General features: G+C 40.8%; 10 protein-coding genes across 10 annotated transcripts in view; 3 read left to right on the top strand and 7 right to left on the bottom strand.

The window, feature by feature from the left end:
* The window catches only part of MELLADRAFT_124012 (uncharacterized protein), a gene marked incomplete at both ends in the record, with an annotated part of 1,990 nt that extends 983 nt beyond the window's left edge, over positions 1 to 1,007 (top strand). The window contains 3 exons of the mRNA XM_007410272.1: positions 1 to 103; positions 188 to 356; positions 421 to 1,007. The exon at positions 1 to 103 is cut by the window's left edge and continues 172 nt beyond it. Of these exons, the coding sequence (XP_007410334.1) occupies positions 1 to 103; positions 188 to 356; positions 421 to 778 (630 nt within the window). The remainder of the gene's footprint in view (positions 104 to 187; positions 357 to 420) is intronic.
* Positions 1,008 to 3,067: 2,060 nt separating this feature from the next.
* MELLADRAFT_63343 (uncharacterized protein) lies at positions 3,068 to 4,471 on the bottom strand (the record flags this gene model as incomplete). The annotated part of the gene is made up of 2 exons (XM_007410170.1): positions 3,068 to 4,082; positions 4,149 to 4,471. 2 exons carry the CDS (start codon positions 4,469 to 4,471, stop codon positions 3,068 to 3,070), a joined length of 1,338 nt encoding a protein of 445 aa, XP_007410232.1.
* Positions 4,472 to 20,868: 16,397 nt separating this feature from the next.
* On the top strand, positions 20,869 to 23,736 carry MELLADRAFT_63342 (uncharacterized protein; the record flags this gene model as incomplete). Its single annotated transcript, XM_007410273.1, has 3 exons — positions 20,869 to 21,291; positions 21,386 to 22,325; positions 22,442 to 23,736. The coding sequence occupies 3 exons, from the start codon at positions 20,869 to 20,871 to the stop codon at positions 23,734 to 23,736; spliced, it is 2,658 nt and encodes an 885-aa protein (XP_007410335.1).
* A 2,146-nt stretch (positions 23,737 to 25,882) lies between these two features.
* On the bottom strand, positions 25,883 to 28,643 carry MELLADRAFT_36162 (uncharacterized protein; the record flags this gene model as incomplete). The annotated part of the gene is made up of 14 exons (XM_007410169.1): positions 25,883 to 26,027; positions 26,135 to 26,172; positions 26,251 to 26,322; positions 26,416 to 26,537; positions 26,625 to 26,860; positions 26,970 to 27,236; positions 27,324 to 27,438; positions 27,507 to 27,580; positions 27,727 to 27,859; positions 27,951 to 27,961; positions 28,036 to 28,058; positions 28,207 to 28,280; positions 28,361 to 28,396; positions 28,532 to 28,643. The coding sequence occupies 14 exons, from the start codon at positions 28,641 to 28,643 to the stop codon at positions 25,883 to 25,885; spliced, it is 1,458 nt and encodes a 485-aa protein (XP_007410231.1).
* Positions 28,644 to 30,280: 1,637 nt separating this feature from the next.
* MELLADRAFT_77821 (uncharacterized protein) lies at positions 30,281 to 35,421 on the bottom strand (the record flags this gene model as incomplete). Its single annotated transcript, XM_007410168.1, has 12 exons — positions 30,281 to 30,682; positions 30,746 to 30,944; positions 31,017 to 31,171; positions 31,342 to 31,915; positions 32,028 to 32,320; positions 32,386 to 32,549; positions 32,618 to 32,909; positions 32,980 to 34,555; positions 34,614 to 34,686; positions 34,773 to 35,017; positions 35,086 to 35,229; positions 35,314 to 35,421. The coding sequence occupies 12 exons, from the start codon at positions 35,419 to 35,421 to the stop codon at positions 30,426 to 30,428; spliced, it is 4,080 nt and encodes a 1,359-aa protein (XP_007410230.1).
* Positions 35,422 to 36,662: 1,241 nt separating this feature from the next.
* On the bottom strand, positions 36,663 to 39,223 carry MELLADRAFT_36184 (uncharacterized protein; the record flags this gene model as incomplete). The annotated part of the gene is made up of 13 exons (XM_007410167.1): positions 36,663 to 36,855; positions 36,959 to 36,996; positions 37,070 to 37,141; positions 37,229 to 37,350; positions 37,430 to 37,665; positions 37,762 to 38,028; positions 38,114 to 38,228; positions 38,300 to 38,358; positions 38,424 to 38,438; positions 38,501 to 38,633; positions 38,809 to 38,916; positions 39,018 to 39,053; positions 39,112 to 39,223. 13 exons carry the CDS (start codon positions 39,221 to 39,223, stop codon positions 36,663 to 36,665), a joined length of 1,506 nt encoding a protein of 501 aa, XP_007410229.1.
* Positions 39,224 to 42,025: 2,802 nt separating this feature from the next.
* Positions 42,026 to 44,356, bottom strand: MELLADRAFT_106686 (Xaa-Pro dipeptidase; the record flags this gene model as incomplete). The annotated part of the gene is made up of 10 exons (XM_007410166.1): positions 42,026 to 42,116; positions 42,209 to 42,321; positions 42,406 to 42,513; positions 42,589 to 42,718; positions 42,844 to 42,899; positions 42,992 to 43,197; positions 43,274 to 43,817; positions 43,905 to 44,047; positions 44,149 to 44,178; positions 44,275 to 44,356. The coding sequence occupies 10 exons, from the start codon at positions 44,354 to 44,356 to the stop codon at positions 42,026 to 42,028; spliced, it is 1,503 nt and encodes a 500-aa protein (XP_007410228.1).
* A 910-nt stretch (positions 44,357 to 45,266) lies between these two features.
* Positions 45,267 to 46,967, bottom strand: MELLADRAFT_36170 (uncharacterized protein; the record flags this gene model as incomplete). The annotated part of the gene is made up of 8 exons (XM_007410165.1): positions 45,267 to 45,650; positions 45,715 to 45,770; positions 45,862 to 45,942; positions 46,026 to 46,132; positions 46,205 to 46,272; positions 46,425 to 46,601; positions 46,730 to 46,742; positions 46,906 to 46,967. The coding sequence occupies 8 exons, from the start codon at positions 46,965 to 46,967 to the stop codon at positions 45,267 to 45,269; spliced, it is 948 nt and encodes a 315-aa protein (XP_007410227.1).
* Positions 46,968 to 49,789: 2,822 nt separating this feature from the next.
* MELLADRAFT_31747 (uncharacterized protein) lies at positions 49,790 to 50,139 on the bottom strand (the record flags this gene model as incomplete). Its single annotated transcript, XM_007410164.1, has 2 exons — positions 49,790 to 49,914; positions 49,989 to 50,139. Coding segments are annotated over 2 exons (276 nt in total), but the record flags the coding sequence as incomplete, so codon positions are not given.
* Positions 50,140 to 54,655: 4,516 nt separating this feature from the next.
* On the top strand, positions 54,656 to 55,046 carry MELLADRAFT_86576 (uncharacterized protein; the record flags this gene model as incomplete). Its single annotated transcript, XM_007410274.1, has 2 exons — positions 54,656 to 54,755; positions 54,799 to 55,046. 2 exons carry the CDS (start codon positions 54,656 to 54,658, stop codon positions 55,044 to 55,046), a joined length of 348 nt encoding a protein of 115 aa, XP_007410336.1.
* Positions 55,047 to 71,028: the final 15,982 nt, after the last annotated feature.

Here is a 71,028-nt window from a genome sequence, read left to right as displayed (position 1 = left end):
AAACCGATACAAGTGATCGAATGGTCGAGTTTTATTGGATCAAATATATTTTGTTTCAAAGCTTGTGATCCAGCCGGACCTGACGCAGCTAGATTATGTGAACGTAAGGAACTTTTTTGAATTCGTATGAGATCATGAGTGGTTGAACATAAAGATTGATAATTGAACTTTTCAACCCGAACTTCAGATATCTATGATCGAGTCGGTTGTGAATATAATATGCCAGCAAACTATACGGCAATCGCAGGTACCTTTCAAGCCTGCAGAGGTGAAAATCAACTACCAGTAGGAGTTTACATAGAAAATGGAGTACAAAAAGTTTGGCCTCAACCACCTGAATCTGCTGGAATAATTAAGTGAGTAGAGTTCTTGATGAAACTGAATAGATTTGATGATATATAAACTGATTTATTTCATTAGACTTAGTGATATTCCATATAAACCTTTAATCCCTACTATAACAGATTGTCAATCTTACGATCCAGCTACATTATTCAACGAATTACCTGTGGCTCCCGCAACACCAAAACCATCAGCTATATCCACACCTACCCCCAATGGCGGTCAAACTGTTCCACTCACAAATAACACAGGTATCACGAATTCTCCTAGTGCTTCCAACACTTTGAATAGTACTTCTTCTTCGAATGGTGAAGCAACTGATAGACAAGTCGCAAGTGCAAAATCAGATGGTGCAGCTTTAGTTTTCTCAAATACCATTACCCTGAGTTTATTTCTCGCCAATTTCATTGTAATTGGTTTCTCACTTGTACCTTAATTGATGATCGCTTGCTTGATTTCATACTGGGATAGTCTTCGATTATTTTCACTCTTAAAATAATTATTCTTGATAAAACTTCCTTCTTGATCAGAATTAGGACTTGGACTTATGATTGTGATACCCTGCCTCTTTGAATCTTGTTAAAATTCATAATGTTTTTCTGGTAACCTGTTAACGATCTTTCAATTTGACTAATCATTATTGCATTCATCAGTGTTCCACATCCAAGTAGAAGACATTGTGTTTCTGAAATCAATCATCATCATTACAACATGCACCGTCTTCACGCGTCATTCTAGATCTGATGTATATTTGACAGGAAATTCCAAGCAAATATCAGTATCCAATGACCCATCAAATCTCTAGTAAGAAAAAGTTTAGAAAAACTAAACAGCTATCAAATCTCAAAGAAACAAAATATGTAAAACTCGGAAAAAAAATGAAATGTATTCTCAATCATAGCCTCATGATGATTTTAATCAATTTCAATCAAAGGTTGTTCTCTCCACTTTTTTGAAAGAAAGAAAAATCAATCGATCGAAAAAACATGGAAAAAAAGAATAAAAATTATTTTAGGATCTTTGTATCAATCAATACCCTCATAGGTAAACGAAAAATAGCAATTCTTCATTTCTTTCTCTTTATCTCTTTTTCCTTTTTCTTTGGTCAATATTTTCTTGTTTAATCTTTTCAAATTTTCAAAGAAAACAAGATCCTTGCAAACAAACTAAAAAAAGTTGTTGAGTTTCTTGTGTCCCAGAAAATCGAACATAAAAATTGATCGCAGAAGAGGAATGAAGAGAAATAAGAGGGATGATAAGAAATGTCGAAAAACTTTTTTTGTGAGAGAGGTATGACTTTCTTTATAAATCCAAAGAGATCAAGAGATAAAATATGATAGTCGAGTGAATCAATGCCGACTTTTGCCTTTGCTTTCATCCAATATAAGTTTGGATCATGATGTTCATCTGGGTTCTTTATTTTTGATCCTTGAACAATATAGATAAAACTGGAAATTGAATCTAATGAGACAAAACATGAAGTGTATAAGCACTAACCTGTTCTTTCAACCTTCCAAGACCTGGCGTCACGGTTCAACCAGTTCTGACCTTCGTGCGGCTACACCATCTTTTGTACATTCAATTTACATATGAGCCAATGTTTGATCAAGTGGCACTGAAGATCAAAAGAATAGTGGCCAGTTCTAAATCGGCTTCCTGCCGAAGATTGGGGAGATCGTTTCTACAAGCTGAACGCGAATTGTAGCTACAAGATTGACGAGCACAGAAGGTTGGCGCAGTTATTTTCGGATCGCGTTCGATCAAAAATCCATGGCATCTGAAGCTGTGATTTTTGAATTTCGAAGGTCCACGGGAATTAAGGGCTTCTGCACCTCGTTCGAAGTAACTTTGGTATCTAGCATCTCTAGCAAGTCGATACTCGAGGCTCGTATCAATGCGCGGAGAATCAGGTATTAACGAATCGTGAATGAGTATCGCAAAACATTCCGGTCGGGTGACATGATTTCATCGTCCGTCATTCGTCTCATGAAGATAACATGAGAATTTATCGCAGCAGGCGTAAGATCTGGATAAAATTTATCTTAATGTTCCAGACTTGAAAAGTTCGTATCGTTTTTTTTCAAGTTTTCTAGATCCGAAATCTTGATGGGTGACACTTTGCTCATCGTTGCGACCGACACATGGATGATCTGGTGGACAGACCAGGAGCCCTTATTGATAAAAGTTCCGGTTCTAGTTGGTAAAGTAGCAAGCTCGTTAAATTCGGAAGTTGAGCGTCGCGATCGGAAATAGACAGGAAATCGTAGTCCAATGAGAGTGGTGATGGTTCAGTTTTTCGAATTGAAAGTTTATGGAGGAAAAGGACTTGAGCATAAGGGCGCATCCGTGCGCGCTCTTTGTGTAATCAACCATGCAGCAGACACGTTGGGCGTGCCTTTCTGGGGCTCAAGTCAAGCTGAGCTCCGATGACAAACAATCTGCTTGGCATGAAACCTTTTTCACCAATAGATTTATGAATCATGATCAATGGAAAAATGCTCACAGTAAAGAGTCAAAAAAATAAAGAGAAAAAGCTCTGGTTTATTTCTGGGGCAACCATTTAGTAACTTACTTCAAAAGGTTTTGTTCAACATTTATCTCGACAGGAGGGTTCCAAAGTATTGTTAACTTTGAAGAATTGACTTCATGTTAAACAATTTAAATTATATGGATTACGAGAGCTTTTTAAAACATTACGGAACCAATCATCAGAAGTCAAGCTTGCTTATGATATTCTTCCCGGTCCACCACTATATTTCAATGGTCGTACCCTTTTTGCTGAGATCAATAAAGTTCTGGCCAATAACTCACGAGCAATCCGAGGAGTTAAATGCTCGATCCAGTGATCTCGTTCTTGACGCATAAATTCTAATACATACTTGGCAGCCATAATTTCATAGTTTGTTTTATATGATCTATTACCCAACCAATAACTTCTATGAACAATACTCTTGAAGCCCCCACTCTGTTTCTGATATGAGATTTGTAGCCCTCTTTTGAATTCTTCCTTCAACCATTTGTAACCATCACGAACATCTTTTTCCATGTTTGTAGGTATACCGTTAGAGGAAATTACTTCAGAGCAAATAGTTAAAATGTCTAAATAATTATCCAATACTTCATTCATAGGTAATGAATCCGAAGATGATTCAAATTCCCGTTGAATTCTATCAATTAATGCTCTGGGTGAATCCAATTGATGATTTGAATTTGGTACCAATTTCTGATCTAAATTTCCTTCAAAGTGTTTATTCCTCAATTTCTCCTTGTTTTGTTTTTCTTGAGGCCAAGCTTTCCCGTAGTATCTTTGAATGGCTAGTGTTGATTGTTGATTTTCAATATCAAATGGAATATTAGCTATATTAGGTTCAAAACGCAGTTCTTCGAGGTTGAAATCATGATGCATTTCAGAGTCGAGTGCAGAACTCGGAAGGGGTTTGAATTGTAACGTCGAGGGTTGCTGATTCGGGCGAGTTGATGAATCCGAGGTATGAAAGTCGGTATACACGGATGGCGGATATTTTTCTACTTGACCAATGTCAAATGACGTAGGACCCCGAAGGAGTTTTTTCCTGGAAGGTTGATATTCAAATTCTTCATGAGTGTTGGCTGGGCGCTTGAGTAGTCCTGATTCCAACAATGGAACTGGTGCGCGCTTTCGGGGTTCTTCATTCACAAGACTAGCAGATGTCGAATCCTGAAGCAGCGGGTTGGATGTACTCGAGGAACCTTGCAGACCACTATCAACCAACTGACGATCAGAAAAAGATTTCCATATCCAATCAATCTTGGACAGATACACTCACAAGTAGGAAAATCGCTCTGACTCATGATATGCCTCTGAATTAGGGAAAACGGGCTGCGTGATTTCAAGATGATCGAAGGAGTTTGTGAGAGTTTCCAAAGGCTGTTCGTCTGCAACAGGCAAAATATGTGAAGAAACGGAAGGTTGAGATGAAGTGTCATGTGGTTTGGGTTTGCTCAAGTGAGACAATGCTCCAACATGACTCTCCGTGGTTGCAACAGGAAGACCTATCGTGTTAGATAATTCCGATAAATCCCAAACGCCCATAGCTGATAGTAGCATAGGCCAATTAAATATCAAGACCGTCGTCTGAATTGGCTTCATGTTGACCGAAGTGATGGTCGAATTGGTTGATGCCTGATCCGCAGTGCCGTTCAGTGTTGGTCAGATTTTCAAGAGCGTGGGAGCCACCGCGAGGTAAAGTGGAAATCACGGAAACGGTGGAAACCGCGAAAAACACGATGTCCAGCCCATGTGGTAAGCAACTTTGTTTCAGGAAGCCAAAGCAGACATGAAATTTGAAGTGTAAGAAGATAAAACTTTGAAGGGACTAAAATAGCAAAGAACCGAAGATAGTGTAGACGGCAATGCAAGCATCAGACGCTCTAAAAGTCTAGCGTCAGTGGATGAAACGAAACAAAGATAAAATTTGAGGTATAAAGTCAATCTTTTTCAGCCCTGTTAACGTTCCCCTCGTTCGTGTGTTCAGCAATTTCCTCAAGCTTAACTAAGCTTAAGTTTCCTCCAAGCCAGCTGTGACCTTCAAGCTTTCCTCATGTCTCAACAAGCAAGCCATCAACATGCTCTCAAGATGGCTTTGGGTCAGGCTTTTGATGACCTCACTCACGTCCTGTGCACGGTTCCTTGTTTCTGAGAGGTTTTTGGCAACGCTGAGACAGCAGCGCAACTCTGCGCTACCAAGGCTGTAACGCGTAGGGTAGCTTTATCCGTTATCGGAAATATCCCCGGACGCCTAGCGTAACTCCCAGAGGTACGCTATCACCCGTAACGTAACTTTTTGGTACTCAGGAAGCTATCGCGAACTGATAGCTTAGCTATTCCAGTTACGTTAACGCTAGTTAACGCGCTAACTTGGCTAAAGCAGACATAAAATGGAGGAAAAGTACTATTATAGATTAGATTACCTCATGTATTTAGATAATATCAAGAAACAAATTTGTTCACCAAACGATACAGCAATGAAAGAAAGAAATAAAAATTAGAAAATTAAACCTTTTGTCTCATGAAGTCTTCAACTCTGATATTCTCAACGACCTTGCTGAACTCATCACCAAGAGGTACCATCTCAACCAGCCACATGTGGGTTGAGACAGACCGTTCAATGGTTATTGGAGAAAGCCCTCCTCTATTTGAGGAACATATATCGGCGGCCGCCGAGAATGTGTGCTCTGGCCCAGCCGATGAGCCAGAGGATGCAAGGTAATCATGAGCCATCAGAGCTATGATTGGGAAACGAGCATGGTTGACCTGAAATAGAAATGAGATTCAAATTCAGAGAACAGCTTCTTCAAGCGAAATGAAGACCACGAAGTAAAGTACTTACCGACCACCATCGAAGAGCTTCGTTTGGGTTTCCCAAATCGTATTCTGGCTCTTTCATTCGAAGAACGGATCGAAAGTAGTCCTTCACTTGTGAGTCATCGCCCAAATCCTCCATTGATTCCTCATCGTCGCTATACAGATTGAAAATACCCGAAGACGAGGCATTCGAGGTGTTACCTGATTGGCCTGATTTGACATTACTTGGTTTCTTTTGTGTTGATCGCAACTGATAGTCCTTGAATAACCGGTTGAAAGTTAATTCAGTTTGAATGTATGTTGATGATGTCTTTTCAAAGAACCTCTCAAAGAACTTGAGTCGAAAAGCTGGGTGGAGTATTGTAGCCATCACTGAAGTTTTGCATGCGAGGGCTTCATTTAAGTAACCTTGCAGTTTGGATATCATAGCCGCGATCATGGGATAAAGGGCGTCAGTTGTTGATAATTTCTTCTCTCGCTCTTGTAATCGTCGTTGGAGCTCGACATATTTGGGAATCATCATGGCCCCGGTGGGCATGTTCCCTTCCATCTGTTTAGTGATGGTCAAAAATGGCTAAAGATAATATGTCAATATTATCGTAAGCTTATGAAATTGTTGATAAGCTCAAACTGACCTCCAACTCCGAGTTAAGCTCCTCGATCGAAGCCCATTCCGAGGGACTGATTGACAACTCGTGGAAATAGCCGTGTGGCTTTCCATTTTTGCGTGGTCGTCGAGTCTTCAAATGCACACGAGCAAGGTCCTCCTTCAAGATCTGATCAATGATCTTGAAATAACAAACGAAATAAGTGAAAGTGAAATATTGGGCAGTTAAAAGAGAAAATTCAATGACTCACTTCTCGAGCCAGCCACGCTTTGTGTCGGCTGATGTACTTTATATTCCATCTAATACCATACCCAGCAATCAGTGAGCCTATTGATAACCCACGCGCTTTCATAATTCGAGTGTATTCATTTCGCCAAGAGGATGACCGAGTAATCCTGCGAATTACAAAGTCGAGCTGGATTGGACATATCAGAAGATGGTCCAATCAAAAGCACATGAGAAAATTGGTCTTTTACCTTTTCCAATATGTAATGAAGCTTGTTAGCCTCTCTACGGTGAGTAGGTGCCACAGTGTCGTCCAAAATGAGCAGGGGAATGGTTTCATCGTCTTTGTCCGCCGCGTCCCAATCGGCCTCGTTGTCAATTTCAGGCTCAGCTACACTTGCCCCCAATCGGTCAAACTCCATAGTATCTTCATCCAGTTCCTGAACGTCATGTTTGACGTCGGAGGGAACGTCTTCAGCATCCGGCGCAGTTGAAACATCGGGCACCTCTGATATCGGTCCCAATCCATCATCAGGATGGCTTGGCTCGTCCTCTTCGATTAGAGTGGTCGACACCGTAGGGAAACGACCTCGAAAGGCTGTCTTAATCTTGCGAGGAGGTGGTGTTTTGAGACCTAACGCGCCAAGTCCTGCTCCAACCACAAGCGCAAGCTTGTGGCAGAAGCAGAACGCGTGCATCGTGTCTGGATTCCAAGTGTATTCCGAGTCAAGACCACAATGGTCCATGAATTGACGGTGCATTTCATGCGCCATTGTCTTGTTATTCGATCCTGAGTCTGTGGTCTGGCTAAGCAAGTAATCACAAGAGCAATGTCAGCACCACAGTCGAAGAGAAATAACATTAGAATTACTTATCTTGCCAGCGAGGTCATGCTTGATTAACACGTTGGCCAAAGGTTCGGCCAACCATATTCCGTGATGTTCCCAAGCGACGACTTTGAGAGTCAAGTGTCGTGTAACATATTTCCAAGTAGGATCGATGTAATTGACTGTTGCCGAAATAAAACCGTGTCGATTTCCTTTGGAAGTCCAGACATCGTGTTGCATACAAAATTTAGACTCTAAGTTCTGTGAAATATAAAAATATCCAAACAAATTAGCCAAATTTACAAGAAGAATGTCAAAAAGAAAACAAGGTTAATATAAAATTCGCACCTTCAGCTCGTTTATGACTTGTGTCTTCAGAGACATGTTGAGTCGTTTAGCCTCTTGCGCGGCCCAATGTCGACCGTAAAGTTTTGCTTCGGGTCTCAAGTATTGGACACACGCACGAAGCCATGGATCGGCAAGCCTTAACCAAGGCAGTGATTGGCGGAGAAGCCAAGTACACATACCTTGGTTAAAGGTAAGGTTGTCAAACTTCGCACCCTTGGTTATAGTCACAAAAGAATCAATAGGACCACTCTTCTTCAGCTCGGCTTCTTCTTGAGCTCGAATATCGGCAACCGACGGAGGTACTGAAAGTCCAGCCTCACGAGCTTGGCGTCGACCAGGGCATCCAATCGAAGACCGACCAGTCTGGGTCGAACCGTCTCGATGTGCTTTTAAGTTGCCAGTGGGGTTGGTGTAACTGATTCGAACAGGGTTGTTCTTGTCCCTGGAGCACCATAAGCACGGATAAGCTAATGGTCGTTTTGACTTATCCTACCAACACAAATAATATAACTTGATTAGTTAATAATCTGGATGAGAAGAAATTAAAGGAAATACATACATCATTCGGTTTGCTGTGAAATGGCTTTCCGAAGTACGCTAAAAGTGATTCGGTCTTTGCCTCCTCGTCGATGTCCACATGCTTCCGTTTGCGAAGGTTGTTGTTTTCTTCATCTGAATCCGCTCGGAGGATTTCCTTGGTGACTTGTATGGAAGATGTCTTCAACAATAGCATGAGTAATACGTTTAAATGGTTATGATGAAGATAAACATATCGTAGCATACCTCGTCTTCGGTGGTGATGTTGGTCTTTCTGGTTTTTTTTTGGCTCGACGTTTGATAACCTGACTGGAATCATCTTCGGTTTTGGTCGTGGTCGTCTTGCGTTGTTTCTTTCTTGCTGGAGGTTTAACAACTGGTTCATCATCGTCGGAACAGTCCGTTTCAATCACGATCTGCTTGATTGCACTTGGTTGAGGGGCGTCAAGATCAATCGAAAGTCTGCGACGGCTATCGGAATTGGTTGCAACCATGCCCGGCGTCGTAACACGGTTGCGAGTTCTTTGAGGCCGACTAGGAGTGGCTGGAACTGACGAAAAGTTGAGTTGTGATTGCTGACTTGAACTTGGCATGACCGATAGCTGGAAAACTAAAAGATAGAACATCTGAACAAAAAACCCAGTGAAGAAACGACGATTTGGATTGATCATGATTGGTAAATCAATTGATGATTGATCTGAGGTGAATACGATAGATGGATCAAGGTTGTGAGTGATAATGAAGAAGGAACTTGAAGGTAGGACTTGGAGATGGGGATGAAAGGGGAAAATTGGACAAGAGTCAGTTAAAAAAATGATGTAATCATATGGAAGTTGGAAGTTGAGGAATCGGATTAGATCCATCGTGAGTATGCGGAAAGTCCCCTTGGCGTTCTCCTTTGGGGAAGCTTGATCTCAAATTGGTCGATTGGGTGGTGATTTCATTCTTGAAGGGTGAAATACATCCATCCTGCGTTGGTTGGGGTATGAGGTATAGTATGTGCGCAACAGTGTTACGGTAACGGGTTACGTGGCTGATGCGTAACTCAAAATAATAGTGCCCGTTAGCCCCGGGTGCTAACGTAACTCGAAAAAAATACCCCCGTTACAGGCCTCTGCCAACGTAGCTCTAAGTGGCCCCGTTAAGTTAACGGATAGGGTACCGCTTAGAGTTACGGTATCTCTACGCTGCAGCTAAATGCTGCGCTGCTGTCTCAGCGTTGTTTTTGGGGACCAGATGTTCTGGAATAATTTGAGAGCAGTGGTTCTCTTCCGGAACTAGACACACCCATTGATAATTTTGAAGCTGTATTCAGATTTGGATAGGTTGAGCAATGAGAAGTACCTGCTTTGATATCAACACTTTCAATCGAAATTCTCTCCATCTTGTCTCGCCATTGAATGACAAACTGCTGTGGACAGTGATAGACTGCATAGATAGCTACAAGTGTTGATAAAATGAAAAAAAATTCATAGCATTCACGATTTTTTCCAAGCAAAATGCGCCCAGGTGCAAGGAAAGACAAATAATTGCACTTTGGCCCACCCACAACCTGGCTGAGTTAAGAGAACATTCTGATCTTTTTTTAACTTGACTAAGAGCATCCACAGTGGCCAGCCCCAAACCTGGGCTATTGCCAAATATACAGGCAATTTGAGAATGATTGATTATTTTTTGAAAAGTGCAACATGGTGCTAAACCTGGTTTTCTTTTTGAGAGCATTAGCACCGGGCCTTGTAAAATAGGGCCCGATTCGTTCGCTGTATGTCACCAAATTGACGGACAAGAACGTGTATGCCTATTCTCGCAGAACATTGAAAAGTTTTGGCAAAACCGAGGCTTTGCAAAAGCTGGAAAGTCCAAATAATACATTGCCCAAGCGGGCTTGAGGTGCTTGTTTTGTTTGACGGTAGGACTTTGTACGTCCGATATTGGTGGGTTAAGTTCAGACGTTTGGTCCTTTGGGGCGATTCTAGGATTATACGCTGCAGTCCATTATTACAAGTTCAAGGTATGATTATACGCGTCGTGTAAACCATACAGGCCGTTTGCAAGGTCCGGTGCCTCAGTTTTATTCTCACGGCTTTGTAAAACGGCCTGTATTTAAATTTTTACAAGGCCCGGTGCTGATGCTCTGACTGGAGTTTTGTTTCTCTGCTAATTTTGAGAATACAGAGGGGAGAAACCCTGTTATGTAGAACAATTTTTGATTGGTTTTGACCACTGAAGTGATGAAAATTTTCAGAAAAAAAACATCATTGTCAAAAGGCTATAGCAATAGGGCCCCAGATCTGTGCTACACTGGCGGCCCCTATTGCTAAATGTATTTGGGGCCCACTCCAAATTTTCACCCTTAATCATCAAAGTTGACAACAATAGCCGTGCTCAAAGTTGACCCGGTTGACCCAGTTGACTTTTTGGCTGTGAGCTGTCAACAAATATCAACTTGATTCACAAAGTTACCGCCAAAAGCAACTGGGTCAACTGGATTTTCTTGAAACCAGGTTGACTTTGAGCACGGATAATAGTGGTGAGCCCTAAATTGCCACACTTGCCAAACCTCATCTTTCACAAGTGTAAACATGCACATATAGGGAATACAAAGTTAAAACTGGGAGTTTTTTCCCAGTTTCCCAGTTTCCCAAATACCGCCAAAAACACAAACTGAGAAACTGGGAGAACATGGGAAAGTTCCAAACACAGCCAAAAACAAAAACTGGGAAAATGGGAAAAAAATCCCAGTTTTAACTTTGTATCCCACAATACTACACCCAAGAGTGTGTGTAAACAGTTTGTCACCCATACTCTGCACAAATTTGGAGTCAACACCATTGCGTCTCAAGTGGTTTAGGGCCCCACTAAAATTTGATTCAGTTGGTTTGGGGCCTTAACTTGAGGCCTGACCACTGTGGATGCTTTGAGTCCCTCCTCAAACCGCATGTGTCCTTCAGATCTTGTGGAGGAGGGACCCACAACTTATGGGAATGTGGGGTAGCAATATGCTTTGCATCTTGTACATAATACCCCCAATATCTACACACCTTGATGAGAAAATGTAATCTGCTCGAGGTTACAGTGAAGATTCTCCAAACCTGGTGCAAAAATCAGCGGCATGTGGATGCTTAATCTCTGTATCCGACAAGAATGGCAGAGAGACTATGGGTTGGCAGAGAGAAAATGTGTGTGTAAAGTGACCGTAATCACAGAAGTGTCATTAATCAACATCTCAATTTTTTATTTAGTTTTTTCAACCAATGATATAATGCCTTCTAGGGCAGCTATAGAGATTCCAAGGAGAGCAAAATTTCAGAAAAAGATATGTTGTAGGTTCATATTGTCTGAGAGGGCAAAAATGGAGGGTGGAGATAGCCCCAGCCAAAGTGAATTTTGTATCAAGCCAACATTTCCAATAAGTTGCAAACCTCCCCTCCACAGGCTCTGGGGGACATCTATGCTGTTGGAGATTGCAGCCTTTAGCAGGTCCCTGAGTCTCAGCCCACAGTGGCTGGGACCGAGACTCTTTTCCCTGCTGAACCCATGAAACAATGGGTCAAGTCTTACACTGGCCATTGCCATCCACCAGATGTCTTGTGTGAATTGAACTCCCACATTTCATCCCACTTCCCAAAACCCCACCCAAATGAATGTCATGCCAAACTCTGGATTGCACACCACATGATTGACAAAGTGAAGGGCAAATCACTGCTCCCCTCCACTGTTCCCTCATCACTTTTTCACCGGCCTTACTACACAATGCTTCTCAAATTGCTTGCCAGTAGCCTTTCATTAGACACACCAGATTTGCATTCCACTGTTGAGTTATTTGGCCTTAAACAATTTGTCTCACTGGCTGTTGAGGTTTTGGTTCACACCTATGGAGGGTGGAACTTGTCAGCCAACAGTGATGACACTGTAATCTTTCTATGAACTTCTTTGAATATCTCACTTCCACCAAACCTGTGTTGGCATCTGGGGGCTGGGCACACACTGTTTGAGTTTAGAAATATTAGAATAAAAGATTATCTTTGATTTTCAAATTATAATCAGTTTTCTTCTGATCTCAATTTAATGATTTCTTTTCTTTTTTTAATTGTCGCTTTGTATTTTTGATTGTTAAAAATTCAATTCTTTCTCCTTTTGTTATGATCAAAACATTGTTTTTTTTTTCATTTCATAGAACTGGAGTTTTTTTGATGAAACAGATGATCTTGGTTTTGATGTTTCAACAAATAATCCAGTTATGGATATCAAGGTTATGAAATTATTGTCAGAGCTCTTGAGTCTATGTTTACCAAAGATCCATCGTCGCCAGATCACCTTGACTCAGCCAAAGCTGCCCCTCTTACTCCGGATTACTTTATTCAAAGAGTCCTTATTCCCGAAGTTACGTTGTGTTGCATTGCTGAAGATATCAAATTAGATAGGAAGGATCCTGAAGTTCGGGCCACTTTGGAAGGCAGTAGGAAATTTGGTGCAGTAGTTTTTCCAATTCCAGATGATTTAAATTTTAGAGTGGCAAAAAAGGAAGTGCAAAAGCCAATCGCTCAAACTCGACATATCCAGGCCAAAATTTCTGACTCATCAAGCTCTGACTCAACACTATCCTCAGCTCACAAATCAAAAACTGAACTATCCTCTGCTTTACAAACACAAACCGGTTCCGCTGTCCGAACTAACAAACTCAAGTATCTGAATCAACTTCCTCAAATAATCGCTCCTTTCATAGAGTCTGTTTTCGATCCACCTGCATATGGCAATTGCGGATACTACGCAATTGCCAAAGTGTTCGATTGTTACAACGACGAGTCCTATGCTCACGTCCGTCAACATTTGCACGATGAACTGTTCTCGTATCCTGAAGTCCATGAGGAACTAATAGCTACACTGCCGGGAATGAAGCCTCGCGGGGTGAAGACTCGCCGTGCGACTACGGCTCCCAGTGCTGCCACGGAGATCGTTGACGACCTCCTCCACCGGCTGAAACCCCAGGACGCAATATGTAAACAGGAGTACTGGATGTGCATTCCTTACTTAGGCTACGTCATCGCCAGTGCATACGAATGCCCAGTTATCCTGATAAATCCAGTTGAGAGTAACTGTTATACCTTTTTTCCATATCGAACTCGACCTAACAAGAATGTTCCAATCATTCTTGACTCGTATTCCAGACTGGATCAATAAGTATCAAGTCCAGCTAGATCTTTGGGTTAATCGAGATGACAAGTAAATGGAAATCTTATTCATGCAATACTTTTTTTCTTTCTTTTGTTGTTTTTTAGTTTGGTTTAAATGGCAATCTTATTTATGTTATGAGATACTTTTTTCTTTCTTTTGTTTTTTTTCTTGGTTGTTCTTACTGTTGTTTTGTCCCCTTTTACCTTTTGTTGGAACTTTTCTTGGAAGTTCTCCTTGTATGTGATTGATTTCACGGTCCTACCATTTTATTTTGTTTGACAACTCTACCCCTATGCCCATCCATCTATGTATGCCTCTATGTATGCCAATTTAAGATATATGTTCATGTCCCCATTATCTCGTTTCTCTTTCTCTCGTCCTGATGAGATTGATTGAGATGATCTTGAGTGTCACCGGCGCCAGGATACAGCTCGCTCCTGGCGCTGTTGTTTGTAGCTACAATCCTCTATTTACATTGCGCTGCTCCTGGCACTGTTGTTTGTAGTGATAATAATCCTCTATTTACATTACGCTTCTATGAACAAAAAAAATAGATAAGAGAAAAATGATAATGGATCAGTCGCCCCCTTTCAGTCGCCCCTTTTTGAAAAGGGGGCGACTGATTGCTCGTCGCCCCTTGTTGGACCAAAAATGGGGCGACCGGTACTTGGAAAGGGGGCAAGAAATAGTGGGATCCTTGATGAAATGAGGTTTAACAACAAAATGCACTGTGCCCCGCTTTTCAGGCTTCACACAAACTCCTTGGTCACCAAAGTTTGCTGGATCTTCCCTTTGGAAACACCAAGGAATCACTCCAACAAGCTTAACGGTTTCACACAGCACACTGCCAGCATTAAATAGGTTCCCTGGTCGGAACGTGACCTAGGCTGGGAATATCATTGAGAGAAGAATGGTGCATCAAATCATCTTGCACTGCACATCTGAGCCATAAAGCATACACTACATATGTGCAAACATCTGAGTAAATCCTTAGCTATCAGCTACATACAGGTTCGCTCAGTTATCTGCTCATCTAGATAAGAAGTTCATGTGTAATACATGCTGTAACTTTGTTCAAATTGAGACACACATCTCAAAATATTGACTACATATATCACAATGGCTACTCAGGAAATATTTGTGGAACTGTGTAACAGTAGCAGGATGGGAATGTGATCACTAGGACCCATATTCCCATCTGGGAACCTCTTTAATGCTGGCAGTGGCAATCGGTTAATGCGCATCCAACTGCAAATTTGTAATCTTGGAAACTCACAGTCCAAAGCCGCAATTCAATTCTTGCACAGAAATCCAATGTCGCTTTTCTGTGTCCTCCTTTGATGAGTTGTGGGGTTTTAACGCCAGGCTCTGTGCCCTAATTTCAATTTCAAATTACTCCTCATCTTTCTGAAGAAATCTCAGAGTGAGATACAAGATAAATGAATAGACAGGTTTGATGGGCATAGGCACAGGCAGTTGAAATGGGCACGTGGGTTGATTCATATTAAGATAATCAATTCTTACTACTTTCATTATCTTTATTGAACACATTACATCACTTTTTGCTCTGTTATGACGTGTTATGTTTTGGCTTCCTTCATCAATCTATGATCTTGTACCTAGGTTATATGAGTGTTAGATACATATAAGTGTGATGATTTCTCCTACCTTTGTAGTTTCTTTTCATTCATCCTCACTTATTGTCTCTTGTGCCATCCAGGTACTATCACCTTTCTTTACACTTGAAGAATAGGTATCAGAGCTGGGTGATTCAAGCTAATACTCATGTTGGGAAGGTTTAGCCAAAATTGAGGCATAGAGTCCTAATTGCAATGTAATGAATAAGCTATACCAGATAGATACTAAGTACAGGGCAATTGACTTAAAGGCAACAAAAAGGTCCACTATGGGGTGGACTAAAAAGTAGAAATGTCATCTCTGGTACTTACAAAAATCACAAAAAGACAAAACTCTAGCGCGTTAAAACCAATTTCCCCTAAGGGATATAATACCGTCATGTCCACAAGCAAACAACACCCTCTCCAACCCGCCTATTGAAAGAGCGTAGACTTAAAGAGTGGTGAAGTAGGGAGGAAGAAGATATTAAGAAATTGGTTCAACAAAACAAAAGAGTCAGTTTTGAGTTCTCAAAATAAGTTAATCCAAAAAAGAATTGACATCTAGATCAAACAGAACTATCTCCTCTTTATTTAAACAATAAAGAAAAAGAAATAGAAACAAAAAAGAATCTCACTTCAAGAAAAAGCAACCAAAGCTCCCACATGAATTGAATTACCAATTACGTGATTTTTTGATTCAGGCAAACGCAAAGCTACATGACCTCTGACGTAAATACGGAAAGCCCCAGAACTCCAACGACCAGCAGACTGAATATAGTCCATCAAAGCACCAGACTGCGCCAAAGTAGTTGCACCGCCAGAACAGACAAAAACAAAAAATCCCTAGAGTCGAGATAATAGAGCATAATTTTTATAGGACAAGCCGGAGAATTCTCGAAATACTGAATTATCACCGGAACTCCAGTGAAACTGGTGTCGCCTTTAGAGTAAGGTAAATGATATTGAATATACTTTTGACAGTGAGATAAACTGAAAGAACTTCTCAAGATAATTTTTCTTGAATCGAAAAGCTTTTGTGAATCCGGAATTGTAAGTTCGCCGAGTCGATGTAAACCACCAAAACCCACACAAAGAATAGCTAAAAAGAGACGATCATCGTGAGAAGAACCAGTTTGAGAAATAGCAAAATGTAAATGAGACAGAGTAAGAGGACTTTTCCGAACAACCGGCTTGGAATGATTTTTGATGCAAGTCTTCATAGTCGCTCTAACTACCTTATCTCTTGAATCACAAACAATGTTAGGAAATTTTAAATTAAAAGTAAACGAAATACCAACTAAATAAACACGGACCGATCTGGGAGAAATTTTGAGACTAGTGTATGAAATATAATCACACAAAGTCTCAGAATCAGGATTAAAAAGATAACCAAAATGCAAACAAAAGCGAAAGAAACTTCTATAACCAGCCTCATATTTTTGAATAGTCGAAATGTTAACTGTAGATTGACGATTAATAATGGACAAAGCCTTGATTTGTTCAATAGTTGTTATATCTTTTTTATTATTCATGATTGAAGATGCCAATGTAAAGTTGAAGATTTGAAGAAATCCAAGTTAACTTCAGTACCACCAGCAAGTAATAAAGGATCAATGTCGAGACTACTGATTGAAACTGGCGTATATTGACGTTTAGCTTCCATCGTATGATCTCTAGACAATAAATCTGTGCATGAGTTCTGAACACCAGGAATGTGAGCTACTTTTACCTCCGCCTGAGACAAGACCAACCGTTTAATTATGGGTCGAAATAAAGGTCTCACTAACTGGTTAGGACGGTGTGAGTTGAACAAATGAAACACGAGTTTGTTGTCAGTATAAACGTAAATTCTCTTTGAACAAGCATTGATACCCAAGTCAATAGCCGCCAAAACCGCCAAGAGTTCGGCCCAGAAAATATTACAAAGAGGATCCGGAAGTCTTAGATGAAACGCGAATTTTGTCCTTGGTTCCCAAACACCGATCCCAAACTGGCAAGCATCACAAAAATAAGATGAATCGGCCTGAAAAGAAAACCATTTTGCCGATTTGAGAATTAAAACTCCATTACTACCTTCAAAATATTCAATTAATCATCTCAGATCATCTTGATTCTCCTTATTAAGATGAATATGAGAAAATCGTTCAATCTTGCCCGCCGTTTTTTTGTACAAACTTTGCAAAGCAAAACGTCCTAAAGGCATCGAATTAAACCCCCAAGAGATCCACCCTTGCACTGATTGCCAGTCGCGTAAAGAATGGTTAGGAACCGATACAAACCGTTTCATAGCTTTGATCAACAACGTCTTCTTGTCGGGTTCCAAATAGATACTCATCCTATCAGAATCCACCACGTGACCAATCACTTCCAAAGCAGTACCGTACAGTTGTTTCTTCCAAACCCAAGGAACACCTAAGATATCAAAAACCATCAATAATTTTGCTTGAGGACCAGGAATACAATGATCTTTAAACACAACCCAATCAGATGCATCCGCCACCGACCACATGTCGTCCATCATACTATTCAAATACTCAATATAAAATATCTCTCTCAAAATCCAGAGTATCAAAGAAAAGAAACCACACCAAATGTGTGGCAAAGGAGACGAACCAAAGGTAAGGTTGTGGTCGACTCAACATTTTCCATTAGCTTTGATACGGAGGATCTGACGAATTTGATATTGAGGATGAGCTGGTAAAGTTCTAAATGCACCTTTGACATCTGATTTCAAAACCGTTACTTTTCCTTTTTTCCTCTTTATATCCATTAGATAAGGTGCAAATGATCTTAAAGAATTGTACAAAACACGGATCTTGTCTTTGTCGACGAGATCATTTGGAGAAGGGTTATCAAAACTCATATTTGAACAAACTCTCATTTTCTTTGAATCTTTCTTGGAAACCATCAGAAGAGGAATGACCTTCATCCCTGGTAACAGCATTGTGAATTCTTCAGAATATCGACCTTTCGTAATCTCTTCTTCGCATTGTTCCTCCAATAACTCTTGATTTTCAAAACAGGACTGAGGATTTGGAACGTCGATAATTTCTGAAGACGGAAGATTGGATGAAGGCCAAAAACCTTCTCTCAAACCCTTTAAGACGGAAGCAACAAAAGGTTTGTTAGGATGAGTACGTAATAATTCTTCAATTTTATTAATATTATAAGGCGTTTTAATTTGAAAAAGATGATCGTATTGTTTCAGAATAAAATCCGCGTCAACATCTTCTTGAAGAGAAGTGGGATCCGGAAAAGGTTCTGCCGTTAAACTAGAATCGATGGAGGCAGAATAACCCGTTGGCGAAGTACCGTCCCACTGGTAACCGCGCAGATAACGCTCTGAAGAATACTCTTCAGGCGTGATCGCATCCGAAATGTTTTGCATGACATCCCCGGATGTTCTGCAATTACTCCATGAATTAGTTTTCACATCAACTCAACCTACTTATTATAACAGAGAAATTGATAAGCAAAAACATACACAAAAGTGAAGGGCAAGTAGGCCCAATGGCACAAACTCCATTCTTATTCCAAGAAAAACAGAACTGCTCCTTAGCAATTGGCGTCTTAGAAGCGTCTTCAATCGGAAATTTACTCCCATGCTTAAACAAGAAATGATATTTATCAGGATCAAATGTTGGCTTTTGAACTTGACTATTAGCCGCATTAGGATTAAAATTTAACCGTTGCCTTGAAACATTTTGACTAAACGAACAAGACAAGGAAGCTAAAACACTTCATGTTAGAACATATCCATAACCAGATATACAATCAGAGAAATACTAACTGGACACAACAGGATTGAAAGCAGCAACAGGACCAAAATTATGTTGATAATATGCACTCCCAAAAAATTGTGTTTCAAGAACTTCACAATCTTTGTGATCCCAATCAGCGAAACAAATGTACTTTCTATTAGCCACTTGTGTTCGAAAAGCTGAATCGTAACCCGCGATATCTCTCCAATTCACCATAACACCAGCTGACCAAAATTGAGATTTAATATATTTCCCATATTCAGAAATATAACTTTCACAATCCGGAAAAGCAGCTTTGATAGCTCTTTTGAGAATGCCGAAATAATATAACCATTCAGCCAACTCGACAATTTCTTGAGTAAGATTCTTCGAAATTTCAAGTCCTTTTTCTTTACCAGAAGCTGTATAAGAAGTATCTCCCTTCTTCGGATTAAGCAGCTCTCCTTTGATTCTTCTAAAGTCGATAAATTTTCCGAGAAGTAATTCTTTTGTGAGAACATCAGGAAAATCAGGTGGTTTTGCTGAATTATTAAAGTATTTAACAGCTTGGGAAATACTGGCATCGTAGCCTTTGACATCTGCCGCATATAGTAATGCTCCTTGAGTAAAGTTCCCCGTGGGAATGTCGACAGACTTCTTTTTTGATATAAACACGTACTTTTTCGTGTTCTTTTCAGATTTTGTAGATGAATCTGAAGAAAAATCGGATGAGTCATCTTTATGCTTGTGATGCCTCTTCCTTTTGCCTTTCTCATTAGAAACATGAAGAGAAAGAAGTGAAGAAAGACGATTTTGATTTTCTTCGTTTTGCTGAGTGAGGAGGGTGATTTTTTCTTCACTGGTAAGAACTCTGGGTACAATAGGATTTCCAGAAGGATGGTCTCGTTGTGAAGGAGAGACGGGTCTCGATAGATTGGGAGGATAGGTTGGGTTATCATTTGTATTGAAGATGAAAACCTTCTCCGTATTAGATCGAGGAGTGGTTGTTGGAGCAGGCAACAAGTTTTTAAAGATTGGACGCCCGGCGTCTTTATCAAGTTTACAGAGCCTAATGGCGAAATTGGACCAATGTCTATACCATTTCTTAGAATGGAACGGTATGACCTCTGCAAACTGGCTTCTGATCTCCGTCATTGATATGGTAGTGGAGCCTCCAGCTTCATTATAAGACTTTTTGATCTCCGCCAACCTAGACGTAACCCTTGCAGCCGCTTCAATATTGGCAGCATCACTGGACATAATCACTTTACCTTTAAAAATACTAGATTGATTGAGTGATAACGACTATGAAAAGATTTTCGTCGATGAGATGAAACAGGAAGTGGTAAAGTAAAAAATGGAAAAGTGGTAAAGAGGTAATGACGTCAAAACCATGAAAGGTAATATAACAAGTCAAATACCCGGTCCGCCATTACACACACATTTTTTATACATACCTGTTACACGATGACATTCCCATCAGTAAATAACAAGTGACCTACAACTATTACAGAAAGGGAGAGGTGGGTGGGCCAAAATTTTTATAAATGATAAGATGATAATATATAAAAAGAGCTGATCTCGAATAAGATGAGAATACTTTTAGCAAGAAGCATAAAGACCTTTGAGAATAAGTAAAGAAGTGGGAAGAACCTGGGTTTGAGATTATCCACTTGATTATAGACAATAATCATAGTGAGGGTAAACAGCATTCTCAACGCAGAAGGTAATGAGGGATTTTTGCAGAGATTGCACAGGAATGCAATCAATTGCAATGTGAAATAGCTTACACATCATTTTGTCATGGCTACGTCACATGGCTCCTATAACCTATTCTCGTATCTAGAAGTGTTCCTCCTAGTGCCCAGTTCTCTTACTTACTGAGAACCCTCGTGTTTCTCCAAAGGTCCGACCTCTTTGAATTGAGAGGGAGTGATATGTTTTTAGCTCGCGAGTAAAAAGTGTCTCACTAGGGGCACTTGATCAAGTTGGGGGATACTTGTCGATCATGCTAGTTTTGCAGTGCTTCTGATTCCACACGAGCATGCTAGTTTTGTACACAGTAGTACTTGATATGACACACAATCATACCAAGCTTAGATCATGCTGTCCTCTACTGTCCTCTATGGTGTGTCGGACTGTTTCAAGTCACAGGATTGTATTCGAGACCACGAACGACAGTCACCTCAATTTCGGGCATTCTCGACCATGGATCTGCTCAACAAGAAGTCGTACCGAACGATGGCCTTGATGCTCAATTGGCCTATATTATTGACAGCCATGGGCGTTTGGGATTTTTCCAGGAGCGTACGCCACTCTATTCCGACCAGTCTTGGAAGCCATACAGAAGCGCGTTCTCACTTGGAAGAGACTCCTGAACTGGCAGTTCTACACCAAGAAGATTATCTATCAGAAAGACAAACCTCTGACATCCCCTTCGACGCCTCCTCACCGTCCACTGCATTGGCTAGTAACTTTCCTGCTATGTACACCGGGCCACACCAGTCTGGTGCAAGCGACAAAACTGTCAGTGAACAATAACATCGTTTTCTCGCAGTGATCAAGACAAAGAATGAGCCTTAATTGTTTTGTTTGTCTGGACAACCCCACCACTGCGAAGTCTTTCTCAAGTTTTCACTCTCTTGGAGAAGGGAATGCGGGTATCCTCAACACGCACAACGGATTGGCGGTCAATCGTCGGAGCGGAGCGGAGAGTCAGGAACGTCTTCCATTGCATCAGGTTGTTGGGGAAGAAATCCAGTCGCACGTATTCCGTCCAGGTTCGCAGATAGTATCTCCTCCTGACGCGTATATTTTGAATCCTCCTTCATCGAGCGCTCATATGGACATATCTGGAGAAGGGTCATCGGAACAATTTCATGATCCATTCGAGAACACAGGGTACTACCGCGAATTATCTCATGTGATAAGCCAGCTTCCAGGAATCATGGAAGACTCGCCATCCTGGCACGGCCAACTCATGGGGCTACCTTCACCAGAGATGATCAGCTTGAAGCCGTATCACGAATGGAGAACACTCGAGGCTCAAAACAGCCCCACTGGTCACGATCATCCCGTTGCATCATTAGAGTTCGAAAAAGCATCCCCAGACTATCAACATGCTCATCATCGCAAACTTTTCCAAGATCACTCATCCGAAGAACTGCCCAGCTCACCTCATATACCAGCTTCTGATGGTCATGATCCATCCACTGCATTAAGTGCTCACACGTCTCCGTTTCCAACTGAGTCTCATCATGCCAGCCCCACAAGAAATGAATTCGACGCAAATGAGATAAAGTACGCCGATGATCCATCCAATTCTGAAGGGTCGTCTCACAGTTACAGTGCCACGACTCCCCTCTCTGATTCACATGATGAATCGTCAGAAGAATCATCCAGTCACTTTCTTGGCAATGAAGCACGGGCAAGCTCTGCACTGGTAAGACCACCAAATGCGCGCGAATTACGGAGCGAAATTAAGAGTCCGGGTCACAGCACAAGCTACCAATATGTCAAAATGAAAAGCAATAAAGTGGAGTGGAGTCAGGCCAACTCAGGTATTGTCTTCCTGCTTTTGAAACTTCTAGCGTTTGCCCCGATACCAATTCCGTATTTTCACTTACTTTCATCTCAAGAAACGTCGATACTGACCCGATTCTTTCGAAAAGTCTAGTTGAACAGAATTCGGACCAAGAAAAACAGAGTTCGAGCTCTCAAGACGCAAAACTACCTTCTCGGGATGTGAGGATAAGCCTTTCAAGACCCGGACAGCTCAAGGCCCCACATCCAACTTATCAAGTCAATCTTCAACGTTCCAAGCGAACATATCATCATGATCCTTTTTCATTCAATGGGGATGACGAATCCACCCATCAAGCAACAAAGTCTCGCCGACTTACGCAGACCAAAATTCATGTTCTGGAATCATCTACGCTTCCGAGTTGGCAGTTATCATGGTCTCGATCTAAGCCCCGTACTGCTCGCGGGCCGCGTCCTGGAAACCCCGCTGTCTTAAAATCTGAACAACCCCGAATAGATGCAACCAAATTTGAAGGCACTTTTGATCTCGATAGATACTACTCAAAGAAAAATGCTCTCGAAAGATCTTACTCACGAAGTCGGACTCTTGCAAGATCGGAAAAGGTGGCACTCGAATCACCTACCCTAGATCGTTCAAGACAAGCACGTGCAATGAATATAGGGATCGACTTTCAACAAAAAACGATTTCCTCAAAATCCCATCTCGCTACTGATCCATTCCTAGTTAAAGCTCCAAAGCCATCTGGCCCGATGAAGAAGAGAACAAAAGCCATTCCTCGCTTGGAAGCTGTAAATCCACGACCTGAAGGATACGTTGATGACAACCGTCATCAATTGGTATCAAACTCGAATGAAGAACCACTGTTGTCCCGCGCTTTGATGGATACGTACAAGCCTCAAATTCAAAAATTTCTAGAATCAATAGAGCACAAAGAGGCTAACAAGGATTACGCGCAATTTCTCGTCGAGAATATGGAGAAGCTATGGGATAATTATCTGGAGATGATCACAATATGCTCTGAAATCGTCGCAGAGCGCGATATCAAAACAAACATGGAGCAAGATCTGATCGATGCGTACAAGTGGATCGCAATACGGTGGAAAGAGATTCCCGGTACTCATTTCGATTGGCTACCACTTCCTGGATTGAAGTATCCACCTGGTAAATTGTACGAACGCGATGCCTTCACTCCACATTTCGAAACTCTCCCCGTATACGAGGGTACCATATATTGGTTAGGTCATCGAATGTTCAAGCGAAGACGTGAACGCGTGGCTGGTACGCACATATTGTATTTCATGCGTGAAAAGCGACCCCACTGGATCAGAGTCTTAACTCCTATCAGTGCTCCAGAACTATTGGTTAAAACATTGTTGATTGCAATCAAAAGGGTAAGAAAATTAACATTTCCTAGTCCCCGGCCGTAAGATCAGAGATCGCTATCACCGAGCTCAGGTTGAGGTATACAAGAAGCATACTCAACGGCAAGAGAAAAGAGCAGATGGTGAAAAAAGTGTTCGCAAGAATTGTTTTACCCATATGACGAGCAGGCGTATGTCTATTAATGATGGAAACAGCTAAACACATTTGGAAGATAGACGATTTTTTTGTGTAACCCTTAGTTGGAGGTTTGCTGATCTAAAACGGATATCCAACATCATTAGTATGTGATCATTTACAGCATGTGAATTCACCAATAGGGGGGCTCAGGTCAAGTTATTTTATTACAGCCTGATGCATAATTGTTGACTTTGGAAAACAAAAACCTCGAGTTTTCAAAAAAAAAACCTGGCGTATTTTTTTGAAAAGCTGCTGAGTTTTCAAAAAAGATCATACGGAAAGGGGTGGTCACAGACCATCTCGTCTTCACAGAGAGTCGGGTCATCTTCTACTGCAGCCCTGAGGATCTCCCGCTCACCAGGCTCCAGAGGAGGAGGTGCACCAAGAGTTTTGTAGCTTTCAGCAAGCAGAATGACGGCATTGGTGGCTCTATATAGCTGTCTTGAACACGATGAGTCCGACATGTTGAGGCCACTCATTTGACGGATTTGATCAGGTGTTCGGCCTTCAAGTGTCTTGACATGTGGTTGATAAAATTTACCATTGTTCACACGTTTGTATGACATGTTGAGGTGGTGATGATTGGATGGTCATGAAGGGAAGTTTCAATATTGAACAATTGGTGGATCAATTGAGCAAGCTCTCTGGGTATTAGGCTACCAATATCTCTACTGAGATGTCAAACCCCTTTCTGTATGATTTTTTTTTGAAAACTCAGCAGCTTTTCAAAAAAAACTCAGCAATTTTTGAAAAAACTCAAGGGTTTTTTTTTGGAAACTCGAGGTTTTGTTTTCCAAAGTCAACAATTATGCATCAGGCTGTACTTTGACCATAAAAAACTTTCCCAAATTCTTTTGAGTAGCAAATTTGTGTAAATTTGCTGCCCAGCAACACAATTTGTTTACAAATTGGGAAACCTTTTTACAGTCTGGTACTGTGAAAAACTTTCCCCAATTTTGTAGGACAAGGCCACAAAAATCTTGACCTGAGCCCCCTTATTGATTATTTGTTTCTGGTGAAATTTGGATTGAAACTGGTTGACAGATGATGAGTCTGGTACCCCAGTTCTGATTTCATGGAAGCCAAGTGTCTTCGTGTCTCTCAACAGTAGTTCCTTCAATGTTACAACACCTCTCCAATATGTGACATCTCAATGGAGATTGGGGAGATCCAAAAGTTGCACAGTGTGAATCAAGTGCAAGTGAAGAACAGCTTGTATAGATGCCATTGGTTGAGCATTTGCGCTAACCATCAAGTAAGATGGTTTGAATATTGGTTTTGGCATAAAGAAGATCAAAGTCTACTGATAAGTTTACAACATGGCAGCTTTGTGAACCACATGTTTGAAGGTACCTTCAGTTAAATTCATGAGGTCAAGAGTCTGAAAGTTATAAATACAAGCTTAGACTTGTTAGGTGGATGCTTTGTCCAAAGCGGCTTTGTGACAGCTCTTGTCTGAGATGGTATTGGTAGTGTCTTTCACCCTCTTTTCATGATCAAGATCTGTCTAAATGTGGCTACTTTGAAGAAGTCAGCTTTCTGATAGCTATCCAATGGCCATTACTTGCTGGGCTTCAGATTTATGTCTACCTTGAAGGTATCCTCAGTCATGCTATCTAGGTCAGAATGAGTGGGATATACATGCTATGCAAAAAAGTGGAGCCAGGAAATTGACTCTAAGATGAAGTGATAGACTCAGCGGACTCTTGGCAGCTCTTGGCTTACTCATGCAAGATGTTTGTAGGGCACAGCAGTCAAGTTGGTCATCAAAATCAAGTGATGTTTCAAGAGAGTGTCTCACTTCTTATTTTGAGACTAGCCCCACATCAAATGGTTCCTGTAGTATGCAATTCATCGTTATACAAACATATGACCAATAATATCTAAAAACATTTCAAAACATATAGTTTTCATCTGATAGATTCAGGGATTCTGTGCTAATCATCTAAATCTCTTAAACTTTCCCTTACACCTGTCTCAAAGTCCTGGGACAAAATATACAAGATGAGGAATTCAAGTTGAAAAATTATATGTATGAGTAAAAAAAGCCATGCTTACCATATCTGCTGGTTTTACTAATTGAATACTTTGACCTTTTGTTTGTTTAAATAATTTGTTACTTGAATATAGGGTGAAAAACATGACTATAGGCAAGTATCTATAGTTTGTGAGATATTCCAAGAATGGAAGCAGTTTGTTTTTTTGTTATATTTCAAATGATTCTCAAAGGATAGACAGATATGTGGAAAACCAGAAGGTGCTTACCCAGTAACAAGAGTGGCTGTTGACCATTGTCCTTTGATCTGAGAATTGATAAAACATTGGGTAAAGAGATATTAGAAAGTGTTGTTTGAAGATTATTAGAAGAGACGTGAACACACAAATGCGGTAAAAGGATTAGATATCAAAATCATTATGCATAAAGTTAATACGTAATATGCACCCCATCGACGCTGAAGAATCAAAAGAATTTAATCTGTTGTATCAGGGGGTGGGCTCCTAAAGAAACCAAAGAGGTAGAGAAAGAACAGATAGGATGAACTTACCAGACGAGATTGATAAGGAAATATTGAGCGATCGATGGATTGCGCTCTGACCCCCAAATCCCACCTCAGATATGTAATCAAGATTCCAACCCAGGTTTGTAGTCCAGTTACAGATACCATAGCTGATGTAGAAAGACGTCGAGAGGAGGTATGATCATATTTCAATGTCGTGTACTTGAATTGGGTGAAAAAGTTGATGAGAAACTCACTAGCTAGCCAAGTGAAGAGTTGCCCAATACCTCCACCTCCTACTGACATCAAGCTCAAGAGTCCCATGGCTGAAGATATCAGAACGCAGAGCCAAGGAATTCCCTGAGAATTCAGTTGCTTAAGGGCAGCAGGCGCGTTCTCTGCTAGAGCTAGGCCATGCAATGTGCGAGAAGTAGTATACATGTCACTTGAAGCAGCCGAGCATGCTGCAGTCAAAAGTGCAGCATTGATGATCCTGCCATGCAAGAATCAAGTAATCAAATTGATGTCAGAAAACAAATCCTATCTTTAGTTGGTTGAAGACGACCTGTTGAAACATCTACATAGGTAGACATCAAACTCACGACGGCAGTACCTTTATTCCAGAATCTTGTATGGCAATCACAAAAGGTGAACTAGCAGCGTTATGTGAATTAAGATTAAGTCGAGGATCATCGCTTGAGACAACAAGTCCAATAACAAATGTTCCCAAGATGTAAAATAACCAAATCCTCACAGCTACTTTACGTATAGCGGATGGTAGAGTTTTTCTTGGGTTCTTAGCTTCTCCTGCTGTCATTGCAGTGATCTCTGTACCTACACAAGAGAACCCTGCTTGAATCAAGGCTTGCCTGATTCAAACAAATATTGGTACAAAGACGAACAGGCTCGTCAGTGAAATTGCAGATGAGTTAAGGAAGTTATTCAAATCCTTTCACCAGAAGCCCAAGAAACGACCCTTGACTCCTGATATATCAAGAAACTGTACGAATGGACCGGGATTTTTCCAAAATCGAAAACCGATTTTGTGATGAGTGGGCCCACCTCCTAAATCTACAAAGATTGGATAATTCAAACATTCAGTCTCGTGGAAGTGCATCTCCTCACCAATATGTGCTGACCTATCACAATTCCTATAATGATCAATGTGATTATTGTAACCACTTTGATAGACGCAAACCTGAAAATATCATCTCTCAGCGAATTGAATTTGGCCAAACCAAGAAGAGTTGATAGTGTACGATAGATGCGGAGCGTACCAAAACTCAAACTCGCTGAGGAAAAGTACATCATTTCTCAGCTTCTGTGTTCAAGATGAATCTAGAAACATTGAAAGCGTACCCATAAACCTTTGATGGAGCAAAATTTATGCAAGTGACAGCTGCTAGTATCACAAGGATCCATACTGCATTATTGACAGATGTAATCCAATAGTTGATCAAAATCCCTGCGGCGGCCAGTTCCGCTGCCAACGCTGTTCAGATGCATCACACGAAAGCTGAAATCAACACATAGCTCCACTTTGAAGAAGGTACACTCAGCAAAGAAGTACGTATCAGACGAACCAAATGACCAACTGGATGTTAAAGGGGATTAATAGAGACCTTCAATTATAATCAGGGATCTGTCATGCTTTGAAAAACTACCAACGTGTACCAAAAATTCCAGCCCAACTACAGACATCCATACAGTATCGCGCAAACAAATCAGTATATACATATATGATTCGAATGGTCAATCAAGTCATATAATGGAAAGAAGCAATATTTGAAGGTCATATATGATGTTGAAGCTTAATAGCAGAACATATCTTTGACTCACTGCAAATGATAGAGATGGGTTCACGAACCGTTTTGCCAGTGTGATGTGTCCTCCCGCTATGGGAAGATGAGAAACTGAATTTCAAATAGATTTGTTAGATCCAAAAAGGTCTTTCCAAGGCTCGTGGATCAATTAATAAAACTCGTCAACTCACCCATCTCCCCTAGAGAATCCATGACTCCAAAGACCACTAAGGCGATTAGGTATTGGAGTTCAAACATGTGCTTTAGTTTCAAGACTTGGTTTTACGCTCAATGACTCTCTTCTAACCTTAGCCAAATTTGACACATGAAGTTCAGAAAGTTCCATGAAGCTAGAACTCAACTTGTTCCCATCACTGCATAGCTCAATAATAATCCGAGAGGTCCGCTTTCTCGTAAGGAATTTGCAGTACTTAAGAAAAGCCCCATACCTACCACGCTTCCTATGGATATCATCTAATCAACCATCAAATCGAGATTTTCCATCATAGGCCGCAAAAATTCATTTGTTAGGATCTTCATGCTTTATACATATAAGGAGTAACCTTTCGGTGATAGTAGAAACGTGGTTGGAAATATCTTTATTATCGTTTGCATCTTTTGCCAAGCTATAATCATATGATGCTGAAAATCATGGAACTTAGCACAATGAACACTCAACTTGTATGTGCCGACTTTTCATTCCTCGACGTAACTGATTAGCATCATCCTCTTGTTCATGATTCTGACACCCCCCTGGAGGATTATGTTCGAAAATCCGAGCTTCCTTTTTTTCCATACCGACGTATCAAGTTGACGTATATATTTTGGAAATTTTGATACAAAGTTGAAGTTCTTCACTATTTATTATCTATCAGAATCTTTCAAAATGAAATTGAGCTCCAACCTAACCTTTGATTTTGTTGAAGTCTGATGGCGAGATTAACAGAGGTAAGAAAATGCGGCAGATATAAATGGACAAATATGATCTGATCTTATTCAAGCGCTTTGGTACCAGGATAAGCTTTGCGGAGCGGGGTAGAGAAGATTGAGACAACTAACGATCTTTGAATGCAGATGAAAGATGCTAGTGAAGCCTGGATGAAGTCAGCAGGAGATTCACTTAATAATTCTTTGTGCAAGTTCGAGTTGAAGTATCAACATCATGAATTGAATTTGGTGGTCGTCCGTCGGCCGACATCAAATGTCTGAGCTCCCGAGTCCAGAAACACGTACCAGGTAAGAAACCGCGGCTAAGTAATGTAGGCCCCAGGATGCCGAAGCTTATCTTGCGTGAACTTGAAGCATGATGAAATGTAAAGCTAACTCCATAGTATGACGAGTCGAGCGCAGAGAAGAAGTCGCAATTGCGTTTAGCTTGTCGACCAAGTATAAGGCCATTTGATTGTACATGGTCAATAGCTTATCTCAGTACATCCTTATCAATCATGAGATGGACTCTTCTACAAGTTTGCACACGCAGCCCAGTCCCGAGTGTCATCTCAGATGACATGAAGAAAACTCAGATTGTCAGAAGCTGGTACTGGGTCTGAAGCATTTCTCTTTCTTCAAAGCGAACTTGATTAGATGTCACTTTGGCCAAAGCGCGGAAGGATACAGTTGGTTGAAGGAACTACAAATGTCTCAATTTTGTCCTCATATTCAAGAATTTCCCATGTTAGTTTCACCGTAGTACTCTGCAGGAGCCTTACTGGCTTCTATGTAATGAGTGAACTGGATGCTCAGCAGGTCTTGTAAACTAAATTATATGCAAAACTTGCTAAATCACTTCTGGTAAAACTTTCGATAATTTTGTATTCATCCTTCTTCAAGAACATTCTTCCAGAAATGATCCTGATCAGATTCAAGCCCTCAAGATTCAAATTATAAATTGAACCTACATGTACCCCCTGCAGTGTCAATCACAATACATACTGAGTTGATCTTCAACCAGTTTTCAGAAGATGAAGGGATTTTGAAAGGTTCAACTAGATGAAAACTATGATTCAAGGATCCGTAAGTGATCAAAAAAGATTACTCGAACGGCGGACACTCTGATCCTCATCAAGACCTTCAAGTTATTCTTCTTGAAAAGTCAAAGAAATCGTATAGTCAAAGCTAACAGGCCCCTTTCATAGAGCACTGAATTTCGACCATTTCTTCAATCAAACTATGAGCATTCAACACTTATAAATACCAGTACACATCACTCTAATAATTTGATTTCGAGTTTTACAGTTGTTCGAGAATCACTTCGGATCAGAAATTCGATAAATCAAACTCAGGTACTACCACTTGTTTCAATACACGAGTTTTAGGAGGATTTTCGAGAATTGTTGGCTTTGTGTCCTGATCAATGGTAAAAGTGCTCTGTACTGTATCTCCTGATGGCGGCCTTTCAAATTTCGAAGTGGTAGTGCCATCAAGTACGTTGTCAGAATTAATTTGTGGAGTTATTCCTCGCCGAGACTGGAATCGCCAGGTCCTTGCCACGCAGTACGCCAGTTGGTCACAACCTGTATTAATCAATAATCTCTGTGAGCTGATTCCATATATATTCACCCAGTCTCGTAACTGACCTGCTTCCAAGAGCCGTTTGATAGTCAACATGGCCAATTCATTTTCTTTTATAGAATTTGTAGAAGGAACTTGATCTTGATTCCGAATCGTGTTAAAGATCACCACTAGAGCGATACTTAAAGGTCCTGGTTGTTCATGTATCAACTCAGTCGAGATAGGCTTGAGAACCTCTGCTTTGGCAATATCTTCAAGGGGTGACTGGAGGAAGGATGATCAGCTCATCGAATATCAATCATGAGACAGAGAACTAAGATGACCAACCACAAGTACCCGAGAGGCAAGGTCTTTTTCCCCCAACATGTCAAACGCCCAACTCAATATCCATCGATTTCCATCCAAAAAGCCTTGGGGTATCACCGTCTCTCGAAGGAGGGACCGAAGCACAGGCCCATTATCGCCTTCATATGCTCGTGCGATCGCGATCCCTAGGGACCAATCAGCAAGTTGGCGAACACATACATTCACAGCGTCTTGTAAACGATCTGCCAATAGAAAGAATGATGCAGCAAAGCCTTGTGGTACAATGGAGGATTAAGATACAAGACATCAGTTGTTATTCATTAGACCGATCACATTTTATATTGCTTGAACGTACTAAACCGCTGTCGACTAATCAATGCGAAAGCGTTCTTTTGAGCTGCAGTCTTCCACCTTGGTTCATCAAAATCATTTGCTAGAAACTTGAGCATATGAGGTCGATCAGGATGACCATAGGCAACTCGCCAAAGTCCTAAGAGTAATCGCTTCTTTCGTAGTGCCATATAAAACACACTACACGCAGCTGGATCTCGATTCACCTCACGTGTTGCATTGATTTGTGAGCTTTCAGATATGCTTTGATACTCTTGCTGGGCTACGAGCTCTAGAGTTGAAAGGAGGGTTTCTTGTGGCTTCAACCAGAGAAAAACTCCCACTTTGCAAGCAAGCTTCCAATTTAATGTACACTTGACCGGTGGATGTGAAAGTAAAGCATACTTAGCAACATTGTCGATTACCTGTGTCGCTAGTAAAGCTTGACAAGAAGAATGATAAGCCAGCAAAATACCGGGATCTTGGGACTCCCCATATCCCACATCTGTTTGAGATTGATTGGATCTAGACAAATGTTGAACCAGCGAGAATAAGTATCGACATCCTAATTCGTCTATTCCACTGAAAGACGTTTGGATCTAGCCGAAGGGCATGTGGATTTTTGAGTGATGATTGACAACATCAGTTACGATCAATTGACATTGGAGCCAGCCAATCCGCGACAGTGACACGTATCAAAGAGCGACGTACAGTGAAGAGCTGCAGAGTCAAATCTGCTAGAGTTTTCTGCTCCTCCGGGGTCAAACTTGGTATTCGACTTTCACTAGCTGATCTAACGATAATGTCAAGGGATTGTTGCGAAATGGTACTCCCTGGCATACCAAGCGACACCATGGAATCTTTTTTTGGAGATCCATCGGTTATCAGATTAATGTCGCGAGTGGAAGGAAGATTTGGGCTATTGACAAGACTGAGAGCTTGTGGGTGGCCATCGAGTGCAGTGGCCAATGCATTGATAACCTGGGAAACACTTTCAAAATCTCCTGCATGTAGATAAATACGTTTATTAATCTCATGAAACACATCACACGAATTGAGGTTTGCGTACCAAAGTCAAGGTGGTTCTTCAATCGGATAGGATGCCAACAGGGCATCTGTGGATGCCTAGTGTCTGAAATACCTGAAGAGACGTATAAGTGACCATGTACTTTGTAGATCAAGCTTCTCTGTTCATTTACTGTGACCCACGATACTACATGAGCAGAGCCATCACTACAATTGGAGACCTCTAGAAAGTAAGACAAATGACCATATGTATCCAATGGATTGAGATGACTGACTTAGGACGGACATCGGCAGTACCCTTCCACCAGCCATCTGCACCACAGCTATAGACTTTGATAAACCCACCATAGGCAACAGCCAATGACGGGGGTTTAGAGTCCCACTTCTCAGAATCCGGCTTGATAGTATCCGCCGACCACTTAAGGTATGTATCAGCAGATTGATCATCCTCAAGATCGATAGACATTTCTTCCGCGCAGACAATACCCGATCCAAAAGATCTTAATCGCAAGTCAATGAGTATAAGTTTAAGATACTTTCGAGTGGATGGGGAAGAGATAAAGTATACTAGAAGGAAAGGTACCAACGTAATCAGTTTGATTAAAATCAGCTACCTTGAGTACAATATCAAACATACGTAGTGCTACAAATGACGACTTTGTTTCAAAGTTGAGTAAAGTGCAGGTGTCTGCGCTGGACCCTAAAATGTGTCTTACGGAGACCAATCTCGTCCATTCCTTCTTGTCACTCGTACTGTGGTCTGAATCACCACTTCTATCATAAGATTGCTTAAACTGAAGCACATTTCCATCGTTACCGGCAGCTAAAACTGATCTATAGGAATTACTCGTTAGAGAGGATATCCTAATTCGACTTTCAAGATCGGCGATCAGACTCGGAAGTGTTAGTGCGAATTTCGGCTCATGGTATGCAGGTTCAGTGTTCGCCGAAAGCGCAGGCAGCTCCCATACAAGCAAGCGATTAAGTGAAGTGAGGCTTTCAAGAAACCAATGAGTAGTGCTGTCTCTCGTAGAGGTCGCCTTGATAGCACTTGCGTATCTCTCAACTCGCTCATCAGGCTGAAGTCCAGTCAGTGCGAACTCGGAAACAACTGGCGCGGGTGACGAACTCTTGGGAGCAATCAGTCGAACCCGCAAAGGCGCCTCAGTCTGCGCTTGGCTTGATGAAAGCTGAATCCACCATTGAGTGGAGAATCCAACACTACAAATCACGTCATCGGCTATCCTTGGAACGTAAAGGCCGTTAGACGCGAGGGCGTCATTGACGGGCACGTCTAATCGTAAGTTGCAGATATCGAATGATATGTCAGATAATGAATGCATGACCGGTCCGTTGTTTCGATATTGGAGTTTCCACCAGTTGAATGTAACCGGGTTTGAAACGGTTTTGGGGGAAGTCGCAACCAATGTGTCGCTTGCTCCATCGCTCGCTGGAATGATCGATAAACCATGTGGTATTTCTTGCGCCAACGCGCTATCGATCGGCACCGTGTCGCAACACAGAAGTCCGGATGTGAATATTCCAAGGGGGATCTCGTGCCAGCAAAGTTGACCAGCCGAGGAGGCTGAGCGAGCAAAGATAATGAAAAAGGTGACTGTATGAACTTGATCTACATTCTTGGTCCTAGTAGTTCCTTGAATCATCACATTAGGGTCAGCTAATAATCGAACCATCTCCGAAGGCAGTTGATACAATTCACTGCAAGAACTCGAAGGTCGAATCAACGAAGGCTCCCGTGACATATGTATGTATCCGTTGGACAAGATGGAAAGTATTGAGCATCGTGAAAAGAGTTTCTCCTGGTTAGGGAGGGTAGGGATGTGCTTTGAATCTAGATAGAATGTCTGAATGACCCTGTGTGACCTAGAAGCAGGACAATTGATTACCCCTTGGTGAGACGGGTGGAGAACAGTCAGTTCGGGCTGAAGATTGCCCTGGGTTGTAAGATTTGATGGGGCTTCATCATCGGGTACGACTTCAAGGTTGTAGAAGTGCGTGTGTACCCCAGAAAATCGACTGTAAAGAGAGACAAATAGGGTTTTGTACGTCTCTTCGAACCCCAGAGTTGAAAATTGACCGAAGCTGATCGAACGTATAGCGGACGATAATGATAATCTCCGGTATGACATTTCGTAATTTTCTGCAAGGTGGTTTGAGGTTCGAGAGCTATAAAAATGAAGGATCGGACGATCCTGATAAATGTTATGAGCGTTCTGAGACACTAATCAACTCTTGAAATCGAAAACCCACTGCAACGTAGCTAGCGATATGGCAGCGGCCGTCGCTCGATCGAAAAAAATCAGCATTGGTGCATGATTCGGTGCTAAAAGATAGATTGTAGGTTAGTGGGGATCATTCAGTCAGCACAACCGAAAGCGCAGTGAGGCCAACAATTGGCGTGCGTCTCACTGAGTTGACCATCTGCCGACCCAGCGTGGTATGGTCACGAAGCCGTCCTCGCCAACTGGTTCGAGAGCTTCGTACAGAGATACACCGTCTTCGGCGATCAGTAAACAATCGTTTCCTTTCAAGATGATGGAAGTAATTCGTTTGCCACCGGACGTGAAAGAAGAATGCAAGTTCCAAAGTGCTCTAGAAGGTCGTGACTTGGATTTTGAAAAGACGACCACATAGGGACCAGAGGCAACTGCAAGCTACAAAAAGCAATTCCGGTTAGGACAGTGGATGACAGATACTACCAAGGAGTTTGTGATTAACTGACCTTGTTTTCTGTAGCACAAACCGCCTCAACCCCATGGAGTGAAGGCAACCATGATTGAGGTAGATGAGCAGATAAATCGATCACTTGTCGTAAGTTGAAGGAGGGTACATCAAAAACATTGACATTGATCCCAGAAGCGTAAATCTATCTACCAACACGAGAAATAGTTGAAAGTCAATAAGTCATTGTTTTTGTGTGATCGAGAGAATAGATAGGATAGAGACTTACGAGACAAGAATCCTCAGACGCAACCGAGGCACTTAGACAAAGAGCTCCACGAGATGGGTTGATGGCACTCAGAACCAAAGGGCGTGTCGATTCCCTGACGGCATTCATCGATGGTTTAGATGTTTGAGGGCCACCTTGCAAATCGAAGGAAATTGCAATCGTATTGGAATGCTGAGCGTGCAAGACGATCCCGAGAATGGACTGCACTCGATCCCTGTCCCGCGGTTGCAGGACCGAAAAAGAAATTGACGAGTCGGTACGCCCGACTTCTGCAAGTCAAGTGCAAGATCCAGTTGGCGGTCCGAGGACATCTCAGTTCACCATTTAAAAAGCTCAGCATCTTGATCTAGAAGCAACCATCTCCTATAAACTCGAATTGAACTGATTTATTTTATACCCAATTCGAATCAGCGGGAACGCCCTAATATCCACTTTCGGCCGCACAACCCCAGATCACTTGATATACAATACGTTGGCTTTTATGGCTCTGGAACTGATTTGTGCTCTATTTGTGAGGATTTTTTGATTTACACAAAGAATTTATCACATCTGAATTCATGTGAGAAGTTGACAGCCCTATATGAACTACTACAGCGCCATACTGAACTTTGAACTATTCGTGCAAGGTAAGTAATCGGGGTGGAGGCAGGGATTGACAAAGAAAAGGTGGTAGTGGTAGGATGTGATCACCTGCAAAAGACTTTCGATGTTTGAATTATTATCATGATTCCCAAATCAATCGGAAAACAACCCTAGATAGAGAACCCAAACCCCAAAAATAATTTCAAAGCATTCAAGGGAGTCAGACTGACTTTACTACTTTTCCATTCCTACAATATAATTTCCAAATTGGCTCAACCACAAAATGAAGAGAATCAAATGAAAGCATGCCTGTAAGTAATTTCAACTTCTTCATATTCTCTAAGATGAATAAAATGAGATCAAAGTTCCAGAAAGACACTCAAGACAATACAATATATAGGTAAAACTAAGTAGTACAATTTCCAATCCCACAAAAACTTCAAAACCTCTTTCTCCGCATATTGTTACAACTTCACCAAAGTCTAAATCCACTTTTCGCGCTCTGATCCACTTGAGGTGACTGTACTACAGTTCCATTTTACACGATGATCTAGCATCGTAGTTTCAATGATGAACTCAAGTAGTCGGATTGAACCGATGTTTGCAAATGAGTCGACAGGGATTAAAATACCTAAACATACCACGGGCCGTTAATCACAAAGAATCATCGGACATTAAAAAGGTAGGAAATACTCACAGATTTGAGCTTGCCCCACATATCATCTGATGCCACTTTTTCATCTTCTTCTTCAAAGTCTCGGTCATCATCACGAGCATCTGAAACAAAGTCCTAATATACATGACACATTGTGAGAATCATTGGATCTTTTGCCCAAGGAGAGATAATGAAGGATCCCTACCATTTCCATTGGTTTTATTGGTCGACCATCCACCCCTTGACATCGATAATAGACCCGGCTTCCAAAATACAAAGCGCAGAACATCACGAGCGGTAGGTATCTTTTGTAGGTGATCGACAATTAAAATCGCATTCATATCAGCTTCTTCCGCCTCTTGGTCACATGCCAAGAATTCAGAAGGGTAAGCTCTGAAATCTACATACCCAGTAACAAAAGTAGGAGTTGACCATTGCCCTTTTATCTGTGTACCAATAAAGAAACCACGAGTAAAGATGTGGATCAACTTAGATCAGCCAAATTTGATGATAACGTACAAAGACCGTGAAGGGATTGAATATCAATGTTAGTGAGCATAGTATCAGGCCGTGATATGCTCCCCAGCGTCTCTGAAGTATAAGGAAAGATGTTTATCAGTGCCAGACCACATGAACATCTTTCACGCCCCGGTGATGATGAAAATAAGGCTAGCTTACAAGGTATGAAACATAAGGAAAATCTGATCGATTAATTGACTGTGCTTGTACCCCTGAATCCCACCTTAGATATGTGATTAAGATACCGATCCATGTTTGTAGTCCAGCTACAGAGGACATAGCTGTTTTTAGGAGGGCAGGTCAAGAATGTGTCAGCGATGCTTTGCACGGATCCAGTATCATGTATATTCATCACTCAACTCGCTAGCCATGTAAAGACTTGACCGGCCCCATGGCCTCCAATAGACATGAAGCTCAAAAGTCCCATTGCGGCGGATACCAACACACATAACCAAGGTACACCCTGTGAATTGGTACGTCTAAGAATCGCAGGTGCATTCTCTGCTAGAGCTAAACCATGGAGTGCTCGAGAGGTAGTATACATGTCGCTGGAAGCAGCCGAGCATGCTGCAGTTAAAAGTGCTGCATTAATGATTCTAAATCAAATGGCACAGAGAATGATGGGTTAGATATAGGTTTATTGGACAGATGAGAAGGAGGCTATAGATCCCCCAATTTTGTCAAGAGCTTACGAAGGTAATGCTTTGATTCCCGAATCGTGAATTGCAATCACAAACGGTGAGCTAGCAGCGTTATGCGAGTTGAGATTCAGTCGAGGATCATCGCTAGAGACTATGAGTCCGATGACAAAGGTTCCCATGACGTAGAACATCAGAATCCGAATCGCAACTTTTCGAATAGCTGAAGGGAGGGTTTTTTTCGGATTTTTAGCCTCTCCTGCTGTTATCGCAGTGATCTCAGTACCGATGCATGAGAAAGTTGCTTGTATTAAGGCCGACCTGAAGGGAAAAATGTATGCAATGAGCGACTGCAAGAAACATTACTCTTGGCCAGGAAAAAAAGGAGGTACGGTCTTATGCTTACCAAAAACCCAAAAATCTACCAGTGACACCTTGTATTCCGAGGAATTGGACAAATGGTCCTGGATTTTTCCAATATCGAAAGCCAATTCTATCATGGTTTGGTCCACCACCCAAGTCTAGTTCACGCGAAATGGATATGTATTCATCAATATGCTTGAACAAAATCCCACAATGAATATGTGCTCACCAAGAACAATCCCTGTAATGATCAAAGACACTATAGTGACCACTTTGATAGAAGCAAACCTACGGAAAAGCAATCATCAGAAAATCTATCCCGAAAGTTCGATTTCTTTAGGGTCAGGGCTTACCAAAACTCAAACTCTCTGTAATGGAGATGCAAAATTATTAGCATTTGGATATTCAGATAGGCATCCTTGAAGCTTACCCGTAAAAATGAGTTGGCGCGAAGTTCATGCTTGTTACAAGAGCTAGTACCAGTATCATCCATACCGCATTATTGACAGATGTGGTCCAATAATTGATCAATATGGCTGAAGCGGAGATTTCAGCCGCCAAAACTAATAGGAGCGAAAATGTCAGCATCAAAGAGAGAGTTCGTATTGAACGGTCTTATAGCCGGAGAGGCTGATCAAAAAGGGCACACACCAAATGACCAACTGTTTGGAAATGGTGATACAATCAAGAAATGAATCATACAATTAGTAAGAAGTCATTCGTGAATGATCTAGGGACATGATACGAACGTGTACCAGTAATTCCATCCCAATGCCAGTGACAGAGATGGGTTGACAAATCTTTTGGCTAGCGTAACGTGACCACCGGCTATCGGGAGATATGAAACTAGATAGGAAGAATGGCGTGATCAATGGCGTGATTTCCTCAAAATTGCTCAAGATAAAACGGCCTCGAGGAAAGCATATATAAATTGGACGTCTACTCACTCATCTCACCCAGAGAGGCCATGACACACCATACGACTGTTACACCAGACCAATTAGCCTCAATCTACATTAAAGACATATATCTCTACTCAACTGGTTCCCATCACCGAATAACCCAATAACAGACCCAAAGGTCCACTTTGTCGCAAGGCATTGGCTGTTCCCAGGAAAAGACCCATACCAATGACCCCACCCATAGAGATCATCTATTCATCGAGTATTCACGATACATCAAGTCAATATCACAAATAGATCTTTTCAGAAAGATATCCAGCCCATCGAGCGAATCCACTAGACTCAGAATGATTGGGAGAAGAGAGCACAAACTCAACCTGAATGTGTCGACTCTTCATCCCTCGATGAAGTTTAGTTGAGTCACCGTGGCTGATTGGGGGTTCCCCAACTGGGGGCCCTTCGTGCTCGTAATAATCTGGTGATCCTTTCTTCATATCCATCTTTAAAGTCCAAGTCTGCAAGCTAAAAATATAGATGATCGTGTACTCGGAGAAATTGTAAATTCGGTAAGACGGGATTGGTGCGTAGCCCTCCTCGAGAATGTGAATGAAAGTGTGTTGACTAGGTATGAGTGATGCAATGAAGGAAGGAAAGGCTTTCGTAATGAGAGCTCTAATGTGAAATTTATCAGGTAAAAGCGATTGACGCGAGTGCAGGCTGCCTGGACGCCAAGGACACGGTGCGTATGAGTCTAGTGATGATATACCCCAGCTACATATCGCGAATGAGCTTAGCGCAGTTATCTAAATGGGAGAGATGCGTCTCTTTGCAATCTATCCGGTACTAACCGCGCTGTGATCATTGATTCATCCTTTGATAAAGAACCGAATGCGAAACACGTCACGGCCTTGAAGCGTACGTACACATCTTACAGGGCCGGTGATATTGGAAGCCTCCCCCGCTGCCAGTTCCCAGTCATTGTGGTCGTTCCGACACCAACCGGCTGTACGTGTACTGCGGGAGCCTTTCGAAACGCTTCGCAAGAGTTATACCGCTGGGATCAATGTTGAGAAGCCTTTATCAGAAACCTTTGCCTCTTTACACTTTATCTATGTTCGAGGTCAATTCTTGCCGATGTATCAGGTCAATCAGCACCGAGACTTGACCTACCTGCAGCATGGAGTCCTCTGGTAGCAGTACATCATGTATGTGTACATGGGTTTTCGTATCTTGTAGGTGATGTGGCCCAAGAGTCTATGACCTGTAGAGCTGGGCGGAGTGAGGGCCAAAGATGATAAGGTGAACGCGAGTTTGCGCAACACGGTGGGGCTCAGATTGGCTATCTAGAAAAACTTCAAGCTCGAGAGCGATGTAGACTGCGATTTTCTTCGCCCCTCATGAGAGTATATCGATATCCTTCAGATATTTAAGCTGCGCTGAGCCTTGTCTTCAATTGAGGTGCATCATGTGCGATTGACTGCTTTTATGATACGGCCATGCGATTCTGATTGGCCGAATAGCCCACCCGATACTTTGGTATCATCCCATTGTTCAAAACTTGTCCCTGTTTCGTTTCCCACCTGCCTCGTAAGGTCTGGCGAAGACTCGTGCGTCTGCGGTTGTATGGATGTACATACGTATCTCTGATGACGGATTTGGATAAGAGACCTCCTATGATGTAACTAAAGATAAGCCACATATTTCTACTTCACAGTTTCAGTTCCCGAGACAAATTGTATCTCCGGTTTCAGGGGGCCATCGTTATCTCTGAAGGGCTTTCCGAATCGACGTGCCGGCGATGCCCCACAACGCAAAATGCACACCCTTGCCAGCATTTGTCAGGTTCTTCAATCGCGCTGAGCTATGTATATCAAGCGAGGATAACGAGCAATAGAATTGAGCCGCAGCTCACACAAGTTTGATCTGTTTCTTATACATAATTTGTTTTTATCAATGAATCCCCACATCTTGAGAAACCTTATAGACTGATCAAGCAAAGGTCTTTCAACTGGAACTAACATTGTAGGGGTAGACCCAAAAAAATGTGGCTCTTTTTGGTCCTCGAGATAGGAGCTGGACTCTACATACCTGATGAATTGAGTCTACCTGATGGGTCACTTTGACTTGACAAGGCCCCATTGATCCGAATCCCTCACTTTGAGTTGTTTGTCACTCAGATTTGTTTGCATAGCAACCAAAGCCCAATTTGAACGAAAGCTTCAGAGATCTCAATCTGAGTAATTTGAAAGGAGGTACTCATATTTAATCTTCCATTTAATCATCATCAAGAAAAGAAGTTGAGTGGGGGTTTTCACATTTTTCTTTACAGTGAGAACATTGTATGTTTGAATATTGGAGTCAAATTATGATCATTGGTATTGTCAGATATGGTCAAGGAGTATAGTGTGGCCTAGTGTGGCGCAATGTAAACAGGTAAAAAATTCTCAGGTAAAACAACTGATCATTCATTGAATTTATGGGCTAAGTTTCGAGATTTTTCAGTGTGGTGTGGATTGATGGTTGAGTTTGCAATCTAATAATGTAGTATGAGGAAGAATGTGTCAAGTGGAGAGTTACTCACAGACTTGTGATGTGTGATTTAATTGAGTTTTGATTTGTACAACAAAGAAGGAAATAGCAACAAGAGCATTGCACCGTGGATACATGATGAACTATCAAGTATTTGCGCGTGTTTTTGAGGAAATCCAGATCCACAAATCAAGGCACTGAAAGTTTCTTATCTTTGAGTTTGAAGTGTATCAATGAACCATGGTCACGAAAAATCAATTGAGGGGGTATATTTTGATCTCTAGGTACTTCTTGAGTGCATAGTATCCATGTCAGGATTCATAGACATCAAGATCTTGAAGCTCAATTTACTAAATTAACCACTTGCCACGGTACATCACATCATGGAGATTGTAGTGTTTAATTTTTCCACAAGTGTAGTATTACAAATGGTCTTTAAGCATCAAACTACAATGGATTATCACCATATACTTTCATTTACCTTATCTCATCAATCAAGTAAATCAACTTATACTTAAAGATCCTTAAGATCTTCCTCCACATAATCTTTCAATATCTTCAACAGATTTAACAGCAGTAGTCAAATTCTCACATCCTTTTTCCCTTACCACAACACTAAAAATATTGAAATCATTGTAAAACTCATTAGCTTTCACTTTCCATTGATTTTGAGTTGGAGCCAAAAAGGACAAAAAATATCACTCAACTTATCTTCAATTCTGATACCTCCTACATTCATATACTTTTTCAAAAGTTCATGATTAATAAATTTTGACTCTTTAAACGGTTCTAATAAGAATTTATTAAAATATATTCCTGGCTGAAAATTGTATAAAAGATGTTCATCAATAACCAGAAGTGCCTTTGAGAATTCATTCAAATGTAAAGAAATTATAAAACTTACCTCAACAGTGACTACATTTCCAACTTCTAATGTCCTTTGAAGACGCAAATATTTGAAAGCAGGATTAAGAGTACTTTTACCATTAGGTAATCCATCGACATCATGAGTCTGACCAATAAACATGAATCAATAAGCTCTAAGAGAACAATGATGAGAAAAGAAATAGTTTCAGAGAAGACGAACATCAAGACCTAAGAAATGACCGATACCATGAGGAAAGAAAGGAATCACATGTCCACCCTCATAACATTCATCTATGGTCAAGTTTTGTAGGATTCCCAGTTTGAGTAAGCCTTTAGCTGCAATCTTATGCCTAAAAATTTCAAAATCCAAACAAATGATTTTTCAGTCAATTCAACTTTTTAGAATCAAGATCTTTGAATCAAATATCAAGTGTTCAATTTTGAGATTGAGAAAAAACAGAGCTCTATAACTTACATTAAGATTTGAATCTCATTCCAATCTACACCCGGAGCAATAATTTCAATAGCTTTCTAAAAACAAAAACAAAAAAGAACCTAGTGATGAATTTTAATTAATCTAAGACTTTGAAAGGAATTCATCGAAATCAAGAAAGTTGCCTTACTTCTTGCATTTCTAATACGATCTCATAAATCTCTTTACATTGATTATTGAACTTTCCATTTGAACTTAAAGGAATTGTACGAGTGATATCTGATGCATATCCCATCATTTCACATCCTGCATCCATCAAGAGTAAGCCATCGAAAGATTCTGAAATCTTTTCATCATTATTGACGTAATGTAAAGTACCTGCATTGATTCCATGACCTAAAGATGTGAAAATTCGTAATCTTATGATTAGTTTCCTCAAGGAACACTAAAAGTCAATAATGTTTTGGCTTACCAAAGATAGGTAAATAAGCTTGATGATTTGAACCTAATCTTTTACATTCATTTACAAAGATCAATTCCGCATCAGTTTCAGACTTGAATTTCTCTTTGCTTGAAGATTTCATTACAGTTTCATGAGCTTGACTAGAGATTTGATTAGCTAATTTCATAATTTGAATTTCTTCTTCTGTTTTAATTGTACGAGATTGATGTAAAGCTTTTAAAAGGTTTGCAGAAGGATTTAACTCAAACCCTTTTACATCTGATTTAGAATTCGGTAAAACTAAAATTGAATGAGGTTTGATAAGTTGATTTAAATGTGAAGATAATTGATCTTGATATTTAACTTCGTTTAGGTTCGGTAACAATTTTAAAAGGTCTTCTGGTTTGGGCGGTAAACCACACCACATCACTTCATCTGGGTCTAGATTCGGTATAAAGAGAGTTGTGAAGATATTTTCTGGTTTTACTTTCTCTTCTGTTTGATGATCGAATTCTGGTAATAAATTGATTACTACTGATCCACCTCTAAGATCTTTAGCACCTGTCAGATACATCTAAAAGAAACGACAGAGATGGATTCCATCAACTCTTTTATTATTCAAAACACGATTGGATTGATATTGTTGTTGAAAATGACTTACAAAGTTGGCTTCTTGATGAAAAGACAATTCTCGATCAGTATCATCTCTACAACACGTTCGATTACTTTCTAAGTAAATCACAGGTCTGATTTTGTGATCTATTTTCAAAAGTCTTTCGAATACCTTGGCTGCATGTTTTCGAGCTTTTGATCGAAATTGAAGAAACATAAAGTGCTTCAATATTTCATTGGTGTCTGAATGAGAGGCCTTTTTTATTATTTAGTTGATGAAATGCTTTACTTACATGGATAAATCATTTTAGCAAGTATGAAGTCTAATTCAGATCGAAGTGGATGAGATTGATGAGATAGTGAATGTGATACTCGATTGCTTGATGGTCAACATGCTTTCTCTCGGGCCGGGTCTTAACTTTTGGTGACATCATTGCGGTTCACCACTTTTAAGTTTTGACAAAATAGCAAAGCATCCACCCTAATGATAATATTGTACATGTTATATAAAACATTCAAGGCTCAAGTTCCTGTCTAAAAGACTCAAATTGCCCTCATCTAACATTCAAAGGATTTCACGGGGGAATCAATTGGATAAACAAGCAGAACACTATTATTGGTCTATCCAGGTCCCAGGAGGGAGAGGCTGAGCTAAAACCCCCCAAAAAACTATTTGTCCGAATTTTCTGTTTCTTTGAACTGGAATTTTTGTTTTGCTGAAAACTTTGTTGTTCAGCTTCTAAAGTCAATTCTTACTTTTAAAGGAATATTTCAGTGCTTTCACAGTCATTTGATCTCAACCATCCCTCTCTATACATGTAGCTACAAACTTCTTTCTGGAATCTTATATAAATGACTGCCAGTGCCTCTGGATGTATCTAATTCAACTACCTTTGCGAGCAGAACAAGATAATGATTTTAACTGATTGTTCTGTACTCTCAAAGAAGATCTGGTACCTTTCAGCAGGGGGTGCAAGTGTTCTTTACACTTGGCTACAACTTAACTGAGTTCCATTTGTCGTACACAACCTGACCTCTATCAGCAGGATCGTACCAATAACTCAACTGAGATGCTGCTTAGCTGACTCGATTTTATAGTGTCGTTCCACAAGCTCATCCCCTGCCTGCTTCCAGGTATGCACAACTTATTGAGTTAACTGACTTACGGGTCATGGATTTTTATGTCTTTATAATCAAATAGAGTACATTCTTCATTTATTAGCCGTCCAGTGAAAGTTGACCCACTGCAACACCCACTCCACCCAGTTTTTCAATCCTTTCTTGTTCCTGCCTTGCTCTTTCCGCTTCAGTCTCTTCTCGATACTTGGCCAAATCCCATTCATCACCTTCCTCTTCTCCTGCTTCTCCGTCTGAGTATGCATCGTCTCCATATACTCCAGTGGTATCGAACCTAGAGAACACATAACCAAAAACGAGTCAGTAGAGTGTTGAAAAGATCAAAGAGGCAAAATTCGACCATAACAAACGTAAAGAGATCTCTTCCACTCATTCCATTCATTCGTCCAGCTGCAGCCTGTTGTTCTTTCAATTTCCTCTTGCCTTCTTCTTCCACCATCTTCTTTGATAATCTTTCATCTTTCCATTTGGCAAAGGTTTCCTTGGTGACAGGTGTTAAACTTTTACCTAACGTATGTCGTTCTTTTTCAAGAAAATCTTCTAAACTTAATTCATTCTTTTTAGCCTCTTCTTGATCTTTTTTCCTTTGTGCTTTTAACACGAAACCAGGTGGAAGAGCATGTCTATACTTGCAATTCACACCTCCTGATGGGCATTCCTATTAAGGATGATGAATGAGTATTAGATATAGGTCTAAAGTATGGCCGAAAATGAATTCTTACCCAAAACCATCCGTACTTTCCACTTTCGATCGCTTCGATAAAATTTTTGCACACAACTGTACAAGAAAAGCAAAGGGTGACATAGATGTTAGAATCATGGGATGCATTCTTTTCACTCGGAGTGTAGACAAGAAGAAAATGACAAACTATCTGTTGTTGTCTTGGGATTACCCTGCTTTGATAATACAACACTTAATAATTTCGCGTCATCCCATGTGTCCATAGTGTCTAAAGTTTCAAGGCAAAAACTTGGGAGGATGATAAGTAGCTGTATCATTCTACATTATTTGAACGCGAGGAAAACACTTTACCTGTCTCTTTGTTCAAGTCTCGGTTTGTGTCACGTCCGTCTGTGTAAAGATCTTTCTTTGTAGTTTTCCTACCGATATCCAAATCGTGACTGAATTTACACTTGTTCCTAACCAGAAAAAAACGACAAATTGTAAGCTACATCTTGACTGTGACCTTCATTGAACAACACATCATTTACCCTTTTTCACAATGTCCAGCTTTGAAGTTTTGACAAAGGACAGTTTTAGGATCTGTACCGAACGGGACCTAGGTTTTCAAAAAGTAATCCGATTCAGAAAGTGTACCACAAAAGATCGCAGACGAAATCAAAAGAAATGTGATGAAATTTCGTCTGGATAAGGTGAGGTGTATGAAGATGCAAAGCAAAAGAATCTAGATGAATTGACTTTTTGAACTACTTGAACCGGTTGGAAAAGTGCTTGTAATTCTTCCTTTCGTTTCCTCTCTTGTTCTTTTTCCCTTTCTTTATCCATTCTAGCTTTCTCTTTAGCCATAACTTCTTTACTTTTACCTACTTGAGAAGCTTGTTGTTTGGCAAGTGCGATTGCTGCTTGACCTTTTCCTCCTTTTTTGTTCTGAATCATATTAGAAAGATCATGTTAGAAAGATCATGTTATTGTTTTTGGTTGTATTTTCCCCAGAGATGGTTATTATCGTATTTTCTGATATTGGTCTCTAGAGATTCGAGTTGATATAGACTAACCTTCATTCCGAACCTTGAGGAAAAGTGTAAAAGATGATGTTGGAAGTGGATAATGCGATGGATCGTTGGAAAAGCAAGGGAGGAAGGAAAATATCAAAGGAACTTGATTAGCCAGACGATCCCTGGAGATGAAAACCCTTGCATCTTCACATGGGTTGTAAAAGTATCGAACATACGTTTTATCCACTGCAGCCTTGGATGACCCAGCACCACCCTTATCCACTTTTTTTGGTGGCATTTCGATAATCGATTTTCTTTCTGTGATTGATAACTCCGACGAAAACCAGAGGGGTAAATGTGAAGCGAGTCCGAATCGTATTGTTGTTTCCACAAATCGAAGCTAATTGATATATTTGACTCGATTGCAGATATTGAAGCCTGAAGGTGCTAAATGAGAATATGGGCGGAGAGAGTGGAAAGATTCCAACTTGAACTTCAGAACACTCGGGCTGGATTCATTCTGATATCCGGACCGAAACGCGGACTTCGAGCTGGACGGAGTCTCGAGCTGCTGTCTCACTCGGGGCCAACACATGTGATGTATTGAATAATGAATTTGTATGTAAACATCAGCAGAGCTCGGCGTCCTCTGCAGACTGCAGCAATGCAGAAAACGAACAGAGCTACGCAGCGAGTATGCTCGCCACAACGGTAACGTAAAGTAGAGACTGAGAGTTGGCTTCTGCATGAGATTTGGTCTAACTGTGATGTTTTGCGGGCTTTGTTTGAAACCTGTAGAAGACAAACGTACGATGAAGTAAACAGATTCCTCACAAGCATCTCGATTCTCAGTCGGAACAATTATCAAATAGATTTCACTTTCGAAGTGTGCCATCTGGACGCGTCCCAAAAGATAGTCACCAGTTCAAAGTGAACGAAAACTCAGTGACAAACTCAACCTGTACGTGAAATAATATTTACTAATGAGTGAGAATTTCCAACCAGGCAAATTATCAGACCACGATGGTGCTACAGGATGTGTATTGTACTCTGCCAGACATATGTTCACAGGATATATGTGAAGCTTGGTATTCACAAGAAAACAATCTGACGGGCTTCACAACTCTGATTCGAAAGTCAATCATCTCTGCTTGATAGGCCGAAACGATCACGATCTTTGTCATTCGAAAACCTCTCTTCGTGAGTTTGAAGTGAGCAGGGTTAAATAAAAGTTAAAAATTCATAAGAAATCCAGCATGGCTATTATCATTATCTAGGGTTATAATAAATAAAGGTAAAGAAGAAATCAATGTATTAAATTAATTATAGTGAGAATAGGAAGTAGTTAGTATAACGAAAGTGAGAAGTCGCGTGCAATACAACCAGCAAATTATTGAAAAAATTGAATTCAGATAAGGAAGGTGGATTACGAAAGTGTTTTTTTTCTGATTTGTAAATACGAAATAAGCAAAAGATCCAAAGAAACGAAATTATGACTGCGACCGTTAATAATAAAAAACCCACAAAACGATCATCACGAAAATGCAAACCCAAAAAAGAATCAAATTTGGAGTTCAAAAAGAACGACAGTAGCTATAGAACGAATTACAATCACGAAGTACCGCCCGGAAGGAAATGAAAGTTTTGACTGATGAGATTGAGACTGAGGTAGGAAGAAAAGGTCATAAGGCAGGAAGCTTAGTCCTACTGAAAGATCGTTGACAATAATAAGCGAAGATTGAGTAGATAGAGCAGCACGGTTAGATTTTGAGTAATGAGACGTGGTGAAATTGAGGGACTGCTTTATTTTCAAAAGAAACCTGTTTATCTGGGTAGGGTGAGCATCGAGTGGGGAGTGCAAATAAAAAGAAGATAGGTTGGCCCCAGAAAAGATGAAGACGGAAGATGAAGAAAATTGAAGTCCGTTGATGCGGTCGAAGAGACTGGAGCAAAAATTTCCAGAAGGCACTCAAACATTCTTCAGAAAAGTTATTCGCGATGTACATGTGACCAAGAAGGTTCTACATTGTGATGTTCTGAAAATTCCTGCTTAGATGATTTCGGGCGATGATCAACCAGATCACCATTTTCAGCACAACTTGCAGATAGCTTTCCAAAGACGTCGGATGTCAACAGTGAATGCGATCCCGGTGAAGTGTTCATTTGTAGTGTATGTGAAGCCGGTCGAAGTACTGAGGAGAGGTCTATACCAGGCGTAGGGGGATTATGAACATACTGAGAGCGCTGATTTAATGATGGAGTCAAAAAGCGAGCGTTCGAGGAGAGGGGCTGGGAGGAATCAGCCAGCTTAAATGTTGAAGGGTAAGTTCCACATTCTGCAGGGCGAGAACCGCATATGTTGGAAGTGCTTGTGTTGAAGCCGACTCTGTAAGCTTCAGAAGTGGCAGGGTACGCAGAATAATAGGTTTGGGTGTTGGCCTGTTCACTTGAAGGATAAAAAGTGTGGGCGTACGTCGATGGAGTCGAAACATCATCATAATTAGAGGCGGGGTAGGCTGGAGTGGCTCGCGGATCGGAGGCTGCGTTGGACATTACTGCATTGGAATTTGAGACGGAGTCAAGTAGATAGCTCGGCGACTGCATGGGAGTAGTATAGTAATGACTGCCATTCGCAAACTCATATGGGCGTTGTATCGTCGCTGGAGGAGTCGAACTATGAGCGCTAACCCAGTCACTTGCCCATCGATCGGATGCCCGTAGCTGATTAACTCCTGTAGATACTTCAGTAGAATGTATGATAGGTGTGGAAGTTGAACTCGGCTGCGGGTCGTTTGCTCCTCTTGTTCTCTTGGACGCGTGAGTGATTTGTTGACTGTGATTTTGGTGCTCGCCCTCGTGTCGTGGTGAAGTGAATGCTGAGTATTCATCAGATGCACGATGATTCTCTTCGCGAAGCCGTTTGAGGCTTGAGCTCCCTTCTAAGACTCCTTGAGGGAGATTGGTCTGATTGGTGCCCATTCTCAGGTGCAGCTCGGTTCTCTTACGCTGCAAATCACGCGAGTTCCAGCGATTTCTGTTTGTAAAGACAAATATGATCACACCGGAGAAGACGTCAACATGAGTTGCAATAGTGTATTTGAGAAAAATATCTTCTGCTAACTTTATTGCGTTTTCTGGTCGACCGGGAAGATACTTGGCCACTTCGCACCACTTGTTAGCTTGTAGAGTTTGTTGCATGGTAATTATCACCAAATCCTCGTCATGCCTGAAGGCCGAGTGATCGACTATGAAGAACACACACCCCTCATGATGAGCACAGTCCTGCAAGGGACCATATTTCAACGAAAGAAAGACTTACTATCAGGCGAGAGCTGATTGGTCCAGCGTTCTCTACATTGTTTCCCTGTTCGACTTCCGACACGTCTGGCAATCTCGACCCATTTTCCAGTCCCAAGATGGCTGACCCAATACATGAGCGATGCATCTTCTGTCTTATGCCACGGCCCCTTAGCCTTGTGGAGCGTTTCGGGGGGAGGACCTGATATAGGATCCAGCGGATGTTGCGTGCGCCCTGGGCCGGATCGAGACCTAGCTGAAGTACGAGTAGGTGCCATCGATGAAGGGGATGGCGTTGTAAAAGTTGGCTGGTGTTCGGAGAGTTTGTCATTTGAAACTTGAGCAAAATTGAAAGCCTGTAGCAAACTTGCTCGTTCTAGCCCATCGAGAGGCGAGGGAGTCTGTTGCACGCGGTCACACATAATCTGTTCTGACTCGCCCTCGTCACCCGCAACTTCTACCTGTTCAGAAACCCCACCGGAAGCGGGACGAGAGCCAAGGCCATTGAACGCTTTCTCTGATCCATCTGAAGAAGTGCGATCTAGGCCTTGCATGGCGAGAGTATACGAAGGAGCGCCGACAACACCCGAGGAACCCGAGGAGCCAGGTGAAGGGGTAAAGGATCCCGAATCTTCCATTCGGATGAGGTGATCAGGCAGATTTGTAGGTGTCATGCACATATCTGGCGACCTTGTCCATTGTGTCGAAGGAATGGAAGGACCCGAATGTGGTATAGGGGAAGGTTTGAGTTCAATCAAGGCAGACATCTTGCTAGGACGTAGTTTGGTTACTAATATTCTGCAAATTAATGGCAATACTACAACTGGTAGGATGTAGCGTGGACGGATCCAATAAAGACTGCCGCAAACAACTGATTAAGGAGATTGATGTCAATAACCGAATCCTCAAAGTCCAAGCCGTCGGTATGGCATTCATGACTGCTGTATTGTCCTAGGGGTGAATGTAACCAAAACCAAACTTACGATCGGAGGTAAAGCTCTTGAGAAATCAAACTCGTCTGCTGAAAAATTACTACAATCATTTGTCAGAAATGTCCTCATTGTCACTCAAAAGTAAGGATGAAAGTCTGAAGCCAAAGCATCCAACTTCATAAGAAAAAGCTCGGCGGACGAGAGGTGACTCACAAACTGAAGTTGAATGTTTCAACGGAAAATGTCTTATCAGAGAAGAACCGGCTGATAAAATGAAAGATGTTAGGTATGCCGTCTCTTGTGATTACAATTGCTGATCCGTTTTTCTGTGTCTGATCCACCGACTGGAATATCAAAATGATAATATATCCGAAAATTACTATCAGAGTAAAGTAAAAAGATGGATATAAGTTTTTTTTGGCTCCTGTCTTGGTACCAATCAATATTATCCAGCAGCCTGCGAAACGCAATGAATAGTTGGGAGTTTGAAGGTTAAGAAAACGGAAGATAGTGATATTAAGAGATATTGAAATAAATGTTTAAAGAGGGGTAGAAGAGAATGTAAACTGGTGATGGGATCACAATGGTTTTGAAGTAAGTCAGTCACTCCTCTTGACTTCTAGAATACAATATGCATTTGCTCTGTCGCCTTCAATATTTTATTTAGTCAAAAAGGGAGAAAAAATTGATCCGTGCAAGATCCCAACCACAATAATTGTGTATACACAGACCACCGAAGAGAAAAAAAGGCAAAAAGAGAGGAGGTTGGGTAGAAAAAACGTTACGTAGAGTAAAAGGAAATAAAATGACAATGGGCTCCTTACTGTAGTTGATCACCAACAGCCGCTAAAACACTTATATGTTCGTCGCCCGTGGTAGTAGAAAGAATAGGAGGACGAGTGGCAAAAACAGATTGACTGATTTAGCGAGAAAGTTCAATGGCAAAGCGTTTTAGTTCGAATAACATGTACGTCGACCAAGATTCACCAGAAAGCCGTTATGGAACGCGACAAAAGATATATATAATGGTTATAACAGCCAGACGGGTGGGGTCGGCGGGTTACCGGGAGCTAATGGAGACACTGATGATGATGAGAAAAGACGATTTTTTTTCTTCTCTGAGATCTGGAGGTTGAAGATGTCACAAAGATAGATAAAGTGGTTTGATGGGGGTGAGTGATGGTAAGTGATTGCTTCTGCCGTTTGCGTGAGATCGGGTCGGTAAGCGACCGTCTTTCGTAAGGTAGGCGACTGAATGATGAATTCGCGAAATGAAGAGTGATAAAAGAGGGAGAGATCAAGAGTCTTGGAAATATAAGAGCAGGTAATCCGGTATCAAAGGAAAAACGTGGAGGCTGTACTCTGGAGGAAGAAGAGGTACCAAAAGAAGGGTCATTTGAGGACATATGAAGATCAAGAAGGGGGGGCCTGCAAAAAAACAGGGCAATCTGCAGGCGATCAACAAAAAATAGCAAGAGACAGATAACCACACTGTGACTCTCAAACATAGCGACCCGCTGAGTGAGGCACGCTTGATGAAATGCACTTACAGTTGAGGAAATGAAGGATAGCGCTTATAGACATCGGAGGATTAGAAATCGATAGCCCTGAACCCAGGAATGAGAAACCAGGTCGGGGTTATAAGGTACTACTTACTTTAATTGCTTTCATCATCACAATTTTCTTTATCGAAACATCGTAAGACAATCCGATTCTATCTCTCTCTTTCTTCCAATACCCACTATTGGTAAGTCGCGAGTGAGTGGTCAACAAACACCAAAAGGAAGTTCGGGGCTCGAAGAACCTGTTGGTATTTGTGACGATGATGAAAGTGATACCGATGTGAATGACTGACGCACAGAAGGGAAATGGATGCATATCCCATTATCAATCGACTCGAGAGCTACGAGGTGCAGTCAATTAGATCTCTAATCTTATATCATTACTCGTCATTGTTGTTAGCGTCCACTCGAGGCGACTCCGTCTGGAGAAGAGGGTGAAGGGTCAAATTGCAGATTGAATGTGAAGAGAACCGTGGCCCACTTGTGCACTCAAATTCAAAATGGAACCAACTCACTCCAAGCAATGATTGGTGCCCATGTTTATGTAAAAATTGGACGATCGCATGAACAGCATGGACCCCACTTTATTTGTATACTGCAGTCTCAAAATGTCCAAAGCCGACATGAGGTCGAATTCAGCCGGCGTTCGGGTTCGAAGGCTTGAAGACGCCGAATGATTGAAATTCGACGGTGAGCCAGCTTGCGCTAGAGCTGTATAAAAAACCGGTTTTCGTTTGCCGTCATCAACCAAGGTGTAAAAAGCCGGAGCTATGTCATCTGTTAGAACGTCAATCACTTACAAGATCAGAAAGTATGATAACATTGAGCTTACATCAAATGATTTCGGATATGAGCACATTGCCAACTAGTGACTTTGAAAAGTAATCCTATCCTTAGCGTGACGTAAACCAGTACGCATCGACATTTATTGTTCGCGTCCTTACTAGTGCGTGTACTCATACTGTGCCTCGCCGAGCTTGATATGTAGATCAGAAATTTAGTGCGCGCTGGCAGCCGATTGAGCTCAAGCTGCTCGAGTCTCGAGTCAGTCTAGGGTTCACTGCGCATATCTCTCTGCAGGAAAAAGGTTTATGAACAAATTCATCAACTTTCTAAATCACTCTCTTCAATATGTGGAGGCTGAAATATGAGAGGTGCAGGGCTAACTGAGCGCCCCTATCACGAACTGATTTCGTTTGAAATCTTGGTCCATGGATTCATGATAATTTCAGCTTTGGTGTCTCAGCTAATCAGCCAAAGTCAAAGATTTGGCTCTGGTGATGCCACATGCAATCAGTTTACAAGTAATTAAATTGTATTTCACCCATTGGCTACCTATCTAATTTGCCAAAGTTTGGTCATTGTCAAAAACATTCGGATACCTCAGCGGCATTTTGAGGCATTTCGGGCCAGCTTGTCAAGTAGGAATCAACAGTGACTTGTTAGTCCCTCAGCCGTTCTCAATTACATCGCATGCTCCGCTGACCTCTCAATTTTCTGATCTTACATCTTAGGCCTTTTCTCCGGCGAGAAGTCTCAAGTCAGACGGAAAATAAGATGTAAGGGGGTGCCAATTATGCAGCTACCGATCGGACGTTCAGACGTCACTCACCTCACTCACCCTCAAGTAAGTCACCAGCAGTTTCGAGATCAGGACCGAATCCAAATGATCACAGGCTCGCTCGGAAAGGCTGAGGAGGGCTAAGATAAGGATGAGAGAGTATGCTTAAACTTTCCAGCAGATTTCATGCTCTTCTTCTTCACCCGTTCAGAATCACCTGCAAAGATACTTTTTGTTGAGATCTTTAATTCAGCCGAACATACCAAATGAGCCAACCGGGAGGTATCCCCTGAAATGACTACCCCCAAAAAGTGTGAACATTATTGGTGACTTTTGCAGATATGTGTAACTCATGATTGCATGTATCTGGGCAACTCATAGCGACAAAGACAGAAATAAGTTGTGAGTGAATGTGAAAAGATGGATTTTCTCAAACACCCAGCCTCCATGAATTCCCTTTTGTGACATAGGTCATTGATCAACGTTGTGTGCTCAATTATTTGCGACCCTTTCCATCTTGAAAGCCAACTCTCTGTGTGAACCTCAATTCATTGTATGAGGTTGTTCAGATGCAAGGCGATCAGGCTCTATGTAGTTGCTAGATAATCATCCAAATTCTAACGGAGACAAACCTATGCATGCTTCAAGAATCTTGATAATATCGAATGTTGGTCTCGTAAATGAAGTGTTCCAAACCCAGGTATGTCAATTGCCTAAGGCCAGGTGCTATGTAGGTAGAAGTCTCTTCCTTCTTATGCAAACACCTGAATCCTGAAGCTAACCTTTCAGGATGTTTGAATCCTACCAGGCGTCTTGTTACAAATGTTCTCCTTTCATTCATCACCACGCCTAGAGCTGATACAAAACAATTCAAGACTCTCTCATTGTTGCCTACCATTCTATCCTGGAACAACAACCCATGGCAACAAGTGGGCCTACAGAAAGCTACCTTTAGGAGTTCATGTACTATCTGTAATGGATCAATTACAAAGGTTTTGTCAGATCTGCAATGTACTTCACTTTGATCTGAGGGAGATGATATTGTAGGAGATTGAGATACATTTACAGATCACTAGGTTTCCTTTTTACTACTTAAAGCTGATCCGTCTACTCCAGCACCCACATCCACTCCCAAATCCTTTTCATCCCCATTTCATCCTCCTTCTCCTTCTTCAAGTTCAATAACAACTCATAAACCTCCAGATCAACTTAATTCTTGTGGTTCAAGTAGTTTATCTACTCTTTCTGCTCTGACCAGACCTACATCTAAATTATTGTAAATAAATCAAAAGAATTTTTGAAGTATCAAATTGTATGCCATTCTTTCAAAATTGTATTGATTAGGTTTATTTCATTTACATTTAATGTTTGTATTTCTTCTCTTCTAAGTTGCTTTCTCTCTGTCTGCCTCTTTGTTGTACATACAGGGTTGACAATCTTCAGACAGACTTATTCAAACTCTTTGTTCTGCTTCTGTTTCTTATTTTATTCAAGTGTTCTACCCTTTTTGACTGTTGCCGGTATTACTGAGTGAACTTCACCTTTTCTTAATCTCTCAAAAACAATCTTAATAAAGGGTCTTGAATGACTTCTTTTGTATCAGTAATAGGGATGAAGTGCCTTACAATGGTGAAAATTCATTGGCAATGATAAAATTACAAATTGTAACTCACTGTGAGCTCAACAATGACCATGAACTTAAACCATTGGAAGCATCATAAAAGAAACCGTGATACCTCATTGGTTTTTTATCTTGATTTTGAGATTTTTAATCCAAGGAGTAAATTCAATTTTACACAGTAGAATCAATTGACTTAATCAACCTACTTCACATTCTTTAGAAAATGAAAAGATTGTTGGTGTACGTAAATATCACACACTATGATATCTACTACCACCAAATAGTTCCAATTACTCCTGCAGACTTCCAGTCACTACTCACTACTGATCAAATTACTAATATGCTTATAGACATTCGATGCTTGTACATTTCATATATATTCTCTCTCTTTCCATAGCCTGTGTTGTTTAGGTGCTGGTTCTTTTTCTCTCTTCACTCAAACATCATTATTGTGCCATACTCTACTCCATTTTTCAATATATTCATTAATTAGAGCGCTAACAAGGCTGTGCAGTTTGTCAGCCATGAGAAGTATTCTCAATACTCCCATTGTCAGAACAACAGATTTAATGCACAAGCATCCACTGATCAGTGGAAACATAGCTTGTCAGCACTCGAGCGCTTAACGATAAGCACCAGAAGTACTTCAAATATAGCATATCATTTTCATTAATAAAAACATAAATATATATATATATATAAAACAAAAACACTTTAGAATCTAGTTTCAAAGATTCATACAACTTATAGACCTAGTATCAAAGGTCCCATTGATTGAATAAAAAACATAAGAAAGAATATCAAAGTCCTTACAAAGAACTCAAAGACAATCAATTAATCAATAGATATATTAAAACTAAGAAGCCTATTACATAAGAATACCAATGTAATCAAACATGAGAAAAGAGCCAAGAAAGAGAAGCTCGTAATAAAAGATATATACGTAAAGGACACTAGAAACAGTTAACAACGAAGAACACTCATAGCGTGAGTAATGCAAGAGGACCAAGTAGAGCAATATAGTATTTCCAAGATAAACGTTGTGGTGATCTATTTATGATATCAAGCAAGAAAATTAATCATCATTACTTTACCAAGTTATTAGAAAACTTCAGTATAGCAGGAAATTCGAAATTCAGGTTTTCAGATCAATTGAAGCTCTTAGAGGCTTATGTATACTTATTAGCTCAATATTATGTCATCTCATTTCAAAAATATTCTTAAGATCAACATAGTTTACTTACAAAGTTATTACAAAAAGACAGAAAAAGAAAACATAAGAAAAATTTGAAAATCTAGGTGTAAAAGTTGGAAAATGGTTTTTAGGTTATTTATAATTAGGTTATGGGTTTTATAAGGTTAGAATATGAAAGAACAACACTTTATTATACAGTAACAATTTTAATCTTCAAGGTTGATAAGGGAAAACAGAAGTTATTAGCAGAAAGGTACTTTTTCGCAGTTGGTGAACAAGGGTTATGCGTGTAGTTTACATATGTAATGGTGGTAGTAGTGAAAATTAAGGTTGCCAAGAGGATTTTCTTGGATTTTTAAGGTTATAGAAGATGATGTCATATTACATGAGCAAGAAAAAGAGAGTAGCAGCTGTGAAAAGTGAAGAAAATGGGTGAATTTCGTGGAAAATGAAGGTTTTCAGCTAATTACATATGTCAAATAACATCAGATTAAGTTGGTAGATAGCTCATTCAACGCAGAAGAGTGGATTACATAATTTAAAAACTTTAAATCATTAGTAACGGAGATGTATGTAAAAAGTTATAAGGCAAATAAGAAATTGGTGTGAATCTTGAATTTACAGTCACAAGTCAACATGTAACACCAAAAACCTTAACTTCACAACTCAATATCTTACTCATCACTCATCAGAAATAGGTGATATGGGTGTCATAAATGATCAGTATCACGAGGGCTACAAGATGCACTATAGTAGATCAAAATTGGACCACTTCTGAAAAAATCGTAATCTCAAAAATTGTTTTGCAGCTAGTTTACAAGGAAAAAATCGCCTGTATTCATCTCAAGAAGTGCTGTACATTAAATCATTGCGTCATTGGTCACTTTTGGCTGTGAAAACTACATCATACATTGGTAACAAGATCTTTACATTGCGTCATTACATGGTTTTTAGGGTTCTTTAGGCGGATTTGACTGGTTTTTGAAGCTGTTGACTGTTGTAGAGGTTGTTACATGTGGATATAAGTACTCTTTAATGATTTTGAGATTGTTTTTCCCCTTTCTGAATCTTATAACTTTGTTGTAGTGTTATAAATCATCATTTATCTACTATATTTGTACTAAGATCACTTAAATCCGCCCCTTCAAAGCAAGGAGAAATTTATTTACGTGTGTTAAAGACTATAAGTCAAATTGGGAATAATACTTACCAACAGTATTGCTAGTAATAACATAGTGTGTGTATTTTTGCGCTTAAAATCTGGGAATAATACTTCACAACAGTATTGCTTTATTTTCTCTGGTGCCTTTATCTTTTTCTCTGTTATCACAAAGTGGTCAGCAAGTGCCCTTGTGCTGGTTTCTTTGAAGAAGGCGGTCTTTAGGCAACTTCTACTATATTACACGTAGTAGATTATCCCTTCTTAGGTGTTGTAAAGCTCTTGTTGAGCTTTAAATACTACAACGTCTAAGTCACCTGATAAGACTTCCTTAAATGAACGTAATAGTTCTGTGAAAAATATAAACATCAGTTAATAAATCCTTACGTAAAGAAGGCTAGAAGGAACAGAGATGCTTCTTAGACTAAGAAAAACGTACTAGTTCCGATGACAACAATGGTGAGCCATGAAAAGATCTTTTGGTAAGATAACAAACTCGGAGCAAGAAACTCCGTCCTAGCTGATAGCACCGCCCGACCGGAACAAGGAAGGAACGACTATAAAAACCATGCTACATTCCTACCAAACAGAAAGATCAAATTCCACCCCATCTCAAATATTCAAAGTAACCAAGTCAGTTATCTTTTTTGCAAAAGTCCAGTGATTCTCTTTAGTAGTCCTTCTATCCCTTTTATAATCAAATTATAAGTTATAAAAGCTGAACCACTCTTTACGAATTATTCCACTTCTCACAAGCAGAAACCTTGCCTACTTGAAACTTTAGATACTGTGAAATAAAAGTACCTATATTCTTTTTCTCTATTCTTTTCGTGGAATTCTTCAGAGTCTGAAAGCTTATTTTGTTCCTTCTTGATCTCGTTGTAGTAGTTCGTGTTTACCACCCTGTGTTTGAAAACCAGCTTAAAATCCTTCTAGACTTGAAGATCCCGTCAAGAACCCCTTCCAGTTTGCTTGCCAGCTTAACATTAGTAAGTGATATTCCGATTAGTCATCCATTCAGTTCTCGCAACGTAAAGTTGGACGAGATTCCCATTTATCGTAAGATATCGGGCTACTCTCAGCTATTCAGCTGTAGAGAAAAGATCGGGTCTAAGGATTGACTATCCTACCTCTGTTACCACAGTAGGCCCATGCAATCGAGCTATTAGTAGATCCTTACTAATTCTTTGGTTTTAATTTGATACTTAGGTCTACACGTACCTTACTATTCCACGTACCCAGCGGAATAGCCAGTCAGGATACTAACTGAGTAAGTTCTAGACCCTTACCAGTATTGAATAATTATATCAGCCACCCTGACATAGCTCAAAATACCTAAGACCCCATTGTCAAGGAGTGACAGTGATCCAACATAGGGAGCATATGTTACTGGTTTCAGCGTACCAGATAAGAACCCTGATGACAGCATCCAGGAAACCCCTGATGACAGCATCCAGGGAAACCCTGACAGTCTAGCTCGGAACAAACATCTCACTCAAATATATAAACAAGGATTCCATGCATCCAAAAAGAAGTAGAAAAATCTTAACATATACCATACCACTTTTACCGCAGCTCATCATTGAATTAGTATTTTACATCAAAATCCTTCTTTGTTTATCTTCCATTTGAAAGAAGACTTATTTAGAATTCTTATCTTTTAGAATCCTTTATTGCATCTTCTTTCACATCAAAGACACCCTTTTTTCTCTGAGTCACTATCTCTTTATAAATCAATGGTTTCCTTACTATTTGAATTGATATTGTAGATAGTCTCTCGTTTTCCTTTTGATGATAAATTCATCAAACCAACGCTAAAGCGTCACCTAAGGAATAACCACAAATCTCTTTGTATTCACCTTAGAAGGCTACCGTCGTGATTGCACTTTGATAAGCTACTGGAAGCGGTAATCATCCCGCACCTAAGACAACTATACGTAACGGCTATAGTTCCTTTTACATACTTACAAAGAATTGAAAAATAATCTCCCTCAAGTTTCAATAATTATTGTCTAAAACTTGATAGAATACATTTTGTAAGTACTATTCAGCTCTGAACTACCAGTCATCTGCCACGACTTAGAGTCTCAGGATGACACAGTTCATTGTGCTTCATTAAACATGTTGCAATCTTGAAAGTGGAGCTATGTCAATTCTAGTCTAGTTTTCCCTCATCTCATATCAAAAATTTTGAGGCCCTTCTATCAACATTGGATTCACTTGAAAAACATGAACACTGATTTTTTCTTCTTTTGTAGGATGGACCCAATGCTGGCCATTCAGTGAGGTTTTTGTTGCTCAAATTCATTGAGGTGTTATTCAAATAAGAAGGAATTGAATATTGTAAATGTGACCAGCAACCATATCAGTATGGTCATATCCTACCACTTCAACTGGGATGTGTCAAATCAAAAGCAAAGTCAGCAAATCCCTTGAACAAAATAGAACCCTGTGTATTTGGAACTTGTTTTTTTCTCTTTCTAGATGTGAACAACTTCAAGATATTTTGAAAGATAAAAGAAAAGTAATCTTGTGTAAATGTTCAGACAGTAGTTCTGTTCCTGGGAAAGATTTTTTATATGTTTTCCTTGATCTGGGGAGTTTTTGGACCAGTTTGCAATGTATTCAATCACCACTCATTTTTTGGAGCCAATAATATCAATACCCTTCTAAGTTGCTTGATGGTACTTTACTTGCTGACAAATTTGCTGAGGGATATCAATCTAGCACTCAAAAATGGCTGTGCAATCACAAATCGCCTAAGTTGTGTTTAGGCCCTTGTGACTTGAGTGACCATAAGTATGATCTGTTTTTAGATGCATGCATTATAAGTCAAGCAAACCTCATTTTGCCAATTCATGCTTTTGGCTGTTTTAAAATAAACATGTTGGGTTTGGTTTGACAACAGCGGCACCCGCCACTTAAATGATAGTCATGGGTTTATATTGCAATCACCTTACCATTTCCTTGTCACCGCCTGGCTTTGGAGATTTCCTCACTCCTCAGAGAGCCAATCTGGGATTTGTTTGGAGTTAGCTTGTAATCAAACCAAAGTTCCAAGTTACTTGCTCTCTTGAGAAGTTGTGCCAGACCAAGTTTCCAGACTTTTAGTGAAGGTTTATAAGACCTTGCAAGTGAGGAATCCTCAGAATCATTGTTTTTTTATCAATCAATGTGCCCCAGTGAGGCAAACATTTGTCTTCTTTGTGTCACTTTTTTTCACAAATGGTGAAAAAAGCTTCATAAAGAGGGCAATTTTTGCCCGCAAAACTTGATTCCCCTCAAAGGCCAAAACACAGTCCTTTGTCATGAGTCCACCACTGTACATCCTCCTTTCCCATCAATAATGGCTATAAAAGTGGTGAATACTGCCGTTATTGATCAGAACCCCTTGTCTCCTTTTGTCTCCCTCCATCTCCGAGGTTTTCCCGCAAAATTTAAACAGGCCCTTGGGAACAAATCAAAAAAAATGTACATCATGCCCAAGGCACTCAGATATCACCGCTGCCAGCCAAATCTGTAAAAAAGGACCTGCTTATGGTACTTGTGCCATGCAAAATGAGCCTCATTTCATTATACATACATACTTGTCTACACAGCCAACCTCACACTTCAACCAATATTTGCCAAAGAATTTGACCAATTTATCCTAGAAGAGAGGTTTCAATTAAAACCTATGCACATCATCATGATCAGCACACCAATAAATCAACTCACAAGCAACCCCAATATCCACAAATTTGCATTGGACACACACCTAAAATTAGCAACATCGACTGACTTCAATTATTCCTCAAAAATACTCTTGAATGCAGCTTTCATCTTACCTTACTATCAAATCCTTTATCCGCATTGCTACCTGACTTCTGGAGCAAGCCTGGCTCGCAGCGCTGAAAACGTAGAAATCGGCAGCGCTGCGATTTTTTTGGAGACCCTACCTAGTTAGTATCAGCGGGGGCGCGGCGAGTATCTTGCTACAAAATAGTAACGCGAAACGCGGTGATTTCACGCAGCGCATCGCAGCGTTTCAAGCAAAAAAGTGGTGATTTTTTTTCAAAACAAGTCGAGCCAAAAAAAAAGAAAAACAAGCGCTATTCTTGTAAAGACAGTAAAGAAAACTAAACAAGTAAGATAAAACAGACTAATTGTAAAGACCGTAAAGAAAAAATAAAAAAATTGATTGAAAATAATAAAGTAAAGTAAGATAAACCATTTGTAATGAGCGTAAAGAAAAGCTTGAAAAATTTAAAAGAACCTGATAGAGTAAAATAAAATAAATTCACTGCAACGACTGTAAAGAAAGATTGAAAATAATTTAAACTAGTAAAGTAACACAAACTAACTAGACATAAGTATTACGGGTTTTCTTTTGAATTGCTTTCTTTGCATAAGACATCACCTTCTCCACTTCAGCAAAGTCACCACTCAATGGGACACCTTCTGAAACCCACAACTGGCCACTGACTGTCATCTCGATCATTCGAGGAGTCATCCCACCTCGTTCTGCTGTACACACACGTCCAGCCACGCTGAACGAACGTTCCGGTGCAGCAGACGCAGCAGGCGTGGCAAGATAGTCCTGAGCTAAGACTGACAAGACTGGGTATTTCCCAGCATGAGCCTAAATAAAATCTATGATCAGTTTAATTGCAAAATAAGAATGTGCGGAAAAACTATGCTCACCTTCCACCAATCCAAAGCAAGTTGTGGATTGTTCAAGTTAGGACTTGCCATTGGATCAACCCCTTGAAGATATCGATCAAGCTCACTAAGCTCGCTCGATGTCACTAAATCACTGTAGAAAGACGGCATTAAAGATCCAAAACCGTCTACAGTCGGGGATTCGGATCGAGGAGGAGTCGTGGTTTGGTGATCAAGGAACATATCATCCCGTTTCTGAGTAAACACAGATCTCAATAACTGCTCAGCCCGATTATTACCTTCAGACCCCATTCCCAAAGAATGCGAGAAAAATTTGACTCAAAGTCCAGGGTGGAAAATGGCGGCTAAGATCAATGTGTCGCAATCGAGGGCTTTGTTCAGGTATGCAATGATCTTGTCGATCATAACATCCACCATGGGGTAGAGGGGGTCGTTTTCATGCATCTTCTTGATTCGATCCTCCATGGAAGCCTTCAGCTGAACATACTTCACCAAAACCAAGCATCCGGTTGGCTTATCGCCTTCCATCTCCCAAGTCAAAAACTTGAACGGCTGGAAAGGAGGAAAAGAAGAAGATTAGAATAAGTATAAAAAGATTGAAAATGAATGAAAAATATAAAAAATCAAGTAATACTTACCGTCAGAATGTCCAACATGTCCCTCATGGCTTGCCAATCTGCAACAGAGAATACCACCTCCTCAAAATACCCGTGCTTTTTCCCATCCTTCCTCGGGCGACGCCTCTTTGAATGGACTTCTTCCATGTCATCCCTCATGACTCGATCAATGAGCTAATACATGGACACACTTAGCAACCTTCATAGACCAAACAGATAGGATAAGAAAATAACAAAACCTACATTACAAGACTCCCACATCCTCTCCCAACGTTCAGCACGGATACCCCAGCGTATACCATGACCTGATAAAAGGGCTTTGAGTTAAGATAAATCTTCATCTTGACGCTGCAAATTTGCTTGTTGTCGGCGGCGATTGAAGTCGGCCCGGTGGGCGCTTGAACGGGTGAGCTTCTTGTTCACAGTATCCATCTAAATAATGAAGCAAAAATTAGCGAGAGGAGAAGAAAAAACCAACAGGTAAAAGAGAGGAACAAAAGAACAACTTACGTCTTTAGTCAGCTGTTTCATATATGTATCACCAAGAAGGTAGGCCGTCTTACGGCGTTGGTATACTTGAGGTTTGTCTAGCTGCTCCGCATCTTCTTCTTCTTCTTTGTCACGTTGGGGATCAGTAGTTGATTTGTTGGATTCACTACTGTGCACACTATCCACATCATTGTCATCGCTATCATCTAGATTCTGATTGTCATGATTGAGATCGGTGCCTTCTATGACCGCTCCGTCTAATTTGTCTTGCTCTTCAATACTAGCCAATCTTTGAATGACCGGTACGGAATGCGAGAGGTGTCAAGGTGACAATGCAAAAATCAAAAATCAAAAATCACAATTCCCGGGTGCGAAATTCAAAAATCAAAGACAAAACTACAGAAAATACTCAAATACAGGGCAAAAACCCCTGTACCGGAGTAAAAGTCATGGCAGAAACCCCTTTCAGACCAGGTTACGGCCCAAATTTCAGTAGATTTACAACTTGAAACTCAACATTTGTCACCCCATTGTTGCATTGACACAAAAAGTACCAGGAAACCACAAAAGAGGACATCAAAATTCAAAAATCAAAAAATCAAAAAATCAAAAGTCAAAAATCAAAAAACAAATGTCGATAATCAAAAAACGACAATTAACACACCATAAACAAAGACCCCAAAAATGAAAACTTCACATTAGATGATGAAAAGTGTACCTCTCTACCTCTACCTCTCAACCAATCACACAACCCACACACCATCACCGATCATCTTAGTCATTCCTCCAACTTTTGTTATAGTCTCCACCCATCCACTTGTTCAACCAAACCTACACTACACTGAACCTCTTTGATTGTCTCCACTCTTCTTCATCCTTATTTGATCGTCTTCACTCTTCTACACTACACTGAACCTCTTTGATCGTCTCCACTCTTCTTCATCCTTCTTTGATTGTCTTCAATCTTCTTTGATATTCTTGGATCGGCTTCACCCTTCTTCAATATTCTTGTATCGGCTTCATTGTTCCCTAGTATTCTTCAATTCTCTTCGATCTTCTTCAATCTTCTTCAATATTCTTGAATCGGTTTCAATCTTCTTCAATCTTCTTGAATCGGTTTCAATCTTCTTGAATCCTCTTCAATATTCTTCAATCTTCTTGATTCGGTTTCAATCTTCTTGAATCAGTTTCAATCTTCTTCAATCTTCTTCGATCGACTTCAATCTTCTTCAATCTTCTTCGATCGACTTCAATCTTCTCCGATCGACTTCAATCTTCTTTGATTGACCTCAATCTTCTTCAATCAGCTTCTTCTTTGACATTGGTTTCTCTCAGATACTCATATTTCACTATCATGAACCGACCTACTTGTCCCTTATGTCAAAGTACTCTCCGTCAAGGCGAACACAAAATATGTGGACCCTGCCTTGAAAACATCAATGCGGACCGAAACAAAAAGGTTCCTTCTCCCCCCCAGCAGGCACCCACCCAAGCTTCTCAACCCCGCCCTGCCAATCTCAAGGTCATCAATGCCAAAGCAGCTGTTGCAGCCCGTACCTCGACTTCCACTGGTACTCATGTTCACCAACTTCAAAGCGACAAGTCAAAGCGAGCTGCTGCCAAGAAACAAGCTAGCAGCAACCGCATGTTTAATGGTCACCCAGCAGCACCTAAACCTCCACCTTTCACTACTCACACTGGCCGAGTATGCTCTGTAGGATGGATGGTGATATACGACACCGGCTCTTTCGCTCATGGTCGACTTTGGGGAACTTTCACTGTGGATAGGTCATTGTTGACACTCTTGGACGACACCAAGGAAGGCATCTTCAACCTGTGGGACCACTCGGTTGACTCTCCTCTTTACCCTCAGGCACCCAAAGTTTACAACTCTGAGTATTTCAACCTGGCCAAAACCGGCCGTGGCCGGAAATCACCTGTGGTCTTACATAACAATGAAGTTTTTGCCAGATATCTTGATGACACTAAAGGAGAACCTAGCCTCGAGCTAATTTTTCTGGCTGACAAATATGTCAAAAATAATCCTTGGCTTCGACCTTCCACCAGTAAGCCGGTACAACCTCAACGACAAGCTAAAAGAAAGGCATCTCAACATTTGACTTATGAGGAGATGTTATTAGATGATGGAGATGAAGAAGCGGATTATGGTGATAGTGATAGTGATAGTGATGGTGATCTGCCTTTGAGTGTCGAAATATTCCAGCCAAGCAAGAAAGCCAGGTGTACACCTTCAACTTCAACAAAAGTCACCTCACCACGAGTCACTCGAAAGAAGGCTTCTAATTTTAAAACCAAGAATAGTACATACACACTCCCGCCACCCATCACCCCACGAAAATCTCCCCACCGTGCTCAGAGTGATGTGGCTCCTGTAGCTATGACTCATGTGATACCACCTCACCAGACAGGTAAGCTCACCGCTCTTGTTCACTACTCATTTTTGGTCTGGCTGACATGCCCTCCTTAGTACCGGCCTTTGATTTCAGAGAGGCTATTGATATCTCCGTATTTGGTCGAAAGCTTCCCATGGCTCGCCCTGTTCCACCTGCTGAGACTACAGACGGTTTCACCGTTGGGAAAAAATGCATTTTGACAGGAAATGCAGAAGGTAAACCTGAATGGGTGGTAACACCGTATCATTTCAAAGTTGATGAAAGTGTGGTGATTAGAAAAGGTTCTTTCAGGACATGTTACAATGCCTTTGGAAGAACACCTGGTGGTGAGGTGACTCCGATGGTTGCCAAGAAGCGGAGGGAGCTGCCTCCCAATATGACTCATCTGGCTGTCCATAAAGAATCCGGTGGAGTGTATGCTGCTGTTTCCATGGTGATTGAAAAGTTTAAGAAAGCCGCTTTGGGTCTGAATGAAATTCAACTTTTCCCTGCAACAGTTGAAGCTATCCAAAACATTCGTGTGAGTCAAATATATGGATCTCATTTTATTCAAGCTTTCTCGATAACATGTTTTTATTTTCCAGATGGTTCAAAACTTTCCAGTCTATGCAGGAAGCAGTGCTACGACAGAATGTGCTTATTTCTTTGAAGAAGTACTTGATGTTACACAATACCGCAAGTATACCAGCAATCACAACTTTGAACTCCGGCCTTCAGACAGTCCTTTAGTCAATGAAGTAATGCAAGCTCTCAGTCATTGGTCTCATAAACACTATGGCGGAAGAAGAATGGTTGCGGATCTTCAGGGGGTAGGTTTGGTATTGACGGACCCTTTGATTGTGGATACAAGCAAGTAAGTACTTTTCTGCTTGCATTCCAACATTTTGCCTGACGGTTTGTTTTGGCCCCATTATGGCTTGGTGCGACGGAAATACTGGAAGGAAAGGCTTGGAGAACTTCTCTACCCAGCACGAATGCAACAAGATATGCAAGCACCTGGGGTTGCTACCGCCAAAGGTAGCAAAATTAAGTGTACGGGAGGAGATGGAGCTGTTGTATGGAGGTAAGTCTGGGGAACAGACTCATATTCCAGCAAGAGATTAGCACAAGGCAGAAATTCAGGAGTAAATTCTTTCCTTTCAATCTGTATTCCAAAATTTGTTGCTCTTAAAAAATTCAAAAATTTACAAAAACCCTTTGCTCACAAAATTATCATCTTAAAAACAAAAAAAAACATGTATATATCATTTTAAAAATCTGAGTGCTGAACCTTTTGTTTCCTTATAAGAAGTAATCTTATTCTGAAGATGGTCCAAATTGGCCCGTTTCCGTTGCATCTGCTTATCGTAGGTCTCTGCAAGGCTGCTGTGCAATTTTTCCCAGCTCTCATCATCCAAACCAACCCGCTGTTCCATAATCTCCTTCATTGCTGCCACCACAGTGGTACTGATCTGAGTGCTACAAGCATAAGCAAGTACATGGTCTACCGCCCCTTTACTCTTTCCAATCCCTTTTCTTGCCTTGGTTTTTTCCCTTGTTACAGCACCCTGCAAGTATGTTGTCTTTTTTTTCTCTCCTTCAGAAAATAAAAAATGTTTGGTGTTGTGGCGAACATCTGTCGCCCACAGTAATTCTACCACATCAGCTGCATTGATGTCTACAATAAACTTGAAATAGTTACTGATGTGAATTACAAACTTGGCACCCACTTGGGGATGCTTCTTATCAATGCGGTGTCCAGTCTTCTTCTCTAGTTCAATTTCTTCCTTCCTCTCGGCCAAAAGTTCGAGTCTTCTTGCCGGAGTAATAATTTCGGCTGTGATAGATTACATATGTCAGCAGATTGGTCAGAAGACTGTGAATATTAAATACTCAACATGTGTTGGCATCAATTAAGCAGAAGAAACCAGAAGCAAATCCAGTGGCATCAAAGTCACAATGAACTCCGTTGCGGAATCCTCCAGTGGTAGCAATCACATTGGATCCCACAAAAGCCTTGTGCCCAAAGACTTGGGCATTGGGTGATTTCTCCCACTCTTTGCTACCAGGCACAGGCACCGGCTCTTTTGATCCCCACGACGGGGCATCAGTCTCTTTGGCCAGCTTCTTGTTGGAACCATACACAAATAGAGATAATGAACATGTCCTTTCAGCATGAAAGTCCACTACCCAAGGAAGTTCATCTTGGCGGGCTTCGTCCTCGTCTAGTTTGGCTGGGTCCTCGCTGGTAGATGAATTTTGGGCATAGGTGGCTGGTGTTAAGACATTGAAGAGATTAAGTTTCTGAAATGTCCTTATGTGGAAAGGTGAAGATAAACAAACCAATAACTGTTCCTCTCTGATATTGTCCAGCACGCTTAGATGATCTGTGACCAAATGCTTTCATAGTACCTTGCCGCTCGTGGGGCGGTAGCATCTTGACTGCATGATTTTCCTTGATCACACCCCGTGCTTCAGAGTGTTGATGCATGATCTTGATGGCCCTTCGAAAGTCTTTCCAAAGTTGCACTTGGGCAGGGTCAATGCTGGCGGGGTCCTGCAGCAAGAAATTTCAGCCATGTGGAAACAACAGAAAGGTCGAGGGACTTGACCTCTTTGTTGAACCTAGCAACACATATAAGCTTATTTCCAGCCAGATTCACAAGTACCACAGTCCCATAGGTCACTACTCGCTCTTTCCTGTTCCCAAATTGAGGAACTCGGAATACATCACAGTCCTCTGGCAAGCCAAACCGGTCTTTGATTCCTGCTTTGATTCTTTGACTGACATGTTCTCTTCCAACATCCCGGACCGGATCCCGTTGGGCATTGTGTTGTTGAGCCTTCTTCCGCTTTTGGTACTTGACCATCTTTTGCTTTCGGAGTTCAGATACTGGTTTGGCCATCTACAGGGAAAAAAAATTGCTTTGATTAATGGTATGTTCAACACTTGAATATTTTGGAATGTGTGTGGGGACGCATAGAAATAAGTGATTAAAATTTAGGTTATATGAAATGATTCAATGTGAGGTCTTATGAATGAATAATTGATTGAATAAGTATTGAGTAATTTTTTGAGGAATGAAATGCGGAAGCACTGAGATACATTTAGCAAAGGGTTAGGCTGGTAGTTGGGGGACCCCTTGGTCACTTGCCCTGCCCTTCACGAGACATAAACATCTCTGCATGTATCTCAAGTGCCACCGTCTTCCATGAGTCAATCTGAATAACGGTGAGCTGTAAATGATTTAAGTCAATTTGCATTTATGAATAATTGATTGAATAAGTATTGAGTAATTTCTTGAGGAATGAAATGTGGAAGCACTGAGATACATTTAGCAAAGGGTTAGGCTGGTAGTTGGGGGACCCCTCGGTCACTTGCCCTGCCCTTCACGAGACATAAACATCTCTGCATGTATCTCAAGTGCCACCGTCTTCAATAATTGTTTGTGAGTAAATCATGAGAGGTAAATGTTTTGAATTATATGAGTCTTCTTTTGCGATGAATTGAACAGATGTTTGAGAAATATTGATTGATTTATTCATCTACAATCAATTAGTTGCGGCTTCTTGTGGATTCTTCAAGGTTCCATTTCTTCTTGAGGATGTAATATTTCTTCGTATATGATCTGTCTTCATCTCGGTAAAGTAAACAACAGACGGGAAGACAAAGGAAGAACATGGATTACCTTGGTGGATTCAACAAATTGAAGGAAGCGGACAGAACAGATTTCAATAATGATAAGATCAGAAGAATCTGGGAACGAAGGACTGGTTAAATGCTTCCACTCGAATGGTGGCTGAGTTGTGGTCAGCCATTACACAATGTATACACATGTAGCCTTACACCTTACAGTTGATATGTTTACATATCAACTGTAAGGTGATGTTTCACACAGAGGTTGTAGCACGGAAAGTTTCATTACTCAAGAACCAATGATAGTTGACATTGCTTACATAAGAGTATTTTGGTGACGAAAGCAGAAAACAAAACATAGAAGATACAAAACATTCACTCAAGATCCATTGCATCTTCCTCTTCCCCTACAACTGTCAGCTTGGTGTTGTTGATCTTCACCAAAGGGATATAAGCTTTAGGAAGAATAGCACAAGTCATACCTGGTACCTGCACTGACCAATAGTATCCAATGTCGTAGGCCAGGCATATGGCCAGCTGAATCTTTTGAACCTTGACCTCACCAAACACTGATTTCCCAGGATGAACTGACCGCTTGTGAGGGAAATAGCCTTTGACCAAAAGTCCCATAATGTAATCATGGGTCCGGCACCAAATCTTCTCCAACTTTTGAATTGCCTCCGCAGCCTTGATGATTGCCATAGAATTGCCCACTGGCACATGCTTATCTCTTGAAGCCAACATTAACCCTCTAACACCACTAGTTATGAAACCGGCCAAGGAACCCCAACCAAACCCAACCTCCTTCAATTCGTCAATCTTCTTATTGATATCTTTTTTGATTTGTTTTTGTTCAGCATCAGTTGCTTTTTCAGGAATTTTTGAATGTAAATCAAGTACAGCTAGCCCCATTAATACATCGTGAACACTGACTGAAAAGTTTTGAAGATTATTTAATGTACCGGCTTTGACCACTGCGGAGTCGTGTGCAATTATTTGAGATCCTGACGAGCCTGAAGTAATTAGATTTTCTCCGCCACCAGTGGAGCCTAAGGTTGGACGAGTTAATAACAAATGAGAAACAAATCTATAACTATTTTCATAAGGAGTAGCATCCGGGTTTTCTTCAAACGTATTCTTGTGAATGACTTGATCCCCAGCAACTGCAATAGCATCTTGAAATAAATTAGAAACCTCTCGACGTTTCTTTTGGGAAGGACATCCAGTAGGCCGC

The sequence above is a fragment of the Melampsora larici-populina genome (assembly GCF_000204055.1).
Source record: "Melampsora larici-populina 98AG31 unplaced genomic scaffold MELLAscaffold_19, whole genome shotgun sequence".
NCBI classification, from domain to species: domain Eukaryota; kingdom Fungi; phylum Basidiomycota; class Pucciniomycetes; order Pucciniales; family Melampsoraceae; genus Melampsora; species Melampsora laricis-populina.
This window is presented reverse-complemented; position numbering and strand designations above follow the sequence as displayed.